Genomic DNA, 72,089 nt, shown 5'->3' on the forward strand with positions numbered 1-72,089 from the left:
ATCCCCAGATTTGACCTCGGGAGCCTCTTGGAGGAGCAAAATTCATCCGATCCGGTTGGAATTTGGTACATTTCCCTAGTGTTTGGCTGATAACAGCCATGCCAAAATTGGTCCGTATCGATCTATATTATATATAGCCCCCAAATAAACCGACCCACAATCACAGAAAAATCACGATTGCCACTCAAGCCAAAAATAATCTATCAAAATTTTATTGCCATAGAAAATTTGGTAAACATTTTATATTTCTATAGAAAATTTTGTCAAAATTTTATTTCTTTAGGAAATTTTGTCAAAATATAATTGCTATAGAAAATTTTCTCAAAAATTTATTTCTATAGAAAATTTTCTCAAAATGTTATTTCTATAGAAAATTTTGTCAGAATTTTATTAATGGAGAAATTTTTGTCAAATTTTTATTTTAGAAATAAAAATGAATCACCTCTTAGTTGGAAAGGAATGTTTTGCAAAATCTTCCACAACATCAAGAATTCTACCAATCTACCAAACAGTAAAAAATCTGCCATTTTTGGTAGACTCGTGTTCATAATTGTATATAGCCCCTATATAAAGCGACCCCTCATATTTCAATTCTGGCTCTATAATTAAACAAACAAGCAATATAAATAAAAATGAATCACCTCTTAGTTTGAAAGGAATATTTTGCAAAATCTTCCAGACTGCTCCTTCTTGGCGTTACATACAAACCACACCTGTACCACAGTAGTGATGAAAGGTATAAAAAATAAAATTTTTTTCCCATGAGGGGAGGGTTTAGCCTCTCCAAAAAAAACAAATTGATTTACGATTGTCCATTCTAAAGGGTGATTTGTTAAGAGCTTGATAACTTTTTTAAAAAAAAAAACGCATAAAATTTGCAAAATCTCATCGGTTCTTTATTTGAAACGTTAGATTGGTCCATGACATTTACTTTTTGAAGATAATTTCATTTAAATGTTGACCGCGGCTGCGTCTTAGGTGGTCCATTCGGAAAGTCCAATTTTGGGCAACTTTTTCGAGCATTTCGGCCGGAATAGCCCGAATTTCTTCGGAAATGTTGTCTTCCAAAGCTGGAATAGTTGCTGGCTTATTTCTGTAGACTTTAGACTTGACGTAGCCCCACAAAAAATAGTCTAAAGGCGTCAAATCGCATGATCTTGGTGGCCAACTTACCGGTCCATTTCTTGAGATGAATTGTTCTCCGAAGTTTTCCCTCAAAATGGCCATAGAATCGCGAGCTGTGTGGCATGTAGCGCCATCTTGTTGAAACCACATGTCAACCAAGTTCAGTTCTTCCATTTTTGGCAACAAAAAGTTTGTTAGCATCGAACGATAGCGATCGCCATTCACCGTAACGTTGCGTCCAACAGCATCTTTGAAAAAATACGGTCCAATGATTCCACCAGCGTACAAACCACACCAAACAGTGCATTTTTCGGGATGCATGGGCAGTTCTTGAACGGCTTCTGGTTGCTCTTCACTCCAAATGCGGCAATTTTGCTTATTTACGTAGCCATTCAACCAGAAATGAGCCTCATCGCTGAACAAAATTTGTCGATAAAAAAGCGGATTTTCTGCCACTGATTTTGGTAATAAAATTCAATGATTTGCAAGCGTTGCTCGTTAGTAAGTCTATTCATGATGAAATGTCAAAGCATACTGAGCATCTTTCTCTTTGACACCATGTCTGAAATCCCACGTGATCTGTCAAATACTAATGCATGAAAATCCTAACCTCAAAAGAATCACCCTTTATATATTTACTATATTTTAGACAGGGGGCTATAGGGGGCTATTTCCTTTACTGTAGTCCTCACTGATATACGGTATTCTCAGCCGACTGCCATTTGATAAATTTTTCAAATGTGATTTCTATTATAACAAATTATTGAGTATCCAAAGAAGACGTATGTTTATTTGTTTCAAACAAAATCACTAAATTTAAAGCGGATCTAATAAAATGCGCCGGCACTACGACCTATATACACGAGACATCGAAGTTCTGATATTTGTATAAATTCCAAAATGGATATATGTATCCTCTAACATTCTAATTTTTTTGTTCGTTTCTCAACTATATAGATCCATTTTTAAGGTATGAAACAATCGGGATTAACCAGCGATTTAGACCGGGCTTTTAAAAAGCTACATTTCAGAGACGAAAGCAGTTGGGTGTGGAAAATATTCCTAAATCTGCAGGATTTTACCAAATATTTTCACATCACGAATGTTAAATTGTTGGTATCCATAAAATAGAGGACCACATATATTTTTGATGCATAGAACGATTTCCCTGATTCTGGGCCAAGGTTTGAGGTGTGACTTTTTTGGACGAAAAATGAAATAAGTTTAATCTACAATTTGTATTCGTGTACACCGAAAAAAAAGTTTACTATTTTTTATGAAAAATGAACTAACCCATAGTAAGAATGACCATGATTTGGCGCCAAAGATTTTTTTCATCTAGATAAGTTCATGATTTTCTTATAAATTAGTTCATGTATTACATCGTATTTTAGTTCATTATTACTATGCTGTGGGAAGAATATAGTTAAACTCATTCAAAATATTCCTGCTATCCGGAAAAATTAACAATTTTTTGGGAAACCTGTATTAAGAAATTGGTTTGAAATAAACTGTTTGTCGGTATAATTTACAAAAAAATAGAGAAATTGAGGAATCAAAGGTACAACAAGCCTGTATACAACTAAGACATTTTTCGTAAAAAACAAGTCAATTTTCTATAACCACCAGTATTTTATTTCAAAGAATTATTATTATATTACACAAAACTATGGCTTATGATATACAATAAAGGAAATATTTTTATTAGTACGTTGGACGCATTTACTTGTCGGTAGTTAGTAATTGCTTCTTCAAAAGAGTAATATTCTATGTTATTAGGACTAAACTAATTAATTTAAATTTGCATGTTTTCTATCCATATGAAAGATATATGTGGCATAAGTTGCTATATTCAATTGAATTGTCCAATTTCATCGATTTTGGCTAACTTTTGTTGGACGGATTTGGCTTATAAGCATCTGAAATTGCAAAGTTATACAAAATATAAGAAAAATATTATTAATTAATTAATTCTATCGTTCATATTGATCTTTAACTTACGGTTTTCAAGAGTATTTCCTAGAGCCAATAAGGATATCAGCTTAATTAGTATTAAACAGTAAGAATATTCAAAAAATTACCATTACGAGACCTGTCTACCTGCAAGTGAAAAAAATAATGTTTAATAAATTGAAATTTTGGTTTTATTAAAAACGGACAAAATACCGTTTATAGAAAAACTTACCACATTGAAAAATCCATCCAGTAGGTACATTATTGGAATCATATCCATGGACAAATGGGACGTTATTGAAATTAGTCTCAGAATATATTTGAAATAAAAAATATTATAAAATTAGACATAATATCCACTTGTCAGTATAGCATTTAGTATTTAAGGTGGATATTAAGTTCGAGTTTAGCGGCTAAAATTACAATTTCCATGATAAGTTTTCTTTAATAATCCATTATAAAAAATAATCTTTATAAAAAACTTAATTTGGGCTATTCTCCATCAAGTTATATTTAAATTTGTATCGAAGACGTATAATTTTATACTTTGCTTAGTGATTTATTTTTAATTTTAGCGGCTAAACTCGATCTTAGTACTCACCTGTAGGAATTGCTGTAACATAAAAAATATAGATTCAAAAAAATGGTTGCTTCTCAACCTGTGATCCAGATGTAGAATAAATATAAATCATCCTATTACCACTCATGTTGTATATTTTTTATGTAAATCAATTTAAAATCCGCACTAATTTTAAACTAACATATTAACAGAAATATACAGTTCCTTAATCTGTTATTTGTTTTTATCAATAAAAAGCGTTTTTGATTCCTCTAACATCACATCATTCACTTCTCAGTTTCTAAAATGTTTCGAAATAAATGTATTTTCATTAATAAACACCAATACCGCACGTACAATTTTGCAAAATTAAATCCACGTGTGCACTTCATAAACGCATCAACATAACTGAATGCAACAATAAAACTCAAAGACACAAATAGTCATAAGGGATACATACCTGCCGTAAAGAAAAACAACTCCACACACACACACACGATCCCTTTCTGATCTTGCTATTGCAAAAAAACAACTCTCACCACAAAAGATACCAACAAGGAACATTCCAATGTCTCTAGAATCAAAACAACCAACAACAGCATAAATGACGCAATAACAAACACAAACAATCATACGAGATATACACAAAATGTCTCTAAAAACTCCCTCGCATGATGTACTCACATTTTCCAGTAGCACGTTTATTGATTAGTTGGAATTCTATCTATAAGTTAAGGTAAAATATATACCAAATCTATGAGGAATCTATAAAAATTATATACACCTGTCAAGGATTATATTAACTAATTTTTATTCTACTTTAACTAAAATTTTCAATGTGAGTAAAAACACTCCAACATATAATAAAAAGGGAAATAATCTGTAGGTAGTTATCGTACGAATCGGTAATGTCGTTAAGTTAATTTTTACTACAAAATTTTTTTTCCATACAAAATTTTTTCTTAGTAAATTGTCCACATTTCGTAGTAAGATTTTTATATTGCCCATGTATTTTTATAATAGAAACAACGATGCATTAACTACTGTGTTGGAAATTTATTTAAGGAAAAATACTTCCCATTTCGTAGTTAGTGAACTAAAAAACATTTACTGAATTTTCATAAGTTTTGCTTTAGCTAAGTTAATTTTCGTTGTGGTTACGAAAAATGAACTATATTACAGTAAATTTGTTGAACTATGTGGAAGTCAAAATGGTCCTTAATTTTACAAGACACTTTTTTTTCTGTGTATTTACTGAAATATTTAAATATATGCAAAACATACAATGCTCGCGGCTATAGAATTACCATTCAAATCGTTTGTGGGGATTATTAAGGTTGGATGATACAACCGAAACATTAAGGTGCCGATAACCAATTTTATTGGCTGTCATAGCCAACTCCATATACATTAGGTTTAGGTTTAGGTTAGGTGGCAGCCCGATGTATCAGGCTCACATAGACTATTCAGTCCATTTTGATACCACATTGGTGAACTTCTTTCTTATCACTGATTGCTGCCCGATTCCATGTTAAGCTCAATGATAAGGGACCTCCTTTTTATAGCCGAGTCCGAACGGCGTTCCACATTGCAGTGAAACCACTTAGAGAAGCTTTACATACATTAAAAGTTCCAAATCCCGTCATTCGATTAAGTCGACCGAATTTGTCGGATGACACAACTGCCAACAGATAGTTGCTGCAACTGCCAAAATGAGGTTGGAAATAAATTCGGTTATCACAACCAATCTGTATTCTCTGTGTATCAAATGCAATCTAAGTGCAATTCTACACTTCTTGTCCTCGAAATCGGTACCAAAATCATTAGTGCGAAGACAAATTTGGCACAGGACAAGTCTTTTAAAACAAGGATTATGAATCTCCACCATAGGATTATGACCTTCCACCATTGGCTTGCGGCTATACGAAATTTGTCATTCATTTTGTAACATATCGAAATATTGGTCTCAGACTCCATTAAATATATAAATTCTGGGTAATGGTGAAATTCTGAGCCAAGTTAGCGGTGTCCGTCAGTCTGTTGAAATCACTCTAACTTCTGAACGGAATAAACTTGCTGGAAACTTGCTAGAAATGAGTTATTGCTGATATTGAAAACAAGTATATACGGCCGTAAGTTCGGCCAGGCCGAAGCTTATATACCCTCCACCATGTCATCCACAATCGAATTACTTGGGTTGCGGTAACAATTGCCGATGGCAAGATATCTTAAAACTTCCTAACACCGTAATATGGACTATGTGGTATATATTAAACTAAAAAAGGCTGATTAAATACGTATAGAAATAAAATTTTGACAACATTTTCTATGGAAGTAAAATTTGAAAAAAATTTTCTATAGAAATAAAATTTGGAAAAAACTTTCTATAGAAATAAAATTTTGTTTTGTTTGTTATTGTTGGCTTCTCTTCAATCGTTATTGTTGTTGTTTTGTTTTTTGATCTCAGCTTAAAGCCATGCATTGACATGCATTGTTGGTTAAGCTACACTTGTAGTTTAGTCAATGCATGGTTTTAAGCTGAGATCAAAAAACAAAACAACAGAAATAAAATTTTGACAAAATTTTTTATAAAACTAAAATTTTGACAAATTTTTCTATAGAAATAAAATTTTGACAAAATTTTTTATAGAAATAAAATTTTGACAAATTTTTCTATAGAAATAAAATTTTGACAAAATTTTATATAAAAATAAAATTTTGACAAAATTTTCTATAGAAATGACATTTTGACAATGTTTTCTATAAAAATAAAATTTTGGTAGATTAGTTTTGGCTCGAGTGGCAACCATGATTATGAACAGATATGGACCAATTTTTGTGTGATTGGGGATCGGCTATATATAACTATAGACCGATACGGACCAATTTGGCACGGTTATTAGCGGCCTTATACTAACACCACGTACCAAATTTCAACCTCCTCTAAGAGGCTCCGGAGGTCACCGATATGGACCGATATGGACCAATTTTGGCATGGTTGTTAGAGACAATATACTAACACCACGTACCAAATTTCAATCGGATCGGATGACTTTTGCTCCTCTAAGAGGCTCCGGAGTTCAAATCTGGGGATCGGTTTATATGGGGGCTATACATAATTATGGGCCGATGTGGACCAATTTTTGCATGGTCATTAAAAAACATATACTAACACCATGTACCAATTTTCAGCCGGATCGGATGAAAATTGGTTATCTTAAGGGCTCCGCAAGCCAAATCGGGGGATCGGATTATATGGGGGCTATATGTAATTATGGACCGATATGGACCAATTTTTGCAAGGTTGTTAGATATCATATACTAACACCATCTACCAAATTTCAGCCGGATCGGATGAAATTTGCTTCTCTTAGAGCAATCGCAAGCCAAATTTGGGGGTCCGTTTATATGGGGGCTACACGTAAAAGTGGACCGATATAGACCAATTTTGGCATGGTTGTTAGAGACCATATACTAACACCATGTACCAAATTTCAGCCGTATCGGATGAAACTTGTTTCTCTTAGAGCAATCGAAAGCCAAATTTGGGTGTCCGTTTATATGGGGGCTATACGTAAAAGTGGACCGATATGGCCCATTTGCAATACCATCCGACCGACATCAATAGCAACTACTTGTGCCAAGTTTCAAGTCGATAGCTTGTTTCGTTCGGAAGTTAGCGTGATTTCAACAGACGGACGGACGGACGGGAGGACGGACGGACGGACATGCTCAGATCGACTCAGAATTTCACCACGACCCAGAATGTAGATACTTTATGGGGTCTTAGAGCAATATTTTGATGTGTTACAAACGGAATGACAAAGTTAATATACCCCCATCCTATGGTGGAGGGTATAAAAATATTGTCGTGAGGTCAAAGATTTCATGTCTTTAAAATAGGAATGCATATTTTGTTTAGCATAGAAGACGCATTTCTTGTTTTTTTTCCTTGTCCAAAAGTCGATAAACATTTCAATGAAGTCGTATTGTCCGTATAATTGAGTGATTTCACTTAAAAATGGGTATCATAATATGAAAGAAAAATTTGTGGGCTAAGGTCAACTTGACTTTAATAATTCAAAAAAAAAAAAAAATCTTCAATTTTAATTAAATTATCTTTAAATTTGTTGTCTTTTTGTAACTTGACTACAAAGCAAAAAATCGTTCAAATATAGGACATGTTTTTCAACACTTTATTTTAAAGACGTCTCTTAATTGAAACATAGCATAATTTCTACTGGAAGTCGAGTCTTAATTTGGAAAATAAAGTTGTTGTTAACTCATTTTTAAAGGACTTTGATAGCATATGAAGAAAAAAAGCTGAAAAAGCGAAAAATTAAAATTCACTTCCTAGAAGCAAGTACACAAAACCCAAATTTAAAAGAGAATTGTGTCTTAAAAGTATCCTTACTTGTATTCTCCGCTTCTTTGGCTCGGAATCACTACCAACATTTTTAAAGTAAAGACAAAATCTTTGAAACCGGGCATGCTTTTTTTTCAGTGTAAGAATTAAGTAGCTTAAATAGGTATTAAATCTGCCTGTTTATACCCTCCACCATAGGATGGGGGGTATATTAACTTTGTCATTCCGTTTGTAACACATCGAAATATTGCTCTAAAACCCCAAAAGTGGTGAAGTTTTGAGTCGATCTAAGCATGTCCGTCCTTCCGTCCGTCTGTTGAAATCACGCTAACTTCCGAACGAAACAAGCTATCGACTTGTAAAAGTGAACCGATATGACCCATTGGCAATGCCATTCGACCTACATCAATAACAACTACTTGTGCCAAGTTTCAAGTCGATAGCTTGTTTCATTCGAAAGTTAGCGTGATTTTAGCAGACGGACGGACATGCTTATATATATACTTTATGGGGTCTTAGAGCAATATTTCGATGTGTTACGAACGGAATGACAAAATTAATATACCCCCGTCCTATGGTGGAGGGTATATAAATATTGGTGATATTTTTTTCTGTTTTATGATGTATTTGTAATATTGATTAGCAAACCTGACTCAAGATTGTCAGTACATGTAACTGAGGTTCCATAACTGACTTCAATTTGTAAGACAACCTTAGGAAGTTATCTTATATAGTTAGCTTAACTTGCGAAATTTGATTGTGATCTGTCCAAACTTTCGGCCGTGTATATTTTATTCCATTAAAATTCTACCAATTAAAAGATCTTAATATAACAATTCATAAAAGAGTCAATCGTGGAATTTATTTAGTTAAGGGTACAGGGTACAGATTTAATGATGATGAACTTTACTGAAACTTGTAGCTTCACCATGATGTTCAAAAGCATGATGATTACTAGCATGGTGCACTTGAGGATGCTCTACATGATAGGAATAATGCTTATCCGAATCACTATGATCCAAATGATGTTCGTTATGTTGAGAGTGGTAAACACCATGATGAGCGTTGTGGTCCTCATGGTGATGAGAATGATGATCACCATGGTGGGCATCAGAATGAGAGTGATGATGAACCTCGGGATGTTGGGCATGGCCAATATTCTTTACTTCAGCATGAAAACCCGAGTGGTCATCAGCATGATATTCCACCACGCGAATGGTACCATCAGCCTCTTTAAAGAAATATCCTCCTGCAACATCAAATCGATTAAATTAAAATGTATTTTAAAATAGGGCTCTTACGTTAGCTTACCTTTAACTTTATCACCATCACGATGTTCCCATTGATCCTTAATATCGCCAGTTTTTAAATCCTTTACACCATATTTAAATTCATATTTTGGATGGGCATGATAATCATGGTGATCATCATGATGATCATGGTGACCATGGGCCATGACCGAAAGGCAAAGAGCAGCTAGGATAATGACAGTAAGGACCTTCATTTTTTGTCACTGTTTTACAATAAATTGTGAGGTGTTGTCGTTGCGATTGAATCGTACGATTTGTTCCTATATTCAATTACGTATCTAATATTTATACTTCAATGGATTTAAATCAAATCAAGAGCAAAAATGAAAATAACCTTTTGCGTTTAGTTAGTTATTCGAGCGACCTTGACCATGCACTTTTCGTATATTTTAGACTTTTCATTACTTCGCAATGTTTAGCATGGCTTTAAATATACAAACGTTTAAAAGTGCTTTTAACAAATCATGGACATATCGTAAACCTCGTAGCTATTATCCCCATTTGCATAATTCCAAACATTGAATTGCCAACAAACTAAGGAAAAACAAAAATACCATTCGAAAAGATTGCTACTTGTTAGTTTATAAATTTTGTGGCTAATTGTTTGCTAAATATTGTAGTGTCAAGTTTATAGTTCAATTAAACTGGTTAGGATGTTATTTTTTATTTGGCCATATGTACTGTTTCTTTAAACTCTTGCATCAAACATAAAATATATGCACAAAAAATCAAAAAAAAAAAAAAATAAGACAAATTTTTCACAAAGTGTAAATTCGTGTTGCCAAGTATGCCAAATTTTGAAATTGGTTGAAATTTAAATATAGCTCCCATATATATAAATTGACTTTTGACAAAATTTTACTTCTGAAGAAAATGTTGTCAAAACTTTATTTCTATAAAAAATTTTGCCAAAATTTTATATCAATAGAAAATTTTTTCAAATTTTTATACCTATAGAAAATTGTGTCAACATTTTATTTCTATAGAAAATTTTGTCAACATTTTATTGCTATAGAAAATTTTCTCAAAATTTTATTTCTATAGAAAATTTTGTCAAAATTTAAATCTATAGCTAATTTGTTCAAAATTTTGTTTATATAGAAAATTTTGTCAACATTTTATTTCTATAGAAAATTTTGTCAACATTTTATTGCTATAGAAAATTTTCTCAAAATTTTATTTCTATAGCTAATTTGTTCAAACTTTTGTTTATATAGAAAATTTTGTCAACATTTTATTTCTATAGAAAATTGTTTCAAAATGAGTTTTTTTGATAAAAAATTTTCTCAACGTTTTTTTTCTCAAAAATTTTTTATCTATACAAAATTTAATTTCTATAGAAAATTTTGTCAAAATTTTATTTCATTAGAAAATTTTATCAAAATTTCATTTCTATCGAAAATTTTATCAAAATTTCATTTCTATCGAAAATTTTATGAAAATGTTATCTCTATAGAAAATTTTGTCAAAATTTTATTTCTAAAGAAAATTTTGTCAAAATTTTATTTCTATAGAAAATTTTATGAAAATGTTATCTCTATAGAAAATGTTGTCAAAATTTTGTATCTATAGACAATTTTGTTAAAATTTTATTTCTATAGAAACTTTTATCAAAACTTTATCTCTATAGAAAATTTTGTCAAAATGTTATCTCTATAGAAAATTTTGTCAAAATGTTATCTCGATAGAAAATTTTGTCAAAATTTTATTTCTATAGAAAATTTTGTCAAAATTTTAATTCATTAGAAAATTTTGTCAAAATTTTAATTCATTAGAAAATTTTGTCAAAATTTTAATTCATTAGAAAATTTTGTCATAATTTTATTTATATAGACAATTTTATCAACGTTTTTTTACACAATTTTGTCAAAATTTTATTTCTATAGAATATTTTGTAAACATGTTTTTTTTTTATTAAAAATGTTCTCAAAATTTTATTTCTATGGAAAATTTTGCAAAAATTTTATTTCTATGGAAAATTTTGCCAAAATTACTATGACAAATTTTGCCCAAATTTTATTTCTATAAAAAATTTAGTCAAAATTATATTTCTATAGAACATTTTGCCAAAATTTGTTTCTATTAAAAATTTCGCCACAATTTTTTTCTGTAGAAAATTTCGTTAAAAATTTTATTTTTATAGAAAATTTTGTCCAAATTTTATTTCTATAGAAACCTTTGTCAACATTTTATATCTATAGAAAATTTTATCAAAATTTCATTTTTATCGAAACTTTTGTCAAAACTTTATTACGCCAGAGAATTTTGTCAAAATTTTATCTCTATAGAAAATTTTGTCAAAATTTTATCTCTATAGAAAATTTTGTCAAAATTTCATCTCTATAGAAAATTTTGTTAAAATTTTATCTCTATAGAAAATTTTGTCAAAATTTTATCTCCATTGAAAATTTTGCAAAATTTTATTTCTTTAAATAATTGTGTCAAAATTTTATTTCTATAGAAAATTTTGTCAAAATTTTATTCCTTTAGAATATTTTTTCACAGTTTGTTTCTATTAAAAATTTCGCAACAATTTTTATACCCTTCACCACTACTGTGGTACAGGGTATAATAAGTTTGTGCATTTGTATGTAACGCCAAGAAGGAAAAGTCTGAGACCCATCGTTTAGTATACCGATCGTCTTAGAATTAAATTCTGAGTCGATTTAGCGATGTCCGTCTGTCTGTCTGTCTGTCTGTCTGTCTGTCCGTCTGTCTGTCTGTCTGTTGATGTATTTTTGTGTGCAAAGTACAGCTCGCAGTTTTAGTCCGATTGTCCTAAAATTTGGTATAGGGTCCTGTTTCGGCTCAAAGACGATCCCTATTGATTTTGGAAAAAATCGGTTCAGATTTAGATATAGCTGCCATATATATTTTTCACCGATCTGGTCATAATTGGCGTGTATATCAACCGATCTTCCTCAAATTCCGTACATCCGAATATTTTATGAGTCTCGCAAAACTTGCAAAATATCAGCCAAATCGGTTCAGATTTAGATATAGCTCCCATATATAGCTTTCGCCCGATTTACACTCACATGACCACAGAGGCCAATTTTTTGCTCCGATTTAGTTGAAATTTTGCACAGAGAGTAGAATTAGCATTGTAGCTATGCGTGCCAAATTTGGTTGAAATCGGTTCAGATTTAGATATAGCTCCCATATATAGCTTTCGCCCGATTTACACTCATATGACCACAGAGGCCAATTTTTTGCCCTGATTTAGTTGAAATTTTGCACAGGGAGTAGAATTAGCATTGTAGCTATGCGTGCCAAATTTGGTTGAAATCGGTTCAGATTTAGATATAGCTCCCATATATATGTTTTTCTGATTTCGACAAAAATGGTCAAAATACCAACATTTTCCTTGTAAAATCGCCACCGCTTAGTCGAAAAGTTGTAAAAATGACTCTAATTTTCCTAAACTTCTAATGCATATATATCGAGCGATAAATCATAAATAAACTTTTGCGAAGTTTTCTTAAAATTGCTCCAGATTTAAATGTTTCCCATATTTTTTTACTAACATTGTGTTCCACCCTAGTGCATTAGCCGACTTAAATTTTGAGTCTATAGATTTTGTAGAAGTCTATCAAATTCTGTCCAGATCGAGTGATATTTAAATGTATGTATTTGGGACAAACCTTTATATATAGCCCCAACACATTTGACGGATGTGATATGGTATCGAAAATTTAAATCTACAAAGTGGTGCAGGGTATAATATAGTCGGCCCCGCCCGACTTTAGACTTTCCTTACTGGTTTTTTTATTAAAAATGTTCTCAAAATTTTATTTCTATGGAAAATTTTGCCAAAATTTTATTTCTATGGAAAATTTTGCCAAAATTACTATGACAAGTTTTGCCCAAATTTTATTTCTATAAAAAATTTAGTCAAAATTATATTTCTATAGAACATTTTGCCAAAATTTGTTTCTATTAAAAATTTCGCCACAATTTTTTTCTGTAGAAAATTTCGTTAAAAATTTTATTTTTATAGAAAATTTTGTCCAAATTTTATTTCTATAGAAACCTTTGTCAACATTTTATATCTATAGAAAATTTTATCAAAATTTCATTTTTATCGAAACTTTTGTCAAAACTTTATTTCTACAGAAAATTTTGTCAAAATTTTATCTCTATAGAAAATTTTGTCAAAATTGTATCTCTATAGAAAATTTTGTCAAAATTTTATCTCTATAGAAAATTTTGTCAAAATTTTATCTCTATAGAAAATTTTGCCAAAATTTTATTTCTTTAAATAATTGTGCCAAATTTTATTTCTATAGAAAATTTTGTCAAAATTTTATTCCTTTAGAATATTTTTTCACAGTTTGTTTCTATTAAAAATTTCGCAACAATTTTTTTCTATAGAAAATTTTGTCAAAATTTTATTTCTTTAGAAAATTTTATCAACATTTTATTTTTATAGAAAATTTTGTCAAAATTTTATTTCTATAGAATATTTTATCAACATGTTTTTATACCCTAAACCACATAGTGCTCAGGGTATAATAAGTTTGATCGGCCAAAAACTGTGCCTACCAGAAATATTGATTTTAGACCCCATAAAATATATACCGATCGACTCAGAATCACCTTCTGAGTCGATCTAGCGCTTGGTGTCCGTCCGTCCGTCCATGTATTTGTTGTTCACAGGATTCCGGTCGCAATTATTAACCGATTATGATGAAATTTGGTACAGGGAGTTTTTTGAGCACAAGAACGAACGCCATTGAATTTGGAAGAAATCGGATCAAATTTAGGTATAGCTCCCATATATATGTATCGCACGATTTCGGCAAATGGGGTCACGCTGTGTTTTTTTTCAAACGGATCGTCGCCAAATTTGGCAAAAGGTTATCTTTTTCATCGCCCTTCATGTCTGCAAAATTTCATCCCAATCGGTTCAGATTTAGATATAGCTCTCATATATATGTATCGCCCGATTTTCCCAGATTTAGCTATAGCTCCCATATATATGTACCGCCCGATTTTTCTAAATTTGGCCATAAAACCCTTATTTATCAACCGATCTTACTCAAAGTTTGCTAAATGTAATCTTCTATAGCACTAACTATATGTGCGAAATATCATCGAAATCGGTTCAGATTTAGATATAGCTCTCATATATATGTATAGCCCGATTTTCCCAAATTTGACCATAGAACCCTTATTTACTAACCGATCTTGCTCAAAGTTGGCTAGATCCAGTCCACTATATTACTAACGCTATGGGCAAAATTTCATCGAATTCGGTTGAGATGTAGATATAGCTCCCATGTATGTATCGCCCGATTTTGAAAAATTTGCCCCTAATAACCTTATTTTTGACCGTAGAGGCCTCATTTCTTAACTGATCTTTCTCAAATTTTGCACAAGGTAACCTTTTGTGGTATTAATTAAACCAGCAAAATATTATGCAAATTGGTTCAGATTATATAATTATATAATATACTATAATTTTCTCGAAGAGGAGCGGAGCGATTTTTTTTTCTCGAAGCGGAGCGTTTTTCTTTTCTCCGGAGCGGAAGCGGAGCGGAGCGAAAAAAATGGACCGCTCCGGATCCCTGAGGTAAACCGAACATATTCCCTGGCAACATTGACTATGAGCTATAGTCAGATTGACACAAAGCATCCATAGACATGTACCCTTAATTTTCTTAAAGATTCAACTGCGGTTTATCTCCCAGACCTATATGTTACCCAAAAATGCTTATGATTACTAATTCTGTAATGGTGGTTTAGCGTATGATATAGTCGGCCCCGCCCGACTTTCTACTTTACTTACTTGTGTTTTATTGAAAACGTTTTCAAAATTTTCTTTCTATAGAAAATTTTGTCAAAATTTTATTTCTATAGAAAATTCTATCAACATTTTATTACTATAGAGAATTTTGTCAAAATTTTATTTCTATAGAAAATTTCGTCAAAATTTTATCTCTATAGAAAATTTTGTCAAAATTTTATCTCTATAGAAAATTTTGTCAAAATTTTATTTCTGTAGAAAATGTTGTCAAAATTTTATTTCTGTGGAAAATTTTGTCAATATTTTATTTCTATAGAATAGTTTGTCAAAATTTTATTTCTGTGGAAAATTTTGTCCATATTTTATTTCTATAGAAAACTTTGTCAAAATTTTATTTCTATAGAAAATTTTGTCAATATTTTATTTCTATAGAAAACTATGTCAAAATTTTATTTCTATAGAATAGTTTGGTTTTATAGAAAATTTCGTTAAAATTTTACTTTATTTTTTGTTTTAGTACCAAGTCAATAGCATGAGTATTAGCTTCATAAAATTTTTTTATTGAAAATATTTTTGTAATTGTATTTTTTCTGTGTATACATAGGTTAGTGTTTATGGATACTAACATAACTGGTAGCATGTCCATGATTAGCATAGTTGCTGTGATCTCCGTTATGATGTCCATGAGTATGATCAATATGATTAACAAATTTATAGTCGCCATTGTGATTATTTGCTTGATAAGATGAATGTCCAGAATAATGACTATGATGATCGGCATTTAGCATGGCTTTAGGATATTCCATTTGATGGTCATCATGGTTTTCAGCTGAATGGGAGTGATGGGATACAAGTTCATTATGGGCTTTGCCAATATTCTTAACCTTAGCATGGAATCCATTGTGATCATCAGCATGATATTCGACAACACGAATTGTACCATCGGCTTCTTTAAAGAAATAACCACCTGGAATTGGAAAAACAAAAATAAGTTAGAAATAAAAATTTCATATTTCAAATGATCGATATGCTACGACTTTACCTTTAACCACATCACCATCACGATGTTCCCACTGGTCCTTAAAGTCACCAGTTTTGAAATCCTGCACACCATATTCAAACGAATACTTGGGGTGAGTATGATGATCGTGATTTTCATTTTGCTCATGGGCCATGACTGCCAACAAACAGAAGCTAGCGAAAAATATAAAATTTAAGGATTTCATTGTAGAATAATTCAAATGTTGATGTTCCAAATAGCCTAAAGAACTGCTACCACTCTTAATATCGGACACTGGTATTTATAGTCAAATTAATTTTATTTAAATTAATTTTTTAAGATATTTAGTGACATACTCACTATAAAACGACCACTTTAGAAAGGTTGACATTCCTTTCTTACATACAACAAAAATATCACCAAAATACTTTGCCATTAGCAAAGTTGATTGATACTAAATGTGTAAATAACAGGTTGGCTGATAAGTCCCCGGTCTAACAAAGAAAAACACATTTTTTTGTCAAAATTCGTTTTTATACCCTGCGCCACACTGTGGAACAGGGTATTATAAGTTAGTGCATATGTTTGTAACACCCAGAAGGAGACGAGATAGACACATGGTGTCTTTGGCAATAATGCTCAGGGTGGGTCCCTGAGTCGATATAACTGTGTCCGTCTGTCCGTCCGTCCGTCTGTCTGTGAACACATTTTTGTGATCAAAGTCTAGCTCGCAATTTAAGTCCAATCGCCTTCAAATTTGGCACATGTTCCTAATTTGGGTCAGAATAGAACCCTATTGATTTTGGAAGAAATCGGTTCAGATTTAGATATAGCTCCCATATATATATATTTCGCCCGATATGCACTAATATGGACCCAGCAGCCAGAGTTTTATTCCGATTTGCTTGAAATTTTGTACAAACATAACACTTAGTCGTATAGTCAAGTGTGCCAAATTTGATTGAAATCGGTTCAGATTTAGACATAGCTCCCATATATATCTTTCGCCCGATATGGACTTATATGGTCCCAGAAGCCAGATTTTTGGCCGAATTTGGTTGACATTTTGCACAGGGAGTAGATTTAGCATTGTAGCTACGCGTGCCAAATTTGGTCGAAATCGGTTCAGATTTAGATATAGCTCCCATATATATCTTTCGCCCGATATGCACTAATATGGACCCAGCAGCCAGAGTTTTATACCGATTTGCTTGAAATTTAGTACAAACATAACACTTAGTCGTATAGTCAAGTGTGCCAAATTTGATTGAAATCGGCCAGATTTAGACTTTCTTTTCAGATCTTAGACTTTCCCGACTTTAGACTTTCCTTTCTTGTTTATTTCTATAAAAAATTTTGTCAAAATTGTATTTCTATAGAAAATTTTGTCAAAATTTTATTTCTATAGAAAATTTTATCAAAATTTAATTTCTATGGAAAATTTTGTCAACATTTTATTTCTACAGAAATTTTTATCAAAATTTTGTCAAAATTTTAGATTTTCAGAAAATTTTGTCAACATTTTATATCTATAAAAATTTTATTTCTTAGAAAATGTTGTCAAAATTTTCTCAAAATGTTATTTCTATAGAACATTTTGTCTAAATTTTATTTCTATAGAATATTTTATCAAAATTTTATTTCTATAGAAAATTTTATCAACTTTTCATTTCTAAAGAAAATTTTGTCAAAATTTTATTTCTATAGAAAATTTTGTCAAAATTTTATTTCTATTGAAAATTTTGCCAAAATTTTATTTCTATAAAAAATTTTTTTCAAATTTGTATTTCTATAGAAAATGTTGTCAAAATTTTATTTCTAAGAAAATTTTTTAGCAAAATTTTTCAAAATTTTAATTCTTCAGAAAATGTTGTCAACAATTTTGAGTCTATAGATTTTGTAAAAGTCTATCAAATGTATGTATTTGGGACAAGCCTTTATATATAGCACCCAACACATTTGACGAATGTGATATGGTATCGAAAATTTAGATCTACAAAGTGGTGCAGGATATAATATAGTCGGCCCTGCCCGACTTTAGACTTTCCTTACTTGTTATTATTTAACATAGTTCTGTCATCCGCAAGCAAATTACTTGTGATAACTAGATGCTCCAGACGACAAACCTAGGGATAAGCTTGTACCGATATTGATGAATTTTTGCAAGATTTTTACAAAATGAAGGCTAACATTTGATCGTCCAGCTCAAATCCTGGCATCGGTTTATATGGAATCAATAGTTTAGGTAGTGATCCGAAAATTGGTCATTTTCCATATCATCTGAATTAAAATATAAATAAATAAATGAATACAAAAATTTATTAATTTTTTTAAATCCAAATACTAAACATGTATATACGGCCGTAAGTTCGGCTAGGTCGAATCTTATGTACCTTCTACCATAGATTGCATAGAAATTTCTACTAAAGACGGTCATCCACAATTGAATTACTTGGGTTGCGGCCGATGCCAAGGCAACTTAAAACTTCTCAACATCATCTTCTAAATTGTACGTTAGTCCATGCGGGACATATAGTAGACAAAAGAAAGGTCGATTAAATACGTATATATTCACTTCTTGACCGTTACATATAGGAAAGAAATAATTGCGAACCGATATGAACTTTTGTGTGGTAATTATAGAGCCAGAATTAAAATATGGGGGTCGCTTTATATGCGAGCTATATACAATTATGAACACGAGTCTACCAAAAATGGCAGATTTTTTTACTGTTTGGTAAATTGGTAGAATTCTTGATGTTTTAAAAGATTTTGCAAAATATTCCTCTTCAACTATGAGGTGCTTCATAAATTTTCTATAGAAATAAAATGTTGACAAAATTTTCTATAGAAATAAATTTTTGACAAAACCTTCTATGGAAATAAGATTTTAAAAAAATTTTCTTTAGAAATAAAATTTTGACAAAATTATCTATAAAAATAAAATTTTCACAAAATTTTCTATAGAAATAAAATTTTGAGAGAAGATTTTGACAAAATATTGTATAGAAATAAAAATTTGAAAAAAATTTTCTAAAAAAAACAAGTAAGGAAATTCTAAAGTCGGGCGGGGCCGACTATATAATACCCTGCACCACTTTGTAAATCCACATTTTCGATACTATATCAAATCCGTCAAATGTGTTGGGAGCTATATATAAAGGTTTTTTTTTTCCTAAATACATACATTTAAATCAGACTCCATCTGAACAAAATTTATAAGACTTAAAATTTAAGTCGGCTAATGCCTTGGGATGGTACACTATGTTAGTAAAAAACAAGTAAGTAAAGTCTAAAGTCGGGCGGGGCCGACTATATTATACCCTTCACCACTATGTTGACCAACATTTGTGTTACCATCTCAACTACTTCAGATTTGCTGGGAGCTATATAAAGGTTTGCATTTCCAGATACAAATACTTATAATGGAGACAATTTTTTGTACTTCTACAAAATCTCTAGAATTTAAATTGAAATCGGCTAACGCCCTGGAATGAAACACAATGGTAATAAAAAACAAGCATATACAGCAGTAAGTTCGGTCGGGCCGAATCTTAAATACCCACCACCATGAACCAAATATTAGGGTTTCCTTTGAAATTTCTTGAGGACACTTCCCGAAGATAAATTTAAAGATTTCACCTATGAGGACTATATGAGATTCTGGATTTATAAGAACCATTTTTGTTCGAGTTTTAGAGGAATCATTAACATCTCTTGTAAGTGTGCAAGAAAATTATAAAATAACGTCTTGATTTGAAATCTTAAATCTGTAGAAGTAAAATCTGGAAATTTTACATTGAGTTTCAAGCAATTTTCATGATCAGTGCGCCTTCTACACCCTTAAGAAGTGAAGTCGGTCTATATGGAGGCATTACCAAATGGACCGGTAAAAACTTAATCCGATACACGTTTTTGTGGGCCTAAACTACCGTAATATTTACAATTTCAGGCAAATCAGATAAAAACTACCCAAGAAGTGAAATCGGGAAATCGGTCTATATAGGGGCCATACAAAAATATGGACCGATACTCACCATTTTCGGCACACCTCTTTATGATCCTAAAATACCTCTAGATTTCTAATTTCAGGCAAATAGGATAAAAACTACGGTTTCTATAAGCCCAAGACCCCAAATCGGGCGATCGATTTATATGGGGACCATACCAAAACATGGACCGATACTTACAATTTGTGGCACACGTATTTGTAGCCCTGGAATACCTTTATATTTCCAATTTCAAGTAAATTGAATAAAAACTGCGGTTTCTATAAGCCCAAGAACTAAAATCGGGAAATCGGTATATATGGGGGCTATACAAAAATATGGACCGATACTCACAATTTGTGGCACACCTATTTGTAGCCCTGCAATACCTCTAGATTTCCAATTTCAGGCAAATTGGATAAAAACTACGATTTCTATAAGCCCAAGAAATAAAATCGGGAGATCGGTCTATATGGGGGCTATACCAAAACACGGACCGATACTCACCATTTTTGGCACACCTCTTTATGGTCATAAAATGCCTCTAGATTTAAAATTTCAGGCAAATTGGATAAAAACTACGATTTCTATAAGCCCAAGACCCCAAATCGGGCGATCGGTTTATATGGGGACTATATCAAAACCTGAACCGATATAGCCCATCTTCGAACTTTACCTGCCTGCAGACAAAAGACGAGTTTGTGCAAAATTTCAGCACGATTGCTTCATTATTGAAGACTGTAGCGTGATTACAACAGACAGACAGACGGACAGACGGACATCGTTATATCGTCTTAGAATTTCTCCCTGGTCAAGAATATATATACTTTATATAGTCGGATATCGATATTTCGATGTGTTACAAACGGAATGACAAACGTATTATACCCCCGTCACCATTCTATGGTGGTGGGTATGGTTAGGTTATGTGGCAGCCCAATGTATCAGGCTCACTTAGACTTTTCAGTCCATTGTGATACCACATTGGTGAACTTCTCTCTTATCACTGAATGCTGCCCGATTCCATGTTAAGCTCAATGACAAGGGACCTCCTTTTTATAGCCGAGTCCGAACGGCGTTCCACATTGCAGTGAAACCACTTAGAGAAGCTTTGAAACCCTCAGAAATGTCACAGCATTACTGAGGTGGGATAATCCACCGCTGAAAAACTTTTTGGTGTTCGGTCGTAGCAGGAATCGAACCCACGACCTTGTGTATGCAAGGCGGGCATGCTAACCATTGCACCACCGTGGCTCCCAATGGTGGTGGGTATAAAAATATGGGAAATATGAAGCGAGAGAAATTTTGAGGCAATTGTACAAAAGAGCATTTGCGATGTATCAGGCGATACTTACGTATTCGAGATATAGGACAATTTGAGTAACATTTACAATTTTTGCTACTCAGCAGTGACGATTTTACATGGATATTGGTTAGATCTTGCCAAGATATGTGGTCAAGTGTGGGTTGTGATATATTATTTGGTCAAGTCGGGCGACTTGGAGCCTCATTTAGAACCCAACCGTTCTGTGGAAAGTCTGGCATTACAGTGTGTAGGATATGACTAAGATATGGGGAAATTATCACAGAATTTTGTGTAAAGTGTGGGAATTTTTGCCATATTTGTATAAACCGGATAAACGAATATATGGAGGCTTTATCTAATTCTAAACCAAATTAGATCAAACTTGATACGCTTAAATATCATATTAAATATATTCTCCGTAGAAACTATGCAATCAATTGGAGGAAAATCCCATTAAAAATGGGTCTAAAATATGAAATAGTCTACCATATTTTCCCAACTCTGGTGTACATATAAGGGGAGCTATATATAATCTGAACCGATTTCGACTAAATTTGACATGCATAGTTAGAATAATAATTCTGTTATCTCTGCAAAATTTCACGTAAATGGGAGTTTAACTTTGGCCCCCGTGGTCATTTGAGTATAAATCGGGCGAAAGATATATATGAGAGCTATATCTAAATCTGAACCGATTTCAACCAAATTTGGTGCACTTACCGATACTGTTAAACGTACTCCTTGTGCAAAATTTGAAGCAAATCACGGTAAAACTCTGACTTTTGAGACCATATAAGTTCAAATCGGACGAAAGATATATATGGGAGCTATATCTAAATTTGAACCGATTTCAACCAAATTTGGTACACTTATCGATACTATTAAACGCACTCCTTGTGCAAAAATTGAACTAAATCACGGCAAAACTCTGGCTTTTGAGGCCATATAAGTCCAAATCGGACGAAAGATATATATGGGAGCTATATCAAAATCTGAAGCGATTGCAATCAAATTTACCAAGCATTGGTAGAATGTCAATTCTACTCTTTATGCAAAATTTCACGTAAATCGGTAGTAAACTTTGGCCTCTGTGGTCATATGAGTCTAAATCGGACGAAAGATATATATGGGAGCTATATCTAAATCTGAACCGATTTCAATCAAATTTACCAAACATTGGTAGAATGCCAATTTTACTCTTTATGCAAAATTTCCAGAAAATTGGTAGTAAACTTTGGCCTCTGTGGTCACATGAGACTAAATCGGACGAAAGATATATATGGGAGCTATATCTAAATCTGAACCGATGTAGCTGATATTTTGCAAGTTTTTCGAGACTCATCAAATATTCGGATGTACTGAATTTGAAGAACATCAGTTGATAAACATGCCAATTATGATCAGATCGGGGAGAAATATATATGGCAGCTATATCTAAATCTGAACCGATTTTTTCCAAAATTAACAGCGATTGTCTTTGTTCCAAAAAACGACCCCATACCAAATTTGAGGACGATCGGACTTAAACGACGACCTGTACTTTGCGCACAAAAATACATGAACAGACAGACGGACATCGCTAAATCGACTCAGAAGTTGATTCTTAGACGATCGGTATACTAAACGATGGGACTCACACTGTTCCTTCTTATTATACCCTGTACCACAGTAATGGGGAAGGGTATAAATATGGGAAACATTTAAATCTGAAGCAATTTTAAGGAAACTTCGCAAAAGTTTATTTATGATTTATCGCTCGATATGGCGATTTAACAAGCAAAATGTTGGTATTTTGACCATTTTTGTCGAAATCAGAAGAACATATATATGGGAGGTATATCTAAATCTGAACCGATTTCAATCAAATTTGGCACACATGACTATATTACTAATTGTACTCCTGGTGCAAAATTTCAACCAAATTGGGCCAAAACTCTGGCTTCTGGGGCCATATAAGTCCATATCGGGCGAAAAATATATATGGAAGCTATATCTAAATCTGAACCGATGTCAATAAAATTTTGCACACTTGACTATGCGCCCAAGTGTTATGTTTGTGCAAAATTTCAAACAAATCGAGATAAAACTCTATATTAGTGCATATCGGGCGAAAGATATATATGGGAGCTATATCTAAATCTGAACCGATTTCTCCCAAAATCAATAGGGTTCTATTGTGACCCAAATTAGGAACATGTGCCAAATTTTAAAGCGATTGGACTTAAAATGCGACCTAGACTTTGATCACAAAAATGTGTTCACAGACAGACGGACGGACGGACAGACGGACATGGTTATATCGACTCAGGGACCCACCCTGAGCATTATTGCCAAAGACACCAATTGTCTATCTCGTCTCCTTCTGGGTGTTGCAAACATATGCACTAACTTATAATACCCTGTTCCACAGTGTGGCGCAGTGTATAATAAATTTTGACAAAATCTCCTATAGAATAAAAGTTGTATAAAATTTTCAATATATTGTATAGAAATAAAAATTTTACAAATTTTCTATAGAAATAAATTTTGACAAAATCTCCTATAGAATAAAAGTTGGACAACATTTTTTATGGAAATAAAATTTTGACAAAATTTCCTATACAAATAAATTGTTGACAACATTTTCTATAGAAATAAAACTTGCAAAAAATTTTCTATAGAAATAAATTGTTGACAAAATTTTCTATAGAAATAAAATTTGCAACAAATTTTCCATAAAAATAAAATTTTGACAAAATTTTCTATGGAAATAAATTGTTGGCAAAAACTTCAATAGAAATAAATTGTTGACAAAATTTTTAATAGAAATAAAATTTGCAAAACAAAATTCTATAGAAATTAAATTTTCCACGGAAATAAAATTTTCCATGGAAATAAAATTTTGACAAAATTTCTGTAGAATAAAAAATGGACAAAATTTTCTATGGAAATAAAATATTGAGAAAATTTTCTATCGACATAAAATTTTTACAAAGTTTTTTTATAGAAATAAAATTTTGACAAAATTTATTATAGAAATAAAATTTTGACAAAATTTTTATAGAAATAAAATATTGATAAATCTTCTCTTTAGAAATAAAATTTTTACAAAATTTTCTATAGAAATAAAATTTTTACAAAATTTTCTGCAAAAAAAAATGTTGACAAAATGTTCATAGGATAAAATTTGGACAAAATTTTCTATAGAATAAAAGATGGACAAAATTTTACACGGAAATAAATTATTGACAAATTTTTTATAGAAATAAAATTTTGACAAAATTTTTTATGAAAATAAGATTTGCAAAAAATTTCTTTAGAAATGAAATGTTGACAAAATTTTCTATGGAAATAAAATTTTGACAAAATTTTCTATGGAAATAAAAATTTGACAAAATTTCGTGTAGAAATAAAATTTTGACAAAATTTATTATAGAAATAAAATTTTGACAAAATTTTTATTGAAATAAAATATTGGCAAATCTTCTCTATAGAAATACAATTTTTACAAAAATTTCTATTGAAATAACATTTTTACAAAATTTTCTACAAAACTAAAATTTTGACAAAATTCTCTATAGAAATAAAATTTTGCAAAATAAGATTTTTTTTTTAAATCTCAAAAATTTGTCCAAATTGATATAGATTTAAATATACATTTTTACAATAGTCTTTAAATTTTATAATATATAATGTTAGCACCTTTTGGCTTCGAAAAACACATTTTTAATCACCCCTGATACTTAACCTATCGACTACACCCAACAGTGGCTCTTTATTACTTGAGATTGGCAGTGTTCAATTATTTGGCAAAAAAGCCATAAAAGATAAGGATTAACCGAGAACTGTTTAAAATTTAAGTATCAATCAAATCAACATTAGAAATGCTGGAACTTTATTTAAACACCAACCCCCACCCATATTATATGAAAGTAAAAGTCTATACACGTCATGGTTAATTAAAATTAAGCATTATTTTAGTGCATACAACTGGTGTTAATATGGCTATATGCAATGGTAAAAAAAATTCTCAAGTTTAGCATGAAAAAAAAAAATAATGTTTATGACATTGAGTTATTTTAAGAAACGTAAACTGTGGGTATTTGATATAAATACCAAAAAATTCAAATCGAAATTAGTATCAGTTAACAATATCGAGGGAAACTTGCAAAAACTTCTTAAGTTTTCGAGATGAAAATTTTTACGATAAGCTTCCTTGTTGTCTTATGCTGCCTTTTGGCCAAGGCCCATTATGAACAGCATAATCATGATCACGATGATGATGATGATAATGATCATCATCATTACACTCATCCAAAATATGTCTACAAATATGGTGTCAAAGATTTGAAGACGGGAGATATCAAAGAACAATGGGAACATCGAGATGGTGATCATGTTAAAGGTATGTGGGAAATTTTAAATGTTATTGTGATAAAAAAATGTTATTAATTTTTTTTACTTTGTGTTTTTTTTTATCTATCATTAGGTGCTTACACATTAAAGGAAGCTGATGGCACCATACGTTTGGTTGAATATAATGCTGATGATCACAGTGGTTTCCACGCAAAAGTCAAGAAAATAGGACATGCTCATCACCCTCAATATAATTCCCACCACAATGACCATCATAATTCTCACCATGATGAGCACCATAATTATCACCATAAAGAGCATCATAATACTCACCACAAAGACCATCATAATACTCACCACGTTGATCGTCATATTACACACCATAATGACCATCATAATTCTCAGCACGATGTGCATCATAATACTCACCACGATGATCACTATATTACTCATGACAATTCTCACCACAATGATCATCACAATTCTCACCATGATGATAGCCATCATATACACCACGATGAACATTATTCGCACAAGGATCATTCTAAGATATTCCACACAGCCAATCATGTTGAACATGGTGACTATCATCTCAATAAAGCCGAACATGAGTCTCACCAACAATCCTATTATGGCGATGACCAACAACACCAATCCCACCACTATTCTCACCACATTGAGCATCTGCAAGCAAACCATAAGAATCATCACCATGACCATGAACACCATGGTCATGCTACCAGTTACAGCAACGTCCATTTCCACTAAATCGGATTGCCCTAAATATTGGAAAAGTGTTTACAGTTTATAATAACATTTAATAAAGAGCATAATTTTTGAAAAAAAATGCAATGAATTCTAAATTGAAATACCAAAAAAAAAAAAAAAAAAAAAAAAAAAATATATATATAAAGGGTGATTTGTTAAGAGCTTGATAACTTTTTTTTTTAAAAAAACGCATAAAATTTGCAAAATCTCATCGGTTCTTTATTTGAAACGTTAGATTGGTCCATGACATTTACTTTTTGAAGATAATTTCATTTAAATGTTGACCGCGGCTGCGTCTTAGGTGGTCCATTCGGAAAGTCCAATTTTGGGCAACTTTTTCGAGCATTTCGGCCGGAATAGCCCGAATTTCTTCGGAAATGTTGTCTTCCAAAGCTGGAATAGTTGCTGGCTTATTTCTGTAGACTTTAGACTTGACGTAGCCCCACAAAAAATAGTCTAAAGGCGTCAAATCGCATGATCTTGGTGGCCAACTTACCGGTCCATTTCTTGAGATGAATTGTTCTCCGAAGTTTTCCCTCAAAATGGCCATAGAATCGCGAGCTGTGTGGCATGTAGCGCCATCTTGTTGAAACCACATGTCAACCAAGTTCAGTTCTTCCATTTTTGGCAACAAAAAGTTTGTTAGCATCGAACGATAGCGATCGCCATTCACCGTAACGTTGCGTCCAACAGCATCTTTGAAAAAATACGGTCCAATGATTCCACCAGCGTACAAACCACACCAAACAGTGCATTTTTCGGGATGCATGGGCAGTTCTTGAACGGCTTCTGGTTGCTCTTCACTCCAAATGCGGCAATTTTGCTTATTTACGTAGCCATTCAACCAGAAATGAGCCTCATCGCTGAACAAAATTTGTCGATAAAAAAGCGGATTTTCTGCCAACTTTTCTAGGGCCCATTCACTGAAAATTCGACGTTGTGGCAGATCGTTCGGCTTCAGTTCTTGCACGAGCTGTATTTTATACGGTTTTACACCAAGATCTTTGCGTAAAATCTTCCATGTGGTCGAATAACACAAACCCAATTGCTGCGAACGGCGACGAATCGACATTTCACGGTCTTCAGCAACACTCTCAGAAACAGACGCAATATTCTCTTCTGTACGCACTGTACGCATTCGTGTGGTTGGTTTAATGTCCAATAAAGTAAACTGAGTGCGAAACTTGGTCACAATCGCATTAATTGTTTGCTCACTTGGTCGATTATGTAGACCATAAATCGGACGTAAAGCGCGAAACACATTTCGAACCGAACACTGACTTTGGTAATAAAATTCAATGATTTGCAAGCGTTGCTCGTTAGTAAGTCTATTCATGATGAAATGTCAAAGCATACTGAGCATCTTTCTCTTTGACACCATGTCTGAAATCCCACGTGATCTGTCAAATACTAATGCATGAAAATCCTAACCTCAAAAGAATCACCCTTTATATATATATATATATATATATATATATATATATATATATATATATATATATATATATATATATATATATATATATATATATATATATATATATATATATATATATATATATATATATATATATATATATATATATATATATATATATCTTCAATTTGTGGCAAATCCGATAAAAACTACAATTTCTAGAAACCCTAGGAGTTAAATCGGGAGTTCGGTGTTATGGAGGCTATACCAAAACATGGAAGGATACACACAGTATTCAGCACATTTAATTGTAGTTCTAGAATCTAGACCCCAAATCGGAGGGCCGGTTTATAAGATGGCTATATGAAAAACTGTACCGATACATAATATATTCGGCACACCCCTCTATGGTCCTAGAATACCTCTACATTTCCAATTTCTGGCAAATTGGGTAAAAACTACGGATTCTAGAAGCCCAAGAAGTAGACTCGGGAGGTCGGTCTATATGGGGGCTATATTAAAACATGGACCTATAATCACCATTTTCGGCACATCTCTTTATTTTCCTAGAATACCTCTAGATTTCCAATTTCAGGCCAATTGGGTAAAAACTACGGATTCTAGAAGCCCAAGAATTAAAATCGGGACATCGGTCTATAGGGGGGCTATATCAAAACATGGACCGGTAGTCACCATTTTCGACACACGTTTGTATGGTCCTAAACTACCTCAGATTTCAAATTTCAGGCAAATTGGATACAAACTACGGATTCTAGAAGCCCAAGAAATAAAATCGGGGATCGGTCTATATGGAGGCTATATCAAACATGGACCGATACTCACCATTTTCGGCACACCTCTTTAGGGTCCTAGAGTACATCTAGATTTCAAATTTCAGGTAAATTGGATTAAACCTAAGGATTCTAGAAGCCCAAGAAGTACAATCGGGATATCGGTCTATATGGGGGCTATATCAAAACATGGACCGATAATCACCATTTTCGGTACACTTTTTGATGGTCTTAAAGTACCTCTAGATTTCCAATTTCAGGCAAATTGGATAAAAACTACAGTATTCATAAGCCCAAGACCCCAAATCGGGAGGTCGGTTTATATGGGGACTATATAAAAACTTGGACCGATATAGCCCATCTTCGATATAGCCCATCTTGACCTGCCTGCAAACAAAAGACGAATCTGTGCCAAATTTTAGGAAGATATCGTCATTATTAAAGGCTGTAGCGTGATTACAACAGACAGACAGACGGACATGCTTATATCGTCTTAGAATTTCTCCCTGATCAAGAATATATATACTTTGTATAGTCGGAAATCGATATTTCGGTGTGTTACAAACGGAATGACAAACTTATTATACCCCCGTCACCACTCTATGGTGGTGAGTATTTCCAATTTCAGGTTAATTGAATAAAAACTGCGGTTTCTATAAGCCCAAGAAGTAAAATCGGGAGAACGGTCTATATGGGGGCTATACCAAAATATGGACCGATACTCACAATTTTTGGCACACGTATTTGTGGTTCTACAATACCACTAGATTTCCAATTTCAGGTAAATTGAATAAAAACTGCGGTTTTTATAAGCCCAAGAAGTAAAATCGGGAGATCGGTCTATATGGGGGCTATACCAAAACATGGACCGATACTCACCATTTTTGGGACACCTCTTTATGGTCATAAAATACCTTTAGATTTCAAATTTCAGGCGAATTGGATAAAAACTACGATTTCTATAAGCCCAAGACCCCAAATCGGGAGGTCGTTTTATATGGGGACCATTCCAAAACATGGACCGATACTCACAATTTTTGGCACACGAGTTATGTAATTTTAATTTTTAAATAAAACAAATCGGTTAAATTTTTAAATTCAATTTATTCCAAGTTAACAAGATGGATGTTGGTACAGAACTGAAAACTAAAACTAATGGTAAAGCAAATTTAAATAATATTTCTTACATTATAACGGTAATTATTAAATAGGTCAAAGTAATATATGGAGAGAAAGATAGTGGGTGTGAGAGAGAGAGAGAGAGAGAGAGAGAGAGAGTAAGATTATGATAACTGAGATCAAGTGATAAAGTGGGGTGAGGAGCAACAGATTTGAGAAATTGGGGAAGTAGGACAAATTATAATGAATGAATGTAAAACAAAATGATAATGATAGTTCAGGTATTTAACAATAAGGAATAAAAACGCAAAAAGGAATATAATAAATATGATAGTGAAAGTAAATGTTCGAGACATCGAGCAGTCTCGTAACTACTCCCCTCTTAAATGAGAGACTCTCCTGAGTCCATTAGTGAATATATTTATATATATAAATTAAAGCAAGATATAACTATAATAAACCTAAATAACTAAAATAAAACAAGAACAAAATAAGCCCTTACTTATCGTAATTGTTAGTAACCACGACTCCATCGTATTTTTTCTTTCGTTGGATATTTGAACAATGAACATTTTTCAAGTCGCTTGCTCTAAATTTTGGCTGTTCTTTGTGACGTACAGCTCTGTAATTCCTTATATAGCCATGATCCCTGTCTTCCTTATATTCTTCCCTATTCTCATTCCGACTGTAAATGGAATACTTTTTACATTTCAGGAGAGATTCGTAAACTTTCTTCTTGTCACAATTTCCATGCTCAACATCAATTGGTCTAGCCCTTATTACAGAATGAACGCTATTATTATAATATTCTATAGCCTTGCTTATTTTATCCTTGATATTTAGTGAGATATTATCAATGGTCATGGTCCGTATCTTTTCACAAATAGTACTATGTAATCTTTCGATATCCCCATTGCCTGTATGACTATTGGATTTGCACAAATGCAACGATATATTCTCTTTTCTCAAGTAATCACTAATATTTACACTTTTAAATTCATTATCTGTAATAAGTTTGTCATATTGACCCTTTTGTGACTTATACAGACGCAATTTCTCTATAATCGTTTGATTGGTCCTATCCTCAAGGTAAAATGCAGTGGCAAATTTAGAAAATCTATCTACGAACGTTAAAAAGTTCGATTTCATTATTGTGTAAATATCCATATGGATAATTTGTCCTATATCTGAAGGCGTTTCAGTCATTTTAAATTTCGGTTTGATGGGGTTGCGATCGAATTTGGCCCTAGAACATATATCACAATTATTCACATATTTTTGTACCAAAATTTTCAAATTTGGGTAATATATCCTCCGTTTCAGTCCTTCATAATTCTCATTTATACCGGTATGACCCGTTTCATTCCTGTGATATTGATGTATCTGCCTATATGCATCATCCTCAGTTAGCATATCCTTTGCATTGTAAGAACATCGGACAAATTTGACTCTGTTATCTCCTTCATATAACTCGATAATCTTCTTTTGTAAAATATTATATTTGCCTTCATCCAATTCCGTAAATACACCTACTTTACCTTTCTCAATATTCCGTAGTAAAATATCGTCCAAATTTTCCATCAAGTCCCTTGAACATACATAAATCTTTCTATTACTATGGATTACATCGACCTCATTCACTTTACTGTCCGTCAAAATAATTTGCGTCCTGAACCTATTTATTATGGTATCTAAAATCGGTATATGGTCGTCCCTATCCTCTTCCTGGGAATGTACGGTATTATCATCGCTTTCTATATTGTTATATAGGGAACTAATGTCCTCTAAATCTTCCATGGCGTTAACTTCCACCGGTTCATTATCTATCCTGCTCAAAAAATCGGCTACAACATTATCCTTGCCTCGAATGTAATTAACCACCAAATTAAATTCACCTAATTTTATCATCCATCTATGCAACCTAGGATTCAAATCTCTACTCTGGGACTTGACGAACAACCATCTTAGCGGTTGGTGGTCTGAAAGAATCTCAAATCTAACACCGTACAAGTAGGGCCGATAATAGGTCGTTGCCCAAACAATGGCAAGTAGCTCTTTCTCCGTAGCTGAATAATTGATCTCATGCTCATTCAAGGTTCTGCTGGCAAATGAAATTGGATGTCCTCCTTGTTGTAAGACAGCTCCTAAAGAATGTGAGCTAGCATCGGTTATGAGCTGAAACGGTTTTTTAAAATCCGGATACTTCAGTACCGGCGCTTCCGTAACTATGGCCTTAAGTTTCTCAAAAGCATTTATATAATTGGGGTCATTTGTATTCAAGCGTACCCCCTTTTTGAGATATTTTATCATAGGGTATGCCACACGAGCGTAATCTCTTATAAATTTTCGATAATACCCAGTCATTCCTAAAAAGGACTTAATTCCCTTGACCGTTCTAGGCAGATTCAGGTTCAAAATTGTATCCACCTTGGCTGGATTTGGTTTAACACCCTCTGGGGTCAAAACATGTCCCAAATACAACGTCTCCTTTGAAAAGAAACTACACTTATTAATCTGAATCCTTAGTCCTGCCTCTCTTAATTTATCGAAAACAATGCCTATGCTACTAACATGCTCCTGTAGGCTAGTGGAGAAAATCAATATGTCGTCCAAATATACCACACATACCTTATTTATTACATCCCTTAGGACTGTATTAATCAGCCTTTGAAATGTGGCTGGGGCATTTTTTAAGCCAAAAGGCATACGTAAATATTCATAGTGGCCATAAGGAGTGGAGAATGCTGTTTTCGACCGATCTTCTTCTTTAACAAGAATCTGGTGAAAACCCTTCGCCAAATCAATAGTCGTAAAATATTGAGCACGTCCTAACTTATCTAATATATTTTCTATATTAGGGATAGGAAACTTGTCATCCACGGTTATAGCATTCAATTTTCGGTAATCGATCACAATCCTCCACTTTCTGTCTCCCGAATTATCTAACTTCTTCGGTACTATCCACAAAGGACTATTATATGGAGAATTACTCTCTCTTATAATCCCCTGTCTCAACATATCATTAATCTGAGTGAAAATTTCCTGTTCATGGATATGAGGATATCGATACATTTTGGTATAAATTGGCCTGTCATGGATTGTCCTTATCTCATGCATTATAACATCAGTATTACTAAGTATCTGACCATCTGTGTATATCAAGTCCGAATATTCATCCAATAGCCTCTCTAAGTGCGATTTCTCCTCTACATTTAAGGTTCTAAATAAGTTCTGCCAAATTTTCTCATCAATATTTATACCTTCCAATTGATGTATTTCGTTATCTAAATAAGGACAAATCTTTAAAAATTCTATTGTTCTCCCGTTTATAGTCAAGGTCTCAGAGTCCATATCTATAACTGCGCCGAGTGGTTTTAAAATATTCTGCCCTAAAATTGCATCGAATCGTTTCCGAGCAAAACATGTCAATTTCCACGACATTGTGGCATCCTCTCCAAATTCACTTGGCAACTCTGTTATTATCTCCTGACATATATTCGTTTGGGAATTTAAAGACGAAAAAGAAATTGGACACTTAAGTGTTATTCTTTCATAATCTGTCAATTTATTTTGGTCTAGTAATGAAGTCGTTGAGCCTGTGTCGATTAAAGCCTTAATTCTATGTTCTCCAACAGTTAACATTACTATTGGAAGTGTCTTCGATGGGCAGTCATGTGAAAATTTACTTGTTCCCCTTCTGCCTCCATATCTTCCCCTTCCTGGAAATAATCCACTTGCATTTCCCGATTTTCCGAAAATCTAGAATTTCTATCACCATTTTGTTCGAAATTTTCATAACGTTTAGAATTGGCAGAAATTGTGGTTTTGTTTGGATTACGATTTTGATACGAATTATAACGATTGCCTGTTTGCGGTAAATTCTGATTATGAAAAAAATTTGGCTTACGACTATAAGGGTTACTAAAACTTTGGCCCATTTGTGTACTTGGATTCACACCAAATACTCTATTAGAGCTAACGCTCGATCCATATGTATTGTTGTTGTTTCTATAGACAACGTTTTTGTTGTTATCGTGTCCCATTTCATTGCCAGATTTAAAATTACGATGATTTCGTGGAAACTGACCTACCATAAAACCATTATTTATTTCATTTCTAATCAATCCTTCTCTTTCTAACAAGTTATAAGCATCTCTTAATTTAGTTACATTTCGGTTAACAATAACAGAAGCTAAATTAACATCAATGTGATTCATAAATGTTTTTAAAATAATTTTCTCTGAATTAACATGATTAAACTCAACTGGTTTCTCCTCATCGTACTCATATTTTTCATTTATTTTATATAAAATATCTCTTAAAAATTTAAAATACATAACGATACCATTATTTTTCGCAGCAAACGCTTCCTGGTACAACTGGTGATAGGACTCTTTAACACCGAAATTACTTATCAAAGCTCCTCGTGTCTCCTCCCATGTAGGCTCTATCCCCAATGTTCTTACGACGTGAAGAGCATCACCTTGTAGCTTGTTAAGAATAATTCTTCTGTATATGTAATCTCTTGCCTCTGGGTTTGAGTTCACAATGGCCAAAACAGTCTCAACTTCTCTTAAGAATGAAGTGAGAGCATATGAGTCGTCTCCTCTAAACTCATGGATTCTCTGTGCATCTTTTAGCACATCATTCAATGTTAATGTCATATTGTTATTTTTTTTTTTTCGATTCTATTTGTATTTACTTATACTGCTCTTATATTGTTTTTACTTTTATTTTTCTTTTACACTTTTCGTTGAGACCTCAACGAATGCTTCTTTTTCGTAGTAAATGTTACGTAACCACTTTAGTTTAATATTTCATGAAATAAGTTTTAATTTTTTTTTTTTTTTTTATAAATGGATAAAATCACTTGTTTCACTCATATGACAAAATTTCCATTTCTTACTTTTTATCTTTTTGCTACTTTTTGCTATTTTTTGTTTTTAAATTAATTTTGTCTTCACTCATATATATATGTACATGTATATTTTTTATTTTAGTTTATATCCACTTAAATATTTTCTATTTTACTTTAATTTTAAAACAGTTTTTTAAAGCATTAACTTTTTTGCACTTTATACGATGACCGATTCTTCTAAACTTCAGTTTAAATTTTGTTCGAATTAACGACTGCGCCAGTTATGTAATTTTAATTTTTAAATAAAACAAATCGGTTAAATTTTTAAATTCAATTTATTCCAAGTTAACAAGATGGATGTTGGTACAGAACTGAAAACTAAAACTAATGGTAAAGCAAATTTAAATAATATTTCTTACATTATAACGGTAATTATTAAATAGGTCAAAGTAATATATGGAGAGAAAGATAGTGGGTGTGAGAGAGAGAGAGAGAGAGAGAGAGAGTAAGATTATGATAACTGAGATCAAGTGATAAAGTGGGGTGAGGAGCAACAGATTTGAGAAATTGGGGAAGTAGGACAAATTATAATGAATGAATGTAAAACAAAATGATAATGATAGTTCAGGTATTTAACAATAAGGAATAAAAACGCAAAAAGGAATATAATAAATATGATAGTGAAAGTAAATGTTCGAGACATCGAGCAGTCTCGTAACTCACGTATTTGTGATCCTGTAATACCTCTAGATTTCCAATTTCAGGTGAATTGAATAAAAACTGCGGTTTCTATAAGCCCAAGAAGTAAAATCGGGAGATCGGTCTATATGGGGGCTATACCAAAACATGGACTGATACTCACCATTTTTGGCACACCTCTTTTTGGCTATAAAATACCTCTGGATTTCAAATTTCAGGCAAATTGGATAAAAACTACGATTTCTATAAGCCCAAGACCCCAAATCGGGAGGTCGGTTTATATGGGGACTATATCAAAACCTTGACCGATATAGCCCATCTTCGAACTTGACCTGCCTGCAGACAAAAGACGAGTTTGTGCAAAATTTCAGCACGATTGCTTCATTATTGAAGACTGTAGCGTGATTACAACAGACAGACAGATAGACAGACAGACAGACAGACGGACAGACGGACATCGTTATATCGTCTTAAAATTTCTCCCTGATCAAGAATATATATACTTTATATAGTCGGAAATCGATATTTCGATGTGTTACAAACGGAATGACAAACTTATTATACCCCCGTCACCATTCTATGGTGGTGGGTATAATAAAGTTAAAACAAGTAAGGAAAGTCTAAAGTCGGGCGGGGCCGACTATATTATACCCTGCACCACTTTGCAGATCTAAATTTTCGATACCATATCACATCCATCAAATGTGTTGGGTGCTATATATAAAGGTTTGTCCCAAATACATACAATTAAATATCACTCGATTTGGAAAGAATTTGATAGACTTTTACAAAATCTATAGACTCAAAATTTAAGTTGGCTAATGCACTAGGGTGGAACACAATGTTAGTAAACAAATATGGGAAACATTTAAATCTGAAGCAATTTTATGGAAACTTCCCAAAAGTTTATTTATGATTTATCGCTCGATATATATGTATTAGAAGTTTAGGAAAATTAGAGCCATTTTTACAACTTTTCGACTAAGCAGTGGCGATTTTACAAGGAAAATGTTGGTATTTTGACCATTTTTGTCGAAATCAGAAAAACATATATATGGGAGCTATATCTAAATCTGAACCGATTTCATCCAAATTTGGCACGCATAGCAACAATGCTAATTCTACTCCCTGTGCAAAATTTCAATTAAATCGGAGCAAAAAATTTGCCTCTGTGGTCATATGAGTGTAAATCGGGGGAAAGCTATATATGGGAGCTATATCTAAATCTGAACCGATTCCAATCAAATTTGGCACGCATAGCAACAATGCTAATTCTACTCCCTGTGCAAAATTTCAACTAAATCGGAGCAAAAAATTAGCCTCTGTGGTCATATGAGTGTAAATCGGGCGAAAGCTATATATGGGAGCTATATCCAAATCTGAACCGATTTCCACCAAATTTGACACGCATAGCTATAATGCTAATTCTACTCTCTGTGCAAAATTTCATCTAAATCGGAGCAAAAAATTGGCCTCTGTGGACAAAGGAGTGTAAATCGGGCGAAAGCTATATATGGGAGCTATATCTAAATCTGAACCGATTTGGATGATATTTTGCAAGTTTTTCGAGACTCATAAAATATTGAGATGTACGGAATTTGAGGAAGATCGGTTGATATACACGCAAATTATGACCAGATCGGTGAAAAATATATATGGCAGCTATATCTAAATCTGAACCGATCTTTTCCAAAATCAATAGGGATCGTCTTTGTGTCGAAACAGGACCCCATACCAAATTTTAAGACAATCGGACTAAAACTGCGAGCTGTACTTTGCACACAAAAATACATCAACAGACAGACGGACAGACAGACAGACAGACAGACAGACGGACATCGCTAAATCGACTCAGAATTTAATTCTAAGACGATCGGTATACTAAACGATGGGTCTCAGACTTTTCCTTCTTGGCGTTACATACAAATGCACAAACTTATTATACCCTGTACCACAGTAGTGGTGAAGGGTATAAAAATTGAATTAAAAGAACTTCCTGTGTAGTTAAAATACAGACCATCTTTGGGAGGGCATTTTTGGAAGTGCTTTTGAAGTGGTTCTTTTAGAAGAACTTCCAAATTTTTTTGCTGGGATGTTGACAAAGCTTTCGAGAGAAATAAAATTTTGACAAAATTTTCTATAGAAATATAATTTTGAAAAATTTTCTATAGAAATAAAATTGTGACAGAATTTTCTATAGAAATAAAATGTTAACAAAATTTTCGATAGAAATAAAATATTAACAAAATTTTCGATAGAAATAAATTTTTAACAAAAATTTCCATGGAAATAAAATTTTGACAAAATTTTCTATAGAAATAAAATTTTGACAAAATTTTCTATAGAAATAAATTTTTAACCACAAATTTCTATAGAAATAAAATTTTCTATAGAAATAAAATTTTGAGAAAATTTTCTATAGAAATAAATTTTTAACAAAAATTTCTATAGAAATATAATTTTGAAAAAATTTTCTATAAAAATAAAATTTTGACAGAATTTTCTATAGAAATAAAATTTTAAGAAAATTTCTATAGAAATATAATTTAATTATATTTGCTTAGTTCGGCTTGAGGTCATGTGAATAAAAACAGATGTTGTTGTTTTTTGAGTTGTATTTTTATATTTAAAATTTTCCAATATTTCGAGACATCTCCGATGCTCGTCTTCAGGGAAATTACTTTAAACAAAAAGAAAAAACATTTAACACATTAACAAAAAATATATCATTACATGAAAAACACAGATAATTACATTTAAATTTAAAGAACAGTGAACTTCTTTACAAGGGAGTATATTTACAACTAAAAGCTAATTTGTCTTTCTATATTTTTGTTTTGAAAAATTTTCGATAGAAATAAAATTGTGACAGAATTTTCTATAGAAATAAAATGTTAACAAAGTTTTCGATAGAAATAAAATATTAACAAAATTTTCGATAGAAACAAATTTTTAACAAAAATTTCCATGGAAATAAAATTTTGACAAAATTTTCTATAGAAATAAAATGTTGACAAAATTTTCTATAGAAATAAATTTTTAACCACAAATTTCTATAGAAATAAAATGTTGATAAAATTTTCTATAGAAATATAATTTTGAAAAAATTTTCTATAGAAATAAAATTTTGACAGAATTTTCTATAGAAATAAAATGACATAAATAAAATATTAACAATATTTTCGATAGAAATAAATTTTTAACAAAAATTTCTATGGAACTAAAATAGTAATAAAATTGTCTATAAATAAAAAAATAAAATTTTGAAAAAATTTTTCATAGAAATAAAATTTTGACAACATGTTCTATAGAAATAAATTTTTAACAAAAATGTCTATGAAAATAAAATTGTGATAAAATTTTCTATAGAAATAATATAAACCGATCCCCAGATTTGACCTCCGGAGCCTCTTGGAGGAGCACAATTCATCTGATACGATTGAAATTTGCTACGTGGTGTTAATATATGGCCTCAAACTCCCATGCAAAAATTGGTCGAAATCGGTCCATAATTATATATAGGCCCCATATAAACCGATCCCCAGACTTGACCTCCATGGCCCCTTGGAAGAACCAAATTCTTCCCATTCGGTTGAAATTTGATACGTGATGTTAGTATATGGTATCCAACAACCATGCAGGAATTGGTTCCTATCAGCCCACAATTATATATAGCTCCCATATAAACCGATCCCCAGATTTGACATCCGGTGCCTTTTGGAGAAGCAAAATTCATCCGATCTGCTTGAAATTTGGTACGTGGCGATCGTATATGATATTTAAAAACCATGCCAAAAGTGGTCCATATCAGTCCATAATCACATATAGCCCCATAAAACCGATCCCGAGATTTGGTTTTGGAGCCTCTTGGTGGAGCAAATTTCATCCGAGTGAGTTGAAATTTGGTACATTGTGCTAGTATATGGTCGTTAACAACCATGCCTAACTAGGTCCATATCGGTCTATAGTTATATATATATCCCTCAGATAAATCGATATACCACGTATGGACTAACTCAGAATTTAGAAAACGATGTTAAGAATTTTTAAGTATTACCACAATCAAAGTAATTCGATTGTGGATGACAGTCTTTCGTAGAAGTTTCTACGCAATCCATGGTACATAAGGCCTGGTCCAACTTACGGCCTTATATACTTGTTTAGTTTAATATATACCCCGTATGGATTAACCTACAATTTAGAAGACGGTGTTAGGAAGTTTTAAGATACCTTGCCATCGGCAAGTGTTACCGCAACCCGAGTAATTCGATTGTGGATGACAGTCTTTAGTAGCAGTTTCTTCGCAATCCATGGTGGAGGGTACATAACATTCGGCCTGGCCGAAATTACGGCCGTGTATACTTGTTGGAATTGTTTTTAGAGGGCATACACTAACGTACTAAATTGCAACGAATTAAATAAAGTTTAAGGCTCCGGGAGTCAAATCCGGCTATATGTTACCATAAAGTGTTCCGATAAGACCCTACCTCAAAAACAACTACTTGTCCCAAGTTTCAAGTCTATAACATGCTTCGATAGCTGTACAAGTATATTTTGTCCTCCCATAAAAAAAAACCAGTAAGGAAAGTCTAAAGTCGGGCGGGGCCGACTATATCATACCCTGCACCACTTTGTAGATCTAAATTTTCGATACCATATCACATCCGTCAAATGTGTTGGGGGCTATATATAAAGGTTTGTCCCAAATACATACATTTAAATATCACTCGATTTGACAGAATTTGATAGACTTCTACAAAATCTATAGACTCAAAATTTAAGTCGGCTAATGCACTAGGGTGGAACACAATGTTAGTAAAAAACAAACTTATTATACCCTGTACCACAGTAGTGGTGAAGGGTATAATTATGGGAAACGTTTAAATCTGAAGCAATTTTAAGGAAATTTCGAAAAAGTTTATTTATGATTTATCGCTCGATATATATGTATTAGAAGTTTAGGAAAATTAGAGTCATTTTTACAACTTTTCGACTAAGCAGTGGCGATTTTACAAGGAAAATGTTGGTATTTTGACCATTTTTGTCGAAATCAGAAAAACATATATATGGGAGCTAAATCTAAATCTGAACCGATGTCAACCAAATTTGGCACGTATAGCTACAATGCTAATTCTACTCCCTCTGCAAAATTTCAACTAAATCGGAGTTAAAAATTGGCTTCTGTGGTCATATGAGTGTAAATCGGGCGAAAGCTATATATGAGAGATATATCTAAATCTGAACCGATTTCAACCAAATTTGGCACGCGTAGCTACAATGCTAATTCTACTTCCTGTGCAAAATCTCAACTAAATCGGAGTTAAAAAGTGGCCTCTGTGGTCATATGAGTGTAAATCGGGCGAAAGCTATATATGGGAGCTATATCTCAATCTGAACCGATTTCAACCAAATTTGGCACGCATAGCTACAATGCTAATTATACTGCCTGTGCAAAATTTCAACTAAATCGGAGCAAAAAATTGGCCTCTGTGGTCATTTGAGTCTAAATCGGGCGAAAGCTATATACGGGAGCTATATCTAAATCTGAACCGATTTCAACCAAATTTGACACGCATAACTACAATGCTAATTCTACTCCCTGTGCAAAATTTCAACTAAATCGGAGCAAAAAATTGGCCTCTGTGGGCAAATGAGTGTAAATCGGGCGAAAGCTATATATGGGAGCTATATCTAAATCTGAACCGATTTGGCTGATATTTTGCAAGTTCTTTGAGAGTCATAAAATATTCGGATGTACGGAATTTGAGGAAGATCGGTTGATATACACGCCAATTATGACCAGATCGGTGAAAAATATATATGGCAGCTATATCTAAATCTGAACCGATTTTTTCCAAAATCAATAGGGATCGTCTTTTAACCGAAACAGGACCCTATACCAAATTTTAGGACAATCGGACTAAAACTGCGAGCTGTACTTTGCACACAAAAATACATCAACAGACAGACAGACAGACGGACAGACAGACAGACAGACAGACAGACAGACAGACAGACAGACAGACAGACAGACAGACAGACAGACATCGCTAAATCGACTCAGAATTTAATTCTAAGACGATCGGTATACTAAACGATGGGTCTCAGACTTTTCCTTCTTGGCGTTACATACAAATGCACAAACTTATTATACCCTGTACCACAGTAGTGGTGAAGGGTATAAAAACACATAAACCAGTGTTCGCCTACACTGAAAAAAATGTTGTGGTGAGGCTAAAATTGTTATGTCCTTAAAATACGAATGCGAATTTAGCTTAGCATAACATACATATAACCAGTAAGGAAAGTCTAAAGTCGGGCGGGGCCGACTATATTATACCCTGCACCACTTTGTAGATCTAAATTTTCGATACCATATCACATCAAATGTGTTGGGGGCTATATATAAAGGTTTGTCCCAAATACATAAATTTAAATATCACTCGATCTGGAAGAATTTGATAGACTTCTACAAAATCTATAGACTCAAAATTTAAGTCGGCTAATGCACTAGGGTGGAACACAATGTTAGTAAAAAAATATGGGAAACGTTTAAATCTGAAGCAATTTTAAGGAAACTTCGAAAAAGTTTATTTATGATTTATCGCTCGCATTATATGCATTAGAAGTTTAGGAAAATTAGAGTCATTTTTACAACTTTTCGACTAAGCGGTGGCGATTTTACAAGGAAAATGTTGGTATTTTGACCATTTTTGTCGAAATCAGAAAAACATATATATGGGAGCTATATCTAAATCTGAACCGATTTCAACCAAATTTGGCACGCATAGCTACAATGCTAATTCTACTCCCTGTGCAAAATTTCAACTAAATCAGAGCAAAAAATTGGCCTCTGTGGTCATATGAGTATAAATCGGGCGAAAGCTATATATGGGAGCTATATCTAAATCTGAACCGATTTCAACCAAATTTGGCACGCATAGCTACAATGCTAATTCTACTCTCTGTGCAAAATTTCAACTAAATCGGAGCAAAAAATTGGCCTCTGTGGTCATATGAGTGTAAATCGGGCGAAAGCTATATATGGGAGCTATATCTAAATCTGAACCGATTTGGCTGATATTTTGCAAGTTTTTCGAGACTCATAAAATATTCGGATGTACGGAATTTGAGGAAGATCGGTTGATATACACGCCAATTATGACCAGATCGGTGAAAAATATATATGGCAGCTATATCTAAATCTGAACCGATTTTTTCCAAAATCAATAGGGATCGTCTTTGAGCCGAAACAGGACCCTATACCAAATTTTAGGACAATCGGACTAAAACTGCGAGCTGTACTTTGCACACAAAAATACATCAACAGACAGACAGACAGACGGACAGACAGACAGACAGACAGACAGACAGACAGACAGACGGACATCGCTAAATCGACTCAGAATTTAATTCTAAGACGATCGGTATACTAAACGATGGGTCTCAGACTTTTCCTTCTTGGCGTTACATACAAATGCACAAACTTATTATACCCTGTACCACAGTAGTGGTGAAGGGTATAAAAATAAAAGTATAACCAATGTCCAGGCAATTTTGGGTAAATCGACATAAGCTCTCCAAACAGATAGCTTGAATAATAGATAGCCTAAGAATGATTTTTTATGCCTTTAATATTAAAATCAAGTGTATTTGTAGTTAATTGCAGTATAAATTTATTTTTCTATGGACTATCACATATAAATGCAGGAATAGATTAAGAATCGAATCAAAGGAGTCACTGGATACTTTTACAGGAGTATGACTTTAAGTCATTAATAAAGAGATCCATGACTATAACCGTGATCATGATGATTACTGCTGGAATGATCACCATGATGACTATGATGATGACCTTCATCATAATGAGCATGACCAATTTTATGAACAACGGCATTGAAGCCATTATGTTTATCAGCATGATAGTCAACCACACGGATAGTACCATCGGCTTCTTTGAGAGAATAACTTCCTGCAAAAGAGATCAAAAACGATAATTAAGTCAACAATGGAATCTTGGCAGCACCAAAAAATTACCTTGAACTTTATCACCATCACGATGTTCCCATTGATCCTTTACATCTCCGGTTTTGGAATCTTTGACACCATATTTGAATTCATATTTGTGATGTGCATGATAATCATGATGCTCTAGATCATCATGCTGGTCGTGGCCAGCCGAATGACCCGACCAGCCATGGCCGGATGCATGATGATCCCATCCAGGACTATAATCTACATGACCATGGTCGTTGTGATCAAGACCCTCATGACCATGTCCAGACCAATCATGGCTTATGGTATGACCATGCCCAGATAAATCATGGCCAGCTCCATGACCATGTTCAGACCAACCATGGCTATCATCGCCATGATGTCCAGACCATCCATGATGAGTTGCAGAATCATGTTTTGATACCACAGCATAGCTGGTCGAACTATGATGCAAGTGTCCAGCAGCAGCCAAGCCAGAAAAAGCTAAAATTGATCCCAGGGTTATGAACTTCATATTAATGTCTTTAAATTAATTTCTCTACAGGAATAGGTTAATTAGAGTTGAATGTTCCCAAAGAACTGATATCTTAGTTAAGCTATTACCTAGCTATTTATACTAAAACAAATCTTGCAATTGGCTTAAATTCGTCTAAAGTGAAATGAAAACAAAAAAACATATTCTGGTTTCAATGCTAATGTTTGAAGTGGAGCATTATGTACAAATTTAAGGTTTTTAACGTTACGCAGCTGTCATGTTAACTTGACCATTATTACCAAGAATGACAAATCCAGCATGTAGCCAAAAACGCAATGAAATTGTTTTTGGATCTGGAAGTGGTGCAAAATTGAATGAGAATCCATGAATTTTACATGGGCTTGTCATAGGGCTGTATTCATCTTGTTAAGCATCCGTTGTCTTGGCTTCGAATTAGGTCTTCCGCACACTTGTTTATGAACCCAAAATACCTCTAGATCTTGAATTTCTGGCAAATCGGAGTAAAATTCGGATATATAAAAGCTCAAGACATAAAATCGGGAGATCGGACTATATGGCTGCTATAAACAAACGTGGACCTATACACATCATATCCGGCACAATTATTTATGCACCCAAAATACTTCTGGATCTTGAATTTCAGGCAAATCGGATGAAAATTGCAGTGTCTAGACGCTCAAGACCCCAAATCGGTGGGACCATTAGTATGGAGGTTACATCAAAATCTGGACTCATATAGCCCGTATTCGAACTTGGCCTGTCTGAGAACAAAAGACGAGTTTATACAAAATTTCAGCACGATAGCTTCATTATTGAAAACTGTAAAGTGATTACAACCAAAAGACAGACGGACATGGTTATATCGTCTAAAAATTTCTCTCTGATCAAGATTGTACACAATTTATATAGTCGGAAATCGATATTTCGATGTGTTACAAACGAAATGAAAACCTTATTATACCACCCATCATCATTCTATGGTGGTATGGACCACATATAGCTGCATCTACTGATTTGACATCTTGAGCCTGTAGGCATCCAAATTTTAATCCGAATTGTCTGGAAATTAATCTTTACTTAATTAATTTTTATTATTTATAAATAAAAAATGTTTTTCTTTTCTCTATAGGAAATGTGTTTTACTACAAAGATATACGGTTCTAATGGACGGATGCAAATGTCAAAGATTCGTGCCCAAAATTTAAAGAAAGCAGTTTTTGAAGAAAAGATTTTTAACGTTTTTCAAATTAAAATTTTTATACCCTCCACCATAGGATATGGGTATATTAACTTTGTCATTCCATTTGTAACACATCGAAATATTGCTCTAAGACCCCATAAAGTGTATATATTCTGGGTCGTGGTGAAATTCTGAGTCGATCTGAGCATGTCCGTCCGTTCCTCCGTCCGTCCGTCCGTCTGTTGAAATCACGCTAACTTCCGAACGAAACAAGCTATCGACTTGAAACTTGGCACAAGTAGTTGTTATTGATGTATGTCAGATGGTATTGAAAATGGGTCATATCGGTCCACTTTTACGTATAGCCCCCATATAAACGGACCCCCAAATTTGGCTTGCAGACCCTCTAAGAGAAGCAAATTTCATCCGATCCGGCTGAAATTTGGTACATAGTGTTAGTATATGGTCTCTAACAACCATCCAAAAATTGGTCCATACCGGTCTTAATTATATAACCCCCATTTAAACCGATCCCCAGATTTGACCTCCGGAGCTCTTAGAGGACCAAAATTCATCGGATCCGGTTAAAATTTGGTACGTGGTGAAATTTTGTACATTGTGCTAGTATATGGCCGCTAACAACCATGCCAAAATTGGTCCATATCCGTCTATAGTTATATATAGCCGATCCCCAAAAGTAATCTAGCAAAATTTTATTTCTATAGAAAATTTTGTCAAAATTTTATTACTATAGAAAATTTTGTCAACATTTTATTTCGATAGAAAATTTTGTTAAAATTTTATTTCAACAAAAAATTTTGTCAAAATTTTATTTCTATAGAAAATTTTGTCAAACTGAATTATATAGTATTTAAGCGACCTTTTTTTGTTTAATATATACCCCGTATGGACTAACTTACAATTGAGTATGTTATAACTATAGACCGATATGGACCAATTTTGGCATGGGCTACATATAATTATGGACCGATATAGAACAATTCCTGCATGTTTGTTAGAGACCATATACTAACACCACGTACCAAATTGCAACCGAATCGGGTGAATTTTACTCCTCCATTTCAACCGAATCGGTTGAATTTTGCTCATCCACGAGGCTCCGGAGGTCAAATCTGGGGATCGGTTTATATTAGGGCTATATATAATTATGGACCGATGTGGACCAATTTTTGCATGGTTGTTAGAGACCATATACTAACACCATGTACCAAATTTCAGCCGGATCGGATGAAATTTGCTTCTCTTAGAGGCTCCACAAGCCAAATCGGAGGATCGGTCTATATGGGGACTATATATAATTATGGACCGATGTGGACCAATTTTTGTATGGTTGTTAGAGACCGTATACTAACACCATGTACCAAATCTCAACCGGATAGGATGAATTTTGCTCCTCCAAGAGGCTCCGCAATCTAAATCTGAGCGTCGGTTTATATGGGGGCTAGACGTAAAAGTGGTCCGATATGGCCCATTTGCAATACCATCCGACCTACATCAATAACAACTTCTTGTGCCAAGTTTCAAGTCGATAGCTTGTTTCGTTCGGAAGTTAGTGTGATTTCAACAGACGGACGGACGGACCTTCAATTCTCCGTCCTTACTTCAATTCTCCGCTTCTTTGGCTGGGAATAAATACCAAAATCATTAGTGTAAAGACAAAATCTTTGGGAGCGAGTAAGCTAGTTTTTCAGCGAACCCTAAACATATCTTATATGCCTTAAATATTAAAAACAAAGTCGATTTGTAATTAGTTGCATAATAAATTTATTTTTCGGGAATAGATCAAGAATCGAATCAAAGGAGTCACAGGATACTTTTATAAGGAGTATGGCTTTAAGTTATTAATAATGAGATCCATGGCTATAACCGCGATAATGATGATTACTGCTCGAATGATCGCCTTCCCAGCCGCCATGATGATGATGACCTTCATCATGGTGGGCATGACCAATTTTATGAACAACGGCATTGAAGCCATTATGTTTATCAGCATGATAGTCAACCACACGGATAGTTCCATCGGCTTCTTTGAGAGAGTAACTTCCTGCAAAAGAAATGAAAATCGATAATGCAATAAACAAAGGAATCTCGTGACACCAATGAATTACCTTTAACCTTATCACCATCGCGGTGTTCCCATTGATCCTTTACATCTCCGGTTTTGGAATCTTTGACACCATATTCAAACTCATATTTGGGATGGGCATGATAATCATGATGTTCTAGATCACCATGATGGTCATGGCCTGCCGAATGATCGGATTTATGATGATCCCATCCATGGCTATAATCTACATGACCATGCTCATTGTGATCGTGTCCCTCATGACCATGCCCAGACCAGTCATGGCTGATGGCATGACCATGCCCAGATAAATCATGGCCAGCTCCATGACCATGCTCAGACCAACCATGGCTATCATCGCCATGATGTCCAGACCATCCATGCTGGGCTGGAGAATCATGTTTTGTTACCACAGCATAGCTGGTCGAACCATGATGCAAGTGTCCAGCAGCAGCCAAGCCAGAAAAGGCTAAAATTGATCCCAGGGTTATGAACTTCATATTAATGTCTTTAAATTAATTTCTCTACAGGAATAGGTTAATTAGAGTTGAATGTATCCAAAGAACTGATATCTTAGTTAAGCTATTACCTAGCTATTTATACTAAAACAAAGCTTGCAATTGGCTTAAATTCGTCTAAAGTGAAATGAAAATAAAAAACATATTCTGGTTTCAATGCTAGTGTTTGAAGTGCAGCATTCTTTTTATGTATAAATCTTTTAAATCAAATTAATTTTACAAAATCGGTTTATGAAGTAGAAAAATAAACGAAATTCAGTAAATATATACATTATTCGCTACAAAGAGTCTAAAATTTTGAATCGTCTGTCGTAGCAGTATACAAATTGTAGGTGTTACATGATAAGACCCATAGGTTAGGTTAGGTGGCAGCCCGATGTAACAGGCTCACTTCGATTATTCAGTCCATTGTGATACCACAGTGGTGAACTTCTCTCTTATCATTGAGTGCTGCCCGAATCCAAGGGACAATGACAAGGGACCTCCTTTTTATAGCCGAATCCGAACGGCGTTCCACATTGTAGTGGAACCACTTAGAGAAGTTTTGAAACACACAGAAATGTCACCAGCATTACTGAGGTGGTATAATCCACCGCTGAAAAAACTCTTTCGTGTTCGGTCGAAGCAGGAATCGAACCTGCGACCTAGTGTATGCAAGGCGGGCATGCTAACCATTGCACGACTTTGGCTCCCTAACACCCACAATCGAATGAAAATTTAATTCTTAAAATGCTTTCAGCTGCTAAGTTAAAATGCGATTTCTTAATTTGTTTTTAACTGTGTCAAATATTAAAAAATGTTCTTTCAAAAGAAGAAGTTGAAAAGGATAATGAAAATAATGGTAATGCATACTTGTTATTATTTAGGAGCTTAGATTAATTTCCTGTATCTTTTTTCTCTAATTTCATGCCAGAATTGTTCCAAATTTGATCGAAAATTTCTCCACTTTATAAGGTCTAAGATATATTTTTACCCCCAAAAATCCCCCCAAATAAATGTTACCCCTAAAAATCCTCCTAAACTTGAAAAAACCCCCTAAATTTGGGGGGGGAACCCCTAACCCTACAACACTGACGAGAATTTATGTGAGTACAAGAGTTTTCGTTTGTCACGAAATTTCTGAGCGTCAGTGTCTTCTTCTGATCGTGGGTATGTACGAACAAAAATATAACGCTCGTGGATGTCTTTTAAAATGTTTCGTGAGTACACAGTTTTTTTCGTTAGTGTGCGTGAGACCTAACGAAAATATCGAGTTACAAATTTCCGTCGCGCTTGACTGTGGGAAAAACGACTGCTTTTAACTTAATTTAGGTTGAGAAGAAGATCCAGGTTTCCCTATTTTTGGCTTAACAGGTTGGCTGATAAGTCCCCGGTCTGACACATAGATGGCGTCGCTAGTATTAAATGCATATTATTTTTATATAGTACTAACCTTCAAATGATTCGTGCCAAAATTTTACGTCTGTAAGTTAATTAGTTTGTGAGATAGAGCATCTTTTGTGAAGCAACTTTTGTTATTGTGGAAAAAAATGGAAAAAAAAGGAATTTCGTGTTTTGATAAAATACTGTTTTCTGAAGGGAAAAAATACGGTGGAAGCAAAAACTTGCCTTGATAATTAGTTTCCGGACTCTGCCCCAGGGAAATCAACAATAACTGATTGGTATGCAAAATTCAAGCGTGGTGAAATGAGCACGGAGGACGGTGAACTCAGTGGACTCCCGAAAGAGGTGGTTACCGACGAAAACATAAAAAAAAATATCCACAAAATGATTTTGAATGACCGTAAAATGAAGTTGATCGAGATAGCAGAGGCCTTAAAGATATCAAAGGAACGTCATGGTCATATCATTCATCAATATTTGGATATGCGGAAGCTCTGTGCAAAATGGGTGCCGCGCGAGCTCACATTTGACCAAAACCAACAATGTGTTCACGCAGAGAAGGAATATGATCACCTCAAACATGTTTCAAGAGCAAAATGTTATTATTGTACGGTGACCATGTAACATGTTTCTCACTAAAATGTTATTTTCTCGTCAAATATAACCTGCTTGCGGAAATCAGATACATGATTTCCGAGATAAGAACATGGTTGCGAAAACCATGTTACATGGTCACCACCCAAAAATAACATTTTGCTCTTAAAACATGTTTGAGGTGATCATATTCCTTCTCTGGTTGTTGATGATTCTGAGCGGTGTTTGCAGCTGTTAACTCGTAATACACCCAAGTTTTTCCGTCGATATGTGACAATGGATGAAACATGGCTCCATCACTATACTCCTGAGTCCAATTGACAGTCGGCTGAGTTGACAGCGACCGGTGAACCGTCTCCGAAGCGTGCACGCAGAGAAGAAACATGATTGTCACAATCATATTCGAAGAGCAAAATAATATGATAGGAGCTATTTTTGCGGCGACCATGTAACATTTTAACCTGCAACCATGTTGGCTCAGTGAACATGGTTCTAAGAAAAATGTAATTGTCCTCATCTAAAATGTTATTATATTGATAAAAAGAATTTTGTTTGAATGAAAAGACAATGGTCACGATTTAAAATGTTGTGGTATTCATTAAAAATGTTTTTCTTCTAGTTAAAAGAACATGGTCACAACCTAAAATGTTTTGATCTTTATGAAAAAGCTTTTTTCATCGTCGAAAAAAGGACGCCATTTGAGAAAAGAAAACACAAAATTAACTTTATTTGTTTGTTATACCCTACGCCACACTGTGGAACAAGGTATTATAAGTTAGTGCATATGTTTGTAACACCCAGAAGGAGACGAGATAGACACATGGTGTCTTTGGCAATAATGCTCAGGGTGGGTCCCTGAGTCGATATAACCATGTCCGTCTGTCCGTCCATCCGTCCGTCTGTCTGTGAACACATTTTTGTGATCAAAGTCTAGGTCGCAATTTAAGTCCAATCGCCTTCAAATTTGGCACAATTATGTGTTTTGGCTCAGAATAGATCCCTATTGATTTTGGAAGAAATCGGTTCAGATTTAGATATAGCTCCCATATCTTTCGCCCGATATGCACTAATATGGACCCAGCAGCCAGAGTTTTATACCGATTTGCTTGAAATTTTGTACAAACATAACACTTAGTCGTATAGTTAAGTGTGCAAAATTTGATTGAAATCGGTTCAGATTTAGATATAGCTCCCATATATATATTTCGCCCGATATGGACTTATATGACCCCAGAAGCCAGATTTTTGGCCGCATTTGGTTGAAATTTTGCACTAGGAGTACAATTAGTAGTATAGTCAAGTGTGCAAAATTTGATTGAAATCGGTTCAGATTTAGATATAGCTCCCATATATATCTTTCGCCCGATATGGTCCTAAAAGCCAGAGTTTTGGCCGAATATGGTTGAAATTTTGCACAGGGAGTAGATTTTGCATTGTAGCTATGCGTGCCAAATTTGTTTGAAATCGATTCAGATTTAGATATAGCTCCCATATATCTTTCGCCCGATATGGACTAATATGGTCCTAGAAGCCAGAGTTTTGGCCCAATTTGTTTGAAATTTTGCACTATGAATACAATTAGTAGTGCAGTTAAGTGTGCAAAATTTGATTGAAATCGGTTCAGATTTAGATATAGCTCCCATATATATCTTTCGCCCGATATGGACTAATATGGTTCTAATAGCCAGAGTTTTGGCCCAATTTGGTTGAAATTTTGCACAGGTAGTAGGTTTAGCATTGTAGCTATGCGTGCTAATTTGATTGAAATCGGTTCAGATTTAGATATAGCTCCCATATATAGCTTTCGCCCGATTTACACTCATATGACCACAGAGGCCAATTTTTTACTCCGATTTATCTGAAATTGCACAGGGAGTAGAATTAGCATTGTAGCTATGCGTGCCCAATTTGGTTGAAATCGGTTCAGATTTAGATATAGCTCCCATATATATGTTTTTCTGATTTCGACAAAAATGGTCAAAATACCATCATTTTCCCTTTTAAAATCGTCTCTGCTTAGTCGAAAACTTGGAAAAAGGACTGTAATTTTCCTTATCATCAAATACATATATATCGAAAACAAGAATTTTTTCCCGACTACGGATGGGTCATACTATTTCAACGCATCAACATCTTATGAAAGTCAACTTGAACAACATCTGTCTTAATTGTGGAAATACCTTATCAGTATCTCATATTCTAAAAAACTGTTCTCATCTCACCCACTGGCACACCACTATACTCGACAATAAAGGATTGGACATCCTAAAATCTACAACAGCAGATAATAAAAATATAATTTTTAATTTCATATATACTATCAAATTTCCAATCCAAAATTGTTTTCTAAAATTTTTAGCTGATAGCCTTAGTAGCTAATGCTAGATTTTCTCTCTATTATTCTTATATTTAATATAAGTTTAATAAATAAATAAATATCGAGCGATAATCATAAAAAAACTTTTGCGAAGTTTCCTTAAAATTGCTTCAGATTTAAATGTTTCCCATATTTATACCCTGCGCCACACTGTGGAACTAATTCCCTGTTAAGTTAGTGCATACGTTTGTAACACCCAGAAGGAGACGAGGTAGACATATGGTGCCTTTGGCAATAATGCTCAGGGTGGTTCCCTGAGTCGATATAACCATGTCCGTCTGTCCGTCCGTCTGTCTGTGAACACATTTTTGTGACCAAAGTCGAGGCCGCAATATAAGTCCAATATCAATAATTAAGAGCATACACAATAAATAGAAATAAAATGTTAGTATTGTTTGATTTTATTCTTAATTAGTGAAATTAATGTTTATTGCCTAATTTATAAACCAAGTGTATAGATTTTATAGAAGTCTAACAAATTTTGCCCAGATCGGAAAATGTGGATCTACAGGGTGGTGCAGGGTATAATATAGTCGGTCCCGCCCGACTTTAGACTTTCCTTACTTGTTTTTATTTATTTATAAACTAATTCATTGTTTATTTGTATTTATAATGCCGTTCAAGCAAACATCATATATTTTTACACACTCTATTTTATTTCAATTTCAACAATAAGTAATTATTCCATATTTACATCGTACCCATCAAATGTACAAACGCAGACATCATGTAACTGCAAATAAAAATAAATGATACCATATAGCAAAAAACAGGTAAATTTTTTCAATTACACTTTCCTTTTTTGTGTTCACATAAAACCACGTGCCACTTCTAACGAATAAATAAATTAACACACAACACAGTAAATCCGTATTCTCCGCCCATTCCAAGAAACAATCAACACACGACTGACGCGCAAAATGAAAATCGTGTGTACCTGCTCAATGTTTTTTATAAAATTCTTTTCGCTGCAAACATGTTGAAAAATTAAATGGTCACGAAAAAAATGTAAATGGTCTTTATGGCCATGTAATGGTTCTAGACATGTCTATACTTAACCTATAAAAATACTTTTTTCCCTGTAAAAAAGTAAAAAAAATTGAATGGTCAGGTACATGATTTTCCCGACCATTTAATGGTCTCAAATTCTATCATTTAAATGATAGAACATGTTTGCGGTATTTGAGAACCATTCAAATGCTTATTGCCACCATACATTTTTCTCCGCTCGAAATTTATTTTTACAAAGACAAAATACATGGTTTTCGCGACAATTGCATACTCTAGATAAACAATAAATGGATGCGGCAACCATGTCCAAACATGTTTTTTCTGTGCGTGTGGAAAGACTCAAAAGTCCGCTGGCAAAGTAATGGCCTCTGTTTTTTTTTTTTTTTTTTGGGATACGCATGGAATAATTTTTATCGATTATCTTGAGAAGGGAAAAACCATCAACAGTGACTATTTATTATATGGCGTTATTGGAGCGTTTGAAGGTCGAAATCGCGGCAAAACGGCCCCATATGAACAACTACTTGTGCCAAGTTTCAAGTCGATAGCTTGTTTCGTTCGGAAGTTGGCGTGATTTCAACAGAAGGACGGACATGCTCAGATCGACTCAGAATTTCACCACGACCCAGAATATATATACTTTATGGGGTCTTAGAGCAATATTTCGATGTGTTACAAACGGAATGACAAAGTTAATATACCCCCATCCTATGGTGGAGGGTATAAAAATAATATGCATTTATTACTAGCGACGCTATCCTATGTGTCAGACCGGGGACTTATCAGCCAACCTGTTATAGCCCCCCATATAAGCGACCCCCATATTTCAATTCTGGCTCTCTACGTACCGTGCAAAAAGTCCATACCGATTCGTAATTATTTGTAGACTTACCTATACATAACTTTTTTGTCTAATATATACCACGTATGGACTAACTCAGAATTTAGAAAACGATGTTAAGAAGTTTTAAGATACCACAACCCAAGTAATTCGATTGTGGATGACAGTCTTGCGTAGAAGTTTCTACGCAATCCAAGGTGGAGGGTACATAAGATTCGGCCTGGCCGAACTTATGGCCGTATATACTTGTTAAACTGCCATTTGTTTGTATGTGAATAGCTTTATTAATATACCGCGAAAAGACAATGAGAATTCGATAAATGAGATCTGCATTCTAATTCTAATTTAATTTTATTTATCATTGATTTAAAACCCAGATAGGTCGCAAAAAATTTCCTTATTTTAAAGAACCCGCATCTTTGGCTCGGAATTAATAGCAAAACCCTTAAAGGCAAGTCACAATCTTTGGATCCAAATAAACTTTTTTTTGAGAGTACCAAATTTCAACCGGATCGGATATAATTTGCCACTCCAAAAAGTACCCCCATCCTATGGTCGAGGGTATAATAAAGAAGCAAATTTGTAACCGGATCGAATTAATTCCTAAAGTCAAAGATGAGGATCGGTGTATAGTTTGGCTATATACCAAAAGTGGTCCGATATAACCCATTTGTAATAGCATTTGACCTACATTAATAAGAATTACTTGTACCAAGTTTCGATAGCTGTGCAAGCATATTTTTCTTCCCATCAAATTCACCAAATGGGAATTTGTCACATTACACTATGTCCCATTGTTTTACAAGGTCAGTTGCCAACCATTGAACCATCGAAGATTGCTGGTTACAATACCGGTATTGCATTAAAATGACCTTGCAATTCGATCCAAATTATCACCTGCAATATCATGGTGATTTCGGTTCCTTATATTTATACTCGAAAGGCGAGTCTATAAAAGCAAACTATCTCCCAGTACACAGACCTAAAATATATCTCAATAAGCGTAACTCATCCATGACCTGCATGCTCTTTCTAAATAAATGTTCCATTACCAATCCTAAGAATTTGGCAATACATTTTTCGAATTGTTAACAGGTATGTGTTTTATTTTTCAATTGCAACTTATGGCTTATGGTTATGGCTCTATTCACTTAATTGGTAATAAATGAATAAACCCGCCCAAAAATGGATAAAATGGAATTTAATTCCATTGCATTGTGTGGTGGTGAGTGAGTGCAAGCATAATGAGCAAATGAGTGATTCTTGCAATGAATGACGTGGTCATATTAGCCAAGTTAACATGACAGCTCAGCAAAGGTATGATGTTCAAGTGGTTCAAAAAAAAAAAAACCTTAAATATGAAAGGAATGCTTTACTTCTATTGTGGCCAAACAAAAAATAAGCATAGAAATCAGAGTTTTTTTTTCAATTTTACTTTAGACGAATTTAAGCCAATTGGAAGCTTTGCTTTAGTATAAATAGCTAGGTAATAGCTTAACTAAGATATCAGTTCTTTGGATACATTCAACTCTAATTAACCTATTCCTGTAGAGAAATTAATTTAAAGACATTAATATGAAGTTCATAACCCTGGGATCAATTTTAGCCTTTTCTGGCTTGGCTGCTGCTGGTCACTTGCATCATGGTTTGAGCAGTTATTCTGTGGTAACAAAACATGATTCTCCAGCTCATCATGGATGGTCTGGACATCATGGCGATGATAGCCATGGTTGGTCTGAGCATGGTCATGGAGCTGGCCATGATTTATCTGGGCATGGTCATGCCATCAGCCATGACTGGTCTGGACATGGTCATGAGGGACACGATCACAATGAGCATCGTCATGTAGATTATAGCCATGGATGGGATCATCATGCATCCGGCCATGGCTGGTCGGGTCATTCGGCTGGCCATGACCATCATGGTGATCTAGAGCATCATGATTATCATGCCCATCCCAAATATGAATTCAAATATGGTGTCAAAGATTCCAAAACCGGAGATGTAAAGGATCAATGGGAACATCGTGATGGTGATAAAGTTCAAGGTAATTTTTTGGTGCTGCCAAGATTCCATTGTTGACTTAATTATCGTTTTTGATCTCTTTTGCAGGAAGTTATTCTCTCAAAGAAGCCGATGGTACTATCCGTGTGGTTGACTATCATGCTGATAAACATAATGGCTTCAATGCCGTTGTTCATAAAATTGGTCATGCTCATCATGATGAAGGTCATCATCATAGTCATCACGGCGGCTGGGAAGGTGATCATTCCAGCAGTAATCATCATGATCACGGTTATAGCCATGGATCTCATTAATAATAACTTGAAGCCATACTCCTGTAAATCGTATTCTATGACTCATTTGATTCGATTCTTGATCTATTCACGAATTTATATGTGATAATTTATAGAAAAATAAATTTCTACTGCACTGAAAAAAAAGCATGCCCGGTTCCAAAGATTTTGTCTTTACTTTAAAAAAATTGGTATTGATTCCGAGCCAAAGAAGCGGAGAATACAAGTAAAGATACTTTTAAGACACAATTCTCTTTTAAATTTGGGTTTTGTGTACTTGCTTCTAGGAAGCAAATTTTAATTTTTCGCTTTCTCAGCTTATTTTCATCATATGCTACCAAAGTCCTTTAAAAACGAGTTAAGGACAACTTTATTTTCCAAATTAAGACTCGACATCCAGTAGAAATTATGCTATGTTTCAAGTAAAAAACATCTTTAAAATAAAGTTTAGAAAAACATGTCCTAAATTTGAACGATTTTTTGCTTTATAGTCAAGACGCAAAATGGCACCAAATTTAAAGACAAATTAATTAAATTTAAAGAATTTTTCTGAATTATTAAATTCAAGTTGACCTTAGCCCAAACATTTTTTCTTTCATGTTATGATACCCACTTTTAAGTCAAATCACTTAATTGTAAGGACATTACGACTTCATTGAAAAGATTATCGACTTTTGGACAAAGAAAAAAACTTTAAATTTTATTATTAATATTTTTTATACCCTCCACCATAGGATGGGGGTATATTAACTTTGTCATTCCGTTTGTATGTCCTTCCGTGAGCATGTCCGTCTGTTGAAATCACGCTAACTTCCGAACGAAACAAGCTATCGACTTGAAACTTGGCACAAGTAGTTGCTATTGATGTAGGTCAGATGGTATTGCAAATGGGCCATATCGGTCCACTTTTACGTATAGCCCCCATATAAACGGACCCCCAAATTTAGCTTGCGGGGACTCTAAGAGAAGCAAATTTCATTCGATCCGGCTGAAATTTGGTACATGGTGTAAGTATATGGTCTCTAACAACCATGCAAAAATTGATCCATATCGGTCCACTTTTACGTATAGCCCCCATATAAACGGACCCCAAAATTTGGCTTGCGATTGCTCTAAGAGAAGCAAATTTCATCCGATCCGGCTGAAATTTGGTACATGGTGTTAGTATATGGTCTCTAACAACCATGCAAAAATTGGTCCATATCGGTCCATAATTACATATAGCCCATATATAAACTGACCCCCCGATTTGGCTTACGGAGCCGCTAAGAGAAGCAAATTTCATCCGATCGGGGTGAAATTTGGTACATGCTATTAGTATATAGTCTCTAATGACCATGCAAAAATTGGTCCATATCGGTCCATAATTATATATAGCCTCCATATAAATCGATCCCCAGATTTGATCTCCGGAGCCCCTTGGAAGAGCAAAATTCATCCGATCCGGTTGAAATTTGCAACGTGGTGTTAGTATATGGTCTCTCACAACCATGCAAGAATTGGTTCATATCGGTCCATAATTATATATAGCCCCCATATAAATCGATCCCCAGATTTGACCTCCGGAGCCTCTAAGAGGAGCAAAAGTCATCCGATCCGATTGAAAGTTGGAACATGGTGTTAGAATGTGGTCTCTAAAAAACACGCAATAATTGGTCCATATCGGTCCATAATTATATATAGCCCCATATAAACCGTTCCTCAGATTTGATCTCCGGAGTCTCTTGGAGGAGCAAAATTCATCCGATCCCCGGTTGAAATTTGGAACGTGGTGTTAATATATGGCCGCTAATAACCATGCCAAAATTGGTCCGAATCGGTCTATAGTTATATATAGCCGATCCCCAATCACACAAAAATTGGTCCATATCGGCTCATACACCCTCAAAAAAAATCGCTTCTTTAACATATGTTCCAAACATATTTTGCAGGAAGCACATATATTATTGCATACTGCCGAAACATTAATATGTTTGTTTTATGTGAACATATTATATGTTTGGAAGCATTTTGAGCCAAAAATATTATATGCTTGGAAGAATTTTTCCCAAACACGATTGTGCTCATTCCCTAACATACTCGTAATTTTCACTTCCACGAAATTTTTTAGTTATTGGAACCTTTCTCTGTAATACAAATAATGTTGAAGAAATTATTCACTTTTATAAATTTTTTAAATTTTACCTTTCGCCTGCACGGAGAATCGAACCGAGGACCATACAGTTTGTAAGCCAACACACTATCCACTGGGCTACGTAGCTGTTATAGTCACCAGTAGATAATTATCGTTTTAAGTTACATTTATATAGCATAGTTTGCAGCGCCCACGAGCCCATGCAAACATAACATTATTTAACAGAAACATACATTTGTTTGCCACGTGGAGCAGTGGTTAGCATGTCTGACTTGCATGCAAAGGGTCGTGGGTTCAATCCCTGCTCCGACCGAACATTTTTTTTTTTTTTTTTTTTTTTTAATTTACACATTTATATTTATACTATATTAATTCTTTTTTAAATGAAACTTCGAAATGTGTGTTATTAAAGATTTATAGTCAGTAACAGTGCTTGATATAAACGAAATTGACTGATTTTTGGATAACATATTATTTTTTTATTGCAAAATAAAAATTTTGTAACAAAAACCTGTTTTTGGTACAAAACTTTAAAATTTGGAAGGAATTCAAAAACTCTAACAAAAGAAGAACGTGGAGTCGAGTAAAAACATACATAAATAATTTTATAATTAATATAAACATAAATTTATTTAGGCGTGAACAGTTTTTTACTGGCATTTAACACCATCGCTCTAAAATGCCTTTTATTTTTCTTTAATAATTCATTTTAAAGAAAATAAACTTTTTAAATTGTTTTAGCTGCAAAACTCGAACTTAATGCCCGCTTTTATATTTGATGGTGTCCGTCAACTCCTCGTGGACTACTTTTTAATAAAGAGGAACTAAAGTTTGTTTTTTTACATTTTACTGTGTAATTTTTCACTATTTCCTCCTTATTTCATTTTACTGTCCCAACTCTAAAAAGAGTATAGTGCCCTTTCGTTATTTTTATGAAGACCCCTGATTTCTTTTAACGAACCAAGAAAAAAATTGTGCCCATAATGCCAAAATGATAAACAAAACACATGTCCACACATAAAGGGTGATTTGTTAAGAGCTTGATAACTTTTTTTTAAAAAAAAAAACGCATAAAATTTGCAAAATCTCATCGGTTCTTTATTTGAAACGTTAGATTGGTCCATGACATTTACTTTTTGAAGATAATTTCATTTAAATGTTGACCGCGGCTGCGTCTTAGGTGGTCCATTCGGAAAGTCCAATTTTGGGCAACTTTTTCGAGCATTTCGGCCGGAATAGCCCGAATTTCTTCGGAAATGTTGTCTTCCAAAGCTGGAATAGTTGCTGGCTTATTTCTGTAGACTTTAGACTTGACGTAGCCCCACAAAAAATAGTCTAAAGGCGTCAAATCGCATAATCTTGGTGGCCAACTTACCGGTCCATTTCTTGAGATGAATTGTTCTCCGAAGTTTTCCCTCAAAATGGCCATAGAATCGCGAGCTGTGTGGCATGTAGCGCCATCTTGTTGAAACCACATGTCAACCAAGTTCAGTTCTTCCATTTTTGGCAACAAAAAGTTTGTTAGCATCGAACGATAGCGATCGCCATTTACCGTAACGTTGCGTCCAACAGCATCTTTGAAAAAATACGGTCCAATGATTCCACCAGCGTACAAACCACACCAAACAGTGCATTTTTCGGGATGCATGGGCAGTTCTTGAACGGCTTCTGGTTGCTCTTCACTCCAAATGCGGCAATTTTGCTTATTTACGTAGCCATTCAACCAGAAATGAGCCTCATCGCTGAACAAAATTTGTCGATAAAAAAGCGGATTTTCTGCCAACTTTTCTAGGGCCCATTCACTGAAAATTCGACGTTGTGGCAGATCGTAAGTCTATTCATGATGAAATGTCAAAGCATACTGAGCATCTTTCTCTTTGACACCATGTCTGAAATCCCACGTGATCTGTCAAATACTAATGCATGAAAATCCTAACCTCAAAAGAATCACCCTTTACATAAAATGCTGCTCTCAAGGCGAAAACATAAGCTGTTTGTTTTTCAAATGTCTATTCTCTTGGTTCAGAATGTATATTCTCTTTATTCAAATTAAATAATATTTAGACTTAAACATATCACATTTTTGGCCTTATCATAAAACAGTTTTCCGAAACAACATACAAGCGGTTTCACAGAAATTGTTCTCTTTTGACTCTTTTGCTGTGTTATATTGATATCTTTCGTCAACTCTCCCGGTTTCCATCTCTATTTCTCTCTATACTCTCTCTGTCGCTTTGAATAAAATATCACAACATATGTATGTTTAGTCGAAATTTGTAAATTTATATATGTTTGTATTCACACATATGATTTTTATGAAACATTGATGCCCCAAACATAATATATTCTAACATATTAACATAGATGTCCCAAACATTTAGTGTTAGTTTAGGAACATTACATGTTCGCACTTAAATATATTGTGGTTTAAAATCGTGCCCGAAACACATTTTGTTTATATCGGAACATATGAAAAACATATTTTTCTAACAGTGTAGTCATGGTTGCCACTCGAGCCAAAAATAATCTACCAAAATTTTTATAGAAAACATTGTCAAAATTTTATTTCTATAGAAAATTTTTTCCAAATTTAATTTCTTTAGAAAATGTTGTCAAAATTTTATTTCTATAGAAAATTTTGTCAAAATTTTATTTCTATAGAAATTTTTTTCCAAATTTTACTTCTATAGAAAATGTTGTCAAAATTTTATTTCTATAGAAAATTTTGTCAACATTTTATTTCTATAAAAAATTTTTTTGAAATTTTACTTCTATAGAAAATGTTGTCAAAATTTTATTTTGTCAAAATTTTATTTCTATAGAAACTATAAACTTAATAATATACGTATTTAATCGGCTTTTTATTTTAATATATACCACGTATGGACTATGTGGTATATATTACGGTGTTAGGAAGTTTTATGATATCTTACCATCGGCAAGTGTTACCGCAACCCAAGTAATTCGATTGTGGATGACAGTCTTCAGTAGAAGTTGCTACGCAGTCCATGGTGGAGGGTATATAAGCTTCGGCCTGGCCGAACTGACGGCCGTATTTACTACTAAAATTTTTTTTAGTAGTTTTTCTCACTTTTATGCTAAATCGCAAAAATAGAAAATTTTGTCAAAATTTTATCACTATAGAAAATTTTGTCAAAATGTTATTTCTATGGAAAATTTTGTCAAAATTTTATTTCTATAGAAAAATTTTTCCAAATTTTATTTCTATAGAAAATTTTTTCCAAATTTTACTTCTATAGAAAATGTTGTCAAAATTTTATTTTGTCAAAATTGTATTTCTATAGAAACTTTAAACTTAATTTTATACGTATTTAATCGGCTTTTTAGTTTAATATATACCACGTATGGACTATGTGGTATATATTACGGTGTTAGAAAGTTTTAAGATATCTTGCCATCGGCAAGTGTTACCGCAACCCAAGTAATTCGATTGTGGATGACAGTCTTCAGTAGAAGTTGCTACGCAATCCATGGTGGAGGGTACGTAAGCTTCGGCCTGGCCGAACTTACGGCCTTATATACTTGTTTGATTTAATATATACCACGTATGGACTTACTTACAATTTAGAAGACGGTGTTAGGAGGTTTTAAGATAACCTTGCCATCGGCAAGCGTTACCGCAACTCTAGTAATTCGATTGCGGATGACAGTGTTTAGAAGAAGTTTCTACGCAATCCATGGTGGAAGGTATATAAGCTTCAGCCTGGCCGAATTTATGGCCATATATACTTGTTTTAATTGAAATGTCTTTAATCACGAAAATGATAGCATCAATCACAGTTTTAATTGGGCCTAAAAAAATATTTGATTAAAAACCTAATTGATTTGATTTGAAAATTTCAATTAATTTTTTAATGATTCAAAAAAAAAAATTAATTGGCGCTTATTGAAAAAAAAAACAATTAATTTTTTTATTAATTGAATTAAAAATTTAATTGATGTTGATTGCAAAAATCAACTAATTTTTTAGTTAATTCAATTAATTATGTAATTAAACTTCAATCCAAATTAACTTTTTAGTTAAATCAATTAAATAATAAATTGAGATTTGCAATCGACATCGATTAATGTTTTTATACCCTCCACCATAGGATGGGGGGTATATTAACATTGTCATTCCGTTTGTAACACATCGAAATACTGCTCTAAGACCCCATAATGTGTATATATTCTGGGTCGTGGTGAAATTCTGAGTCGATCTGAGAATGTCCGTCCGTCTGTCTATTGAAATCACGCTAACCTCCGAACGACACAAGCTATCAACTTAAAACTTGGCACAAGTACTAGTTATTGATGTTGGTCGGCTGGTATTGCAAATGGGCCATATCGGACCACTTCTACGTATAGCCCCCATATAAACCGACGCTCAGATTTGGCTTGCGGGGCCTCAAGGAGGAGCAAAATTTTTCCGATCCGTTTGAAATGTGATTAGTGGTTAGTAGTACATGGTCTCTAACAACATTGCAAAAATTGGTCCATACCGGTCTTAATTACATATAACACCCATTGAAACCGATCCCCAGATTTGACCTCCGGAGCTCTTGGAGGAGCAAAAATTATCCGATCCGGTTGAAATTTGGTACGTGGTGAAATTTTATATGGCCGCTAACAACCATGCCAAAATTGGTCCATATCGGTCTATAGTTATATATATCCGATCCCCAAAAATAATCTACCAAATTTGTATTTCTAAAGAAAATTTTTTCAAAATTTTATTACTATAGAAAATTTTGTCAAAATTTTATTACTATAGAAGATTTTCTCAAAATTTTATTACTATACAAACTTTTGTCAAGATTTTTATAGAAACTTTTGTCAAAATTTTATTTCAGACAGACGGACATGCTTATATCGTCTTAGAATTTCTCCCTGTTATATATATATATATATATATATATATATATATATATATATATATATATATATATATATATATATATATATATATATATATATATATATATATATATATATATATATATATATATATATATATATATATATATATATATATTCTTGATCAGGGAGAAATTCTCAGACGATATAAGCATGTCCATCTGTCTGTCTGTAGCGTGATTCCGCCTCCAGTAAGGCCGCTCTCCTCCTGAAATTTGGCACAGATACGCCTGTTGTTTTGCAGGCAGGTCTTGTTCGAAGATGGGCTATATCGGCCCAAGTTTTGATATAGTCCCCATATAAACCGACCTCCCGATTTGAGGTCTTGGGCTTATAAAAACTGTGGTTTTTATCCAATTTGCCTGAAATTGGAAATCTAGAGGTATCGGTTCCTGTTTTGGTACGGCCCCCATATTGACCGATTTCCCGATTTTACTTCTTGGGCTTCTAGAATCCGTAGTTTTTATCCAATTTACCTGAAATTTGAAAACTAGAGGTATTCTAGGACCATAAAGACGTGTGTCGAAAATGGTGAGTACCGGTCCATGTTTTGATATAGCCCTCATATAGACCGATCTCCCGATTTTATGTTCTTGGGCTTCTAGAATCCGTAGTTTTTACCCAATTTGCCTGAAATTTTAAATCTAGAGGTATTCTAGAAAATTAAAGAGATGTGCCCAAAATAGTGAGTACCGGTCCATGTGTTGATATAGCCCTCATATAGACAGATCTCCCGATTTTATGTTCTTGGGCTTCTAGAATCCGTAGTTTTTACCCAATATGCTTGAAATTGGAAATCTGGAGGTATTCTACGAAAATAAAGAGATGTGCCGAAAATGGTGATTATCGGACCATGTTTTGATATTGCCCCCATATAGACCGATCTCCCGATTTTACTTCTTGGGCTTCTAGAATCCGTAGTTTTTACCTAATTTGCCTGAAATTGGAAATCTAGAGATATTCTAGGATCATAAAGAGGTGTGCCGAATATATTGAGTATCGGTACTTTTTCGATATAGCCCCCTTATAAACCGGTCCTCCGATTTGGGGTCTAGATTCTAGAACTACAATTAAATGTGCTGAATACTGTGTGTATCCTTCCATGTTTGGTATAGCCTCCATTACACCGAACATCCGATTTAACTCCTAGGGTTTCTAGAAATTGTAGTTTTTATACGATTTGAAAATATACTGGCATTTTAGGCCCATAACAAAGTGTATATGATTTAGTTTTATCGGTCCATTTGGTATGGCCTCCATATAGACCGATTTCACTTATGTAGGGTATAGAAGGTGCACTGATCATGAAAATTGCTTGAAACTGAATGCAAAATTTCCAGATTTTACTTCTCCTAGTCATTTAAATAATTGGGATGAAAATCCACAGATTTTAGATTTCAAATCAAGGGGTTATTTCATCATTTTCTCGCACACTTACAAGAGATGTTTATGATTCCGCTAAAACTCAAACAAAAAATGGTTCTTATAAATTCAGAATCTGATCTAGTCTTCACAGGTAAAATCTTTACATTTATCTGTGGGAAGCGTACTGGTTGAACTGATCTGCTTGGGAAAATATCTGTCATCAAATCCCCCTGATATTTTCAAAGGAAACTATTATATTTGATTCATGGTGGTGGGTATTTAAGATTCGGCCCGGCCGAACTCACTACTGTATATAATTGTTATACCCTCCACCATAGGATGGGGTTATATTAACTTTGTCATTCCGTTTGTAACACATCGAAATATTGCTCTAAGACCCCATAAAGTATATATATTCTGGGTCGTGGTGAAATTCTGAGTCGATCTGAGCATGTCCGTCCGTCCGTCCGTCTGTTGAAATCACGCTAACTTCCGAACGAAACAAGCTATCGACTTGAAACTTGGCACAAGTAGTTGCTATTGATGTAGGTTGGATGGTATTGCAAATGGGCCATATCGGTCCACTTTTACGTATAGCCCCCATATAAACGGACCCCCAAATTTGGCTTGCGATTGCTCTAAAAGAAGCAAATTTCATCCGATCCGGCTGAAATTTGGTACATGGTGTTAGTATATGGTCTATAATAACCATGCAAAAATTGGTCCATATCGGTCCATAATTACATATAGCCCCCATATAACCGATCCCTAAGAGAAGCAAATTTCATCCGATCCGGTTGAAATTTGGTACGTGGTATCAGCATATGTTATCGGTTCATAATCATGGTTGCCACTCGAGCCAAAAATAATTTACCAAAATTTTATTTCTATAGAAAATTTTGTTAAAATTTCATTTCTACACTGTTAGAAAAATATGTTTTTCATATGTTTCGACAGAAACAAAATGTGTGTTCGGGCACAATTTTTAAACACAATATATTTAAGTGCAAACATGCAATGTTCCTAAACTAACGCTAAATGTTTGGGACACATATGTTAATATGTTAGAATATATTATGTTTGGGACATGAATGTTGTATAAAAGTAAAATGTGTGAATGTAAACATATTTAAATTTACAAATTTCGAGTAAACATATATATGTTGTGATATTTTATTCAGAGAGCGACAGAGAGAGAGAGAGAGTATAGAGAAAGAAATAGAGAAGGAAACCGGGAGGGTTGACGAAAGATATCAACATAACACAGCGAGAGAATGAAAAGAGAGCAATTTCTGTGAAACCGCTTGTATGTTGTTTCGGAAAACTGTTTTATGATAAGGCCAAAAATTTGATATGCTTAAGTCTAAATATTATTTAATTTGAATATTAGATTGAGTATTCGGAGTAAAGAGAATAGACATTCGGAACGAAGAGAATAGACATTTGAAAAAAAAAAAAACAGCATGTGTTTTCGTCTTGAGAGTAGCATTTTATGTATGTGTGGACATGTGTTTTGTTTATCATTTTGGCATTATCGGCACAATTTTTTTTCTTGGTTCGTTAAAAGAAATCGGAACGTATGCTAACCACTGCTCCACGTGGCCAACAAATGTATGTTTGTGTTAAATAATGTTATGTTTGCATGTAACTTATAACGATAATTGTCTATTGGTGACTATAACAGCTACGTAGCCCAGTGGTAGTGTGTTGCCTTACAAATTGCATGGTTCCCGGTTCGATTCTCCGTCCAGGCGAAAGGTAAAATTAAAAAAATTATAAAATTGAATAATTTCTTCAACATTATTTGTATTACAGAAAAAGGTGTCAAGAACTAAAAATTTCGTGGAAGTGAAAATTATGTGAGGAAATGAGCACAATCTTCTTGGGGAGAAAATTCTTCCAAGCATATAATATTTTTGGGCTCAAAATGCTTCCAAACATATAATATGTTCACATAAAACAAACATAATAATGTTTCGGCAATATTTAATAATATATGTGCTTCCTGCAAAATATGTTTGGAACATATGTTAGAGAAGCGATTTTTTGGAGGGTGTAGAAATTAAATTTTGTAAACATTTTTGTATAGAATAGATTTGTTAAGATTTTTTTAGGAAATGAAATTTTGCAAAAATTATCTATGGTAATGAAATCTTCTTTAGATATTAAAATTAGTAAAACTTTTCTATACACTGTTAGAAAAATATGTTTTTCATATGTTCCGATATAAACAAAATGTGTTTCGGGCACAATTTTTAAACACAATATATTTAAGTGCAAACATGTAATGTTCCTAAACACAAAATGTTTGGGACACATATGTTAATATGTTACAATATATTATGTTTGGGGCATGAATGTTTCATAAAAATAATATGTGTGAATGTATACATATATAAATTTACACATTTCAAGTAAAAATATATATATATATATATTGTGATACTTTATTCAGAGAGCGACAGAGAGAGAGGGAGAGAGAGAGAGTTAGTATAGAGAAAGGAATAGAGATGGAAACCGGGAGGGTTGAATAAAAAGATATCAACATAACACAGCGAGAATGAAATGAGAGCAATTTCTGCGAAACCGCTTTATGTTGTTTCGGAAAACTGTTTCATGATAAGGCCAACAATTTAATATGCTTAAGTCTAAATATTATTTAACATAACACAGCGAGAATGAAATGAGAGCAATTTCTGTGAAACCGCTTATATGTTGTTTCGGAAAACTGTTTCATGATAAGGCCAAAAATTTAATATGCTTAAGTCTAAATATTATTTAATTTGAATATTAGAATGAGTATTCGGAATAAAGAGAATAGACATTCGGAACCAAGAGAATAGACATTTGAAAAAAAAACAGCATATTTGTATTACAGAAAAAGATGCGAAGAACTCAAAAATTTCGTGGAAGAGAAAATTATGTGAGGGAATGAGCACAATCTTCTTTGAGGATTCTTCCAAGCATATACTATTTTTGGACTCAAAATGCTTCCAAACATATAATATGCTCACATAAAACAAACATATTAATGTTTCGCAGTATCCAATAATATATGTGCTTCCTGCAAAATATGTTTGGAACGTATGTTAGAGAAGCGATTTTTTTTGAGGGTGTATAGAACATTTTTGTTAAAATTTTATTTCTATAGAAAATCTTGTCAAAATTTTATTTCTATAGACATTTTTTTCCAAATTTTATTTCTATAGATTTTTTTGTTCCAAATTTTACTTCTATAGAAAATGTTGTCAAAATTTTATTTCTATAAAAAATTTTTGTTAAAATTTTATTTCTATAGAAAATCTTGTCAAAATTTTATGTCTATAGAAAATTTAGTCAAAATTTTATTTCTATAAAAAATTTTGTTAAAATTTTATTTCTATAGAAAAGTTTGTTAAAATTTTATTTCTGTAGAAAATTTTATCAAAATTTTCTTTCTATAGAAAATTTTGTGAAAATTTTCTTTCTATAGAAAATTTTGTTAAAATTTTTTTATGTCTATAGAAAATTTTGTCAAACTGAATAATATACATATTTGATCGATCTTTTTTGATTTAATATAACCACGTATGGACTTACATACAATTTAGAAGACGGTGTTAGGAGGTTTTAAGATACCTTGCCATCGGCAAGCGTTCCCGCAACTTAAGTAATTCGATTGTGGATGGCAGTGTTTAGACGAAGTTTCTACGCAATCCATGGTGGAGGGTACACAAGCTTCGGCCTGGCCGAACTTACGGCCGTACATACTTGTTTTTTCTGTTTAAGTTGATAAATAACTGCGCCTTACTTTTTGTCCACAACAGTATATGATTCTTGGCTTGCCCTATCACAGCCCCGTTTTTGTCTCTTTTATCGAAATACACTTCTATCATATTCATTTGCGAAAATTTGCATTTATTATAAAACAAAATCACTTATATGAAAATTCACTAAAATTTTCTAAATTACAGTGGGAAAATGGTTAATGGGGGGGGGGGGGGCATAAATCATAAATCCAAATGGGTGTTGGGTTCGCTCTCTATTTCTCTGACTATGGTTGGATATTTAATGCAAATGAACATTGGCATAGCTAGAAGCATGTCCATGCCCATGACCATGACCATAACCATGACCACCTTCCCAACCGCCATGATGATGATAGGTCTCCGGATGATGAGCATGACCAATTTTATGAACAACGGCATTAAATCCATGATGTTTGTCGGCATGATAGTCCACAATGCGGGTGGTACCATCGGCTTCTTTCAAGGAATAGCTACCTAGAGACAAGAGGCAAAGGATTAATATGGGCTATAGAAGGATTTCAATTTTTTTTTTGTTTCTTTGATAGATTTACCTTTGACATGATCACCATCACGATGTTCCCATTGATCCTTGATGTCGCCGGTATGGTGGTCTTTTACACCATATTTAAAATCGTATTCGGGATGTGAATAATGATCATGATGATCCCAGCCACCATGGCCATAACTATCACCATGACCATGACCATGATAGCTAATTGATCCATGATCAGCCCAACCATGACTATGGCCAGCATCATGACCACCATAATGACCGGACCATCCATGATGGGCCGCTGGTTCATGTTTGGTTATAACCGAATAGCTGGTAGCTCCATGATGTAAATGTCCAGCGGCAGCCAAACCAGATAGGGCCAAAATGGATCCAATTGTTAAGAATTTCATAGTTTATCGATTTGTTTTTTTTTTTTTTAATTTTTAAAAATAGTCCTTGTTGAATATTCTCCAAAAAATATATGGTCAGTTAAGATCAATTGAATTGATTGTTTGAAGTACTAGAACTGATATAGATTCCATTGCATTTTTGGGGTATTTATACTCCAACTCATATTTGAAATGCTTGGAATATTAGCCAATTTCTTGGATTTTTTTTTTGTTATTGTTTGTGTGTGTGTTTTTTATTGGCCAAATAGAATTATTTAGCTTTTGGCTTAAATCCCTTTCACAAATTTTTGTTTTACTACTTAAACAATACCATCACCATTATTCCTATGACTTCAGAATACAACATTAACAATTAGACGAATTGAATGGTGTGCAGTAGCATATTTCTATACAAGAGAGTTACACCTCAAATACAAAACAGACCCCACAATAACAATAAACCAAGAAAATCATATTTATCACAATTAATAAAAATGACAAAGTTGAAATTTTAAACATCCTTTTTATAGGTAGCCCATTGGAGCCGCTGAAAAAACAGGACAAAAATTTTAATTAATCTTAGAAAATTTAAATTATTTGTAGAACATTTTACTTAAATACCCAGCAAAAAAAGAGCTTCCATAAAAGTAGTTTGGATCCCCAATCTGTGATCCGGAAGTAGTGCAAACTTGGATCATCTCCAATGAATTTTACATGGGCTTGTCATAGGACGGAAGTACTCCCTTTTTGGATCCTTTGCATTACTTTAGAAGTTGTGCCCTGGAAGTTAATTTGAATGGAAAAATTGAAAAGGCGAAAAAAAATTTTTCTTCAACCAATTTCACTTTTTATACTCTGCGCCACACTGTGGAACAGGGTATTATAAGTTAGTGGATATGTTTGGAACACCCAGAAGGAGACGAGATAGACACATGGTGTCTTTGGCAAAAATGCTCAGGGTGGGCTCCTGAGTCGATATAGCGATGTCCGTCTGTCCGTGAACACATATTTGTAATCAAAGTCTAGGTCGCAGTTTTAGTCCAATCGACTTCAAATTTGGGTATGTGTTTTGGCTCAGAATATATACCTATTGATTTTGGAAGAAATCGGTTCAGATTTAGATCTAGCTCCCATATATATATTTCGCCCGATATGGACTTATATGGCCCCAGAAGCCAGAGTTTTACCCTAATTTGCTTAAAATTTTGCACAAGAAGAACAATTAGTACTATAGTCAAGTGTGCCAAATTTTATTGAAATCGGTTCAGATTTAGATATAGCTCCCATATATAGCTTTCGCCCAATTTACACTCATATGACCACAGTGGCCAATCTTTTACTCCGATTTAATTGAAATTTTGCACAGGGAGTATAATTAGCATTGTAGCTATGCGTGCTAAATTTGGTTGAAATCGGTTCATATTTAGATATAGCTCCCATATATAGCTTTCGCCCGATTTACACTCATATGACCACAGAGGCCAATTTTTAACTCCGATTTAGTTGAAATTTTGCACAGGGAGTAGAATTAGCATTGTTACTATGCGTGCCAAATTTGGTTGAAATCGGTTCAGATTTAGATATATAGCTTTCGCCCGATTTACACTCATATGACCACAGAGGCCAATTTTTAACTCCGATTTAGTTGAAATTTTGCACAGGGAGTAGAATTAGCATTGTTACTATGCGTGCCAAATTTGGTTGAAATCGGTTCGGATTTAGATATAGCTCCCATATATATGTTTTTCCGATTTCGACAAAAATAGTCAAAATACCAACATTTTCCTTGTAAAATCGCCACTGCCTAGTCGAAAAGTTGTAAAAATGACTCTAATTTTCCTAAACTTCTAATACATATATATCGAGCGATAAATCATAAATAAACTTTTGCGAAGTTTCCTTAAAATTGCTTCAGATTTAAATGTTTCCCATATTTTTATACCCACCACCATAGAATGGTGACGGGGGTATAATAAGTTTGTCATTCCGTTTGTAACACAGATATCGATTTCCGACTATACAAAGTATATATTTTTGATCGGGGAGAAATTCTAAGACGATATAAGCATGTCCGCCTGTCCGTCTGTCTGTAATCACGCTAACTTCCGAACGAAACAAGCTATCGACTTGAAACTTGGCACAAGTAGTTGTTATTGATGTAGGTCGGATGGTGTTGAAAATGGGCCATATCGGTCCACTTTTACGTATAGCCCCCATATAAACGGACCCTCAGATTTGGCTTGCTGAGGCTCTAAGAGAAGCAAATTTCATCCGATCCTTCTGAAATTTGGTACATGATGTTGGTATATGGTCTCTAACAACAATGCATAAATTGGTACACATTGGTTCATAATTATATATAGCTTCCATATAAACCGATCCCCAGATTTGGCTTGCGGTAGCTCTAAGAGAAGAAAATTTCATTCGATCCGGTTGAAATTTTGAACATGGTGTTAGTATATGGTCTCTAACAACCGTGCCAGAATTGGTCCATATCGGTCCATAACTATATTAGAGGTGGGCACGTGAGTAATAGTTTACTCACGCGTATACCATATCGGTCGACATACTACTTTCAGTATTGAACCTATCGTGCTGAAATTCTGCACAGACTATTTGGCTGCAGACATGTCAAGTTCGAGGATGGGCTATATCGTGGCTATATAGCCCCCGTTTAAACCAACCTCTCGATTCTGGGCCTTGAGCATCTAAAAACCGCAACTTATATCAGATTTACCTGAAATTCAAAGTTTAGAGCTATTTTGAATTCATAAATAAGTGTGTCGAATGTGGTGAGAATAAAAATTCGATGAATGAGATCTGTAGCCAATTTAAATTTTATCGATCCTAGATTTAAATCCAGGGAGGTCCCTAAAAAATG

General features: G+C 33.7%; 7 protein-coding genes and 2 long non-coding RNA genes across 9 annotated transcripts; 2 read left to right on the forward strand and 7 right to left on the reverse strand.

The window, feature by feature from the left end:
- Positions 1–2,867: 2,867 nt before the first annotated feature.
- Positions 2,868–3,226, reverse strand: LOC142233103 (uncharacterized). The gene is made up of 2 exons (XR_012721317.1): positions 3,127–3,226; positions 2,868–3,044 (listed from the first exon to the last, which is right to left on the reverse strand). It is a non-coding gene; the product is annotated as an uncharacterized LOC142233103 (long non-coding RNA).
- A 5,607-nt stretch (positions 3,227–8,833) lies between these two features.
- LOC142234356 (uncharacterized) lies at positions 8,834–9,540 on the reverse strand. Its single transcript, XM_075305481.1, has 2 exons — positions 9,315–9,540; positions 8,834–9,252 (listed from the first exon to the last, which is right to left on the reverse strand). The coding sequence occupies exons 1-2, from the start codon at positions 9,505–9,507 to the stop codon at positions 8,894–8,896; spliced, it is 552 nt and encodes a 183-aa protein (XP_075161596.1). The 5' UTR covers positions 9,508–9,540; the 3' UTR covers positions 8,834–8,893.
- Positions 9,541–15,667: 6,127 nt separating this feature from the next.
- Positions 15,668–16,288, reverse strand: LOC142235347 (uncharacterized). Its single transcript, XM_075306603.1, has 2 exons — positions 16,105–16,288; positions 15,668–16,029 (listed from the first exon to the last, which is right to left on the reverse strand). The coding sequence occupies exons 1-2, from the start codon at positions 16,286–16,288 to the stop codon at positions 15,668–15,670; spliced, it is 546 nt and encodes a 181-aa protein (XP_075162718.1).
- A 9,105-nt stretch (positions 16,289–25,393) lies between these two features.
- LOC142235348 (uncharacterized) lies at positions 25,394–26,460 on the forward strand. Its single transcript, XM_075306604.1, has 3 exons — positions 25,394–25,435; positions 25,582–25,741; positions 25,826–26,460. Exons 1-3 carry the CDS (start codon positions 25,394–25,396, stop codon positions 26,458–26,460), a joined length of 837 nt encoding a protein of 278 aa, XP_075162719.1.
- Positions 26,461–37,919: 11,459 nt separating this feature from the next.
- Positions 37,920–38,150, reverse strand: LOC142236196 (uncharacterized). Its single transcript, XR_012721935.1, has 2 exons — positions 38,099–38,150; positions 37,920–38,024 (listed from the first exon to the last, which is right to left on the reverse strand). It is a non-coding gene; the product is annotated as an uncharacterized LOC142236196 (long non-coding RNA).
- Positions 38,151–43,119: 4,969 nt separating this feature from the next.
- Positions 43,120–43,853, reverse strand: LOC142235349 (uncharacterized). The gene is made up of 2 exons (XM_075306605.1): positions 43,382–43,853; positions 43,120–43,316 (listed from the first exon to the last, which is right to left on the reverse strand). Exons 1-2 carry the CDS (start codon positions 43,851–43,853, stop codon positions 43,120–43,122), a joined length of 669 nt encoding a protein of 222 aa, XP_075162720.1.
- Positions 43,854–46,855: 3,002 nt separating this feature from the next.
- Positions 46,856–47,652, reverse strand: LOC142233874 (uncharacterized). Its single transcript, XM_075304938.1, has 2 exons — positions 47,145–47,652; positions 46,856–47,080 (listed from the first exon to the last, which is right to left on the reverse strand). Exons 1-2 carry the CDS (start codon positions 47,599–47,601, stop codon positions 46,878–46,880), a joined length of 660 nt encoding a protein of 219 aa, XP_075161053.1. The 5' UTR covers positions 47,602–47,652; the 3' UTR covers positions 46,856–46,877.
- A 7,696-nt stretch (positions 47,653–55,348) lies between these two features.
- LOC142233758 (uncharacterized) lies at positions 55,349–56,286 on the forward strand. Its single transcript, XM_075304780.1, has 2 exons — positions 55,349–55,872; positions 55,938–56,286. The coding sequence occupies exons 1-2, from the start codon at positions 55,401–55,403 to the stop codon at positions 56,141–56,143; spliced, it is 678 nt and encodes a 225-aa protein (XP_075160895.1). The 5' UTR covers positions 55,349–55,400; the 3' UTR covers positions 56,144–56,286.
- A 12,128-nt stretch (positions 56,287–68,414) lies between these two features.
- LOC142233637 (uncharacterized) lies at positions 68,415–69,335 on the reverse strand. The gene is made up of 2 exons (XM_075304637.1): positions 68,878–69,335; positions 68,415–68,800 (listed from the first exon to the last, which is right to left on the reverse strand). Exons 1-2 carry the CDS (start codon positions 69,227–69,229, stop codon positions 68,586–68,588), a joined length of 567 nt encoding a protein of 188 aa, XP_075160752.1. The 5' UTR covers positions 69,230–69,335; the 3' UTR covers positions 68,415–68,585.
- Positions 69,336–72,089: the final 2,754 nt, after the last annotated feature.

The sequence above is a fragment of the Haematobia irritans genome, chromosome 4, assembly GCF_050003625.1.
Source record: "Haematobia irritans isolate KBUSLIRL chromosome 4, ASM5000362v1, whole genome shotgun sequence".
In the NCBI taxonomy this organism is placed as follows: Eukaryota; Metazoa; Arthropoda; class Insecta; order Diptera; family Muscidae; genus Haematobia; species Haematobia irritans.

Coding starts and splice junctions, on each gene's coding strand:
- LOC142234356 (XM_075305481.1), bottom strand. CDS start 9,507: ATGAAGGTCCTTACTGTCATTATCCTAGCTGCTCTTTGCCTTTCGGTC. Junction 9,253..9,314: donor TGATGGTGATAAAGTTAAAG/GTAAGCTAACGT, acceptor TTGATGTTGCAG/GAGGATATTTCTTTAAAGAG.
- LOC142235347 (XM_075306603.1), bottom strand. CDS start 16,288: ATGAAATCCTTAAATTTTATATTTTTCGCTAGCTTCTGTTTGTTGGCA. Junction 16,030..16,104: donor TGATGGTGATGTGGTTAAAG/GTAAAGTCGTAG, acceptor TTCCAATTCCAG/GTGGTTATTTCTTTAAAGAA.
- LOC142235348 (XM_075306604.1), top strand. CDS start 25,394: ATGTTTATGACATTGAGTTATTTTAAGAAACGTAAACTGTGG. Junction 25,436..25,581: donor TTAAGAAACGTAAACTGTGG/GTATTTGATATA, acceptor CTTTTGGCCAAG/GCCCATTATGAACAGCATAA. Junction 25,742..25,825: donor AGATGGTGATCATGTTAAAG/GTATGTGGGAAA, acceptor ATCTATCATTAG/GTGCTTACACATTAAAGGAA.
- LOC142235349 (XM_075306605.1), bottom strand. CDS start 43,853: ATGAAGTTCATAACCCTGGGATCAATTTTAGCTTTTTCTGGCTTGGCT. Junction 43,317..43,381: donor TGATGGTGATAAAGTTCAAG/GTAATTTTTTGG, acceptor TCTCTTTTGCAG/GAAGTTATTCTCTCAAAGAA.
- LOC142233874 (XM_075304938.1), bottom strand. CDS start 47,601: ATGAAGTTCATAACCCTGGGATCAATTTTAGCCTTTTCTGGCTTGGCT. Junction 47,081..47,144: donor CGATGGTGATAAGGTTAAAG/GTAATTCATTGG, acceptor TTTCTTTTGCAG/GAAGTTACTCTCTCAAAGAA.
- LOC142233758 (XM_075304780.1), top strand. CDS start 55,401: ATGAAGTTCATAACCCTGGGATCAATTTTAGCCTTTTCTGGCTTGGCT. Junction 55,873..55,937: donor TGATGGTGATAAAGTTCAAG/GTAATTTTTTGG, acceptor TCTCTTTTGCAG/GAAGTTATTCTCTCAAAGAA.
- LOC142233637 (XM_075304637.1), bottom strand. CDS start 69,229: ATGAAATTCTTAACAATTGGATCCATTTTGGCCCTATCTGGTTTGGCT. Junction 68,801..68,877: donor TGATGGTGATCATGTCAAAG/GTAAATCTATCA, acceptor TCTTGTCTCTAG/GTAGCTATTCCTTGAAAGAA.